Source organism: Eretmochelys imbricata, chromosome 14 (genome assembly GCF_965152235.1).
Source record: "Eretmochelys imbricata isolate rEreImb1 chromosome 14, rEreImb1.hap1, whole genome shotgun sequence".
In the NCBI taxonomy this organism is placed as follows: Eukaryota; Metazoa; Chordata; order Testudines; family Cheloniidae; genus Eretmochelys; species Eretmochelys imbricata.
In genome coordinates, this window is record NC_135585.1 from 35,020,935 (window position 1) to 35,092,250 (window position 71,316).

Consider the following 71,316-nt stretch of genomic DNA (forward strand, 5'->3'; position numbering starts at 1 on the left):
GAGACTGAAATATTAGGAGATGAATCCCTCAAACCCAGCCACTCCCCTGCTGTCTCCTCTCCCGCACAGCCACACCACCACACGGGTGGTGCAGCTGGCTGCAAGACATGCTGCTCTGAGCAGCATGGTAAGCGTACCGGGGCTGGGGGGTTGGATAAGGGAGAGAGGGTTCCAGGGGGCAGTCAGGGGACAGGGAGTGGTTGGATGAGGTGGAGGTTCGGCAGGGGGGATGGTCGGGACAGGGAACAGGGGGCGGTTGGATAGGGCAGAGGTTCTGGGGATGGGAGCGGGGGTGCGGTCAGGGGACAAGGAGCAGGGGGGAGGGATAGCTCAGTGGTTTGAGCATTGGCCTGCTAAACCCCGGCTTGTGAGTTCAATCCCTGAGGGGGCCATTTAGGGATCTGGGGCAAAAATTGGGGATTGGTCCTGCTTTGAGCAGGGGGTTGAACTAGATGACCTCCTGAGGTCCCTTCCAACCCTGATATTCTATGATTCTATGATGGGTGGGGGTTTCTGAGGGGGGCAGTCAGGGGGTGGGAAGTGGGAGGGGTCAGATAGAGGGTGGGGCCAGGCTCTTTGGGGAGGCACAGCCTTCCCTACCCAGCCCTCCATACAGTTTCACACCCCGATGTGACCCTCGGGCCAAAAAGTTTGCCCACCCCTGTTCTATACACTATTTTCTACCATGCTCTGAAAGATGTATGTGTGTTAGTTATTGTGATTCCTGCTTTGTAGAGAATATTTGTTAAGAGTCTGTAATTACAATATCCTGCAAATGGTAGGTTGTAAATCTAGAAAGCATTTGGTCAAAAAGCAACCAAACCCATAAGAGTGTTTCATGAAGAAACAGAACACTTCCCTCTTGTACAAGATGCCAATGTGGTATAGATATGATCTTTATCACCAGAAAAGAGATTTTATCAGATATGTATGGCTGAGATAGAGTCCTGGATGTGAAAAAGAATAGGAGGATGTTTTTATTCAGAAAACCTCAAAAATAAGTAATGCTTAAGATGTGCTATCACAGTTCTAAACCAAGTCTTTTATAGCCATCATGTTTACAAAGAAAAACTTCAGTTAAACCCACACAAAGAATTCTAGAAATATCCTGATTGAAATTGATTTCTTTTGTAAACACACTAATGTCTTCATTCTTTAAATATGGAGAAAATGTATGGTCAACATAATTACATCACACAATGCATGAAATTTTTGTCATCCCTGAGCGATATAGCTAAGGTGACCTAAGTTTTAGGTGTTGACCTGACTTCAGCCTGTTCTTGTGTGATTTTTCTTCCTACACACACACTCCCCTACCCAAAACAATACTTAGCCAGACGCTCCTGGTTGGGTTCACATGCACCTTTTGTCTTAGGTAGGGCTTATGCTTACAGTTCTGTTGACTGAAGGGTAACTTCATCCCTACAATCTCAATAGAGTTTTAACTCAACCCATAACAAGATTTCACCCAACTCTTAATACAATGTCAAAGAACCCCTATGATTAAAAGTAGTGGGAGCCACACCCGAGTTGGCAGAAGACAAGCAATTAGTAAAAGCTGACCTGACATTGCTTGTTTATCAACTCTACATATTTTTAATAATTTTTAAAATTAAGTGCATTAGCATCCACCAATTAAAATGACCTCTTTCTACCTCACACCCTTTCCCAGAAGAGAGTGAGCCAGGGACCAATTCTACCTCCTCATCCCATCCAACTAGAGATGAGGGTAGGGGCTACAGGGTCACACACAACCGGTGAAACCCCCAGAGTGATGTCTGCCATGAGGATACAAAAACTATGTCATTTTAGCAGAATCCACACCTGTGTCGGTATCTCTCGGGATCTCCCTTTTCTTGTAGCCCTGGAGATCGGGGACCCAAGGCTCCTCCCCTAGTTCCAGCTGGGAGATCACATCCAGTTTGGAAATTGGAAATCCTGCTGCAGGGGGGTAGGGAGGAACAGGAACAAGGGTTGATCTTGTTCATTAAGGTCAGTGTACTTCCAGACCCAGGGTATGAGTAGTCCCCGAGAGAGGCTTCTTCCTCTCCCCAGCCCCACCTTACAGGGACTGGGCTATAAATCATACAAGATCCCATGACACACTGGTCTGGAGCAAGGATTCAACCACTGCCTAGGGAACGGTCCTAATTTATTCCCTGAGGGAACTGAGCAGGTTGCTACACTCTCTAGGTATCTGGTTTGCAACTAAGTTTCCACGACAGATTACAACCTCTGCACCCCCTCACACATGTGCCCCCACCCACCCATAGGCCTCCACAACACAGGCCAGAACAGGAATATGTTACTTAGGTTGACCCAGCTACTTCACTCACAGGTGTGAAAAATGCACAATTCCTCTCCCCCACCCCGAGCAATGCAGTTATCCTGACCTAAGTCCCCAAGCAGACAGCACTAGGTTGACAGAAGAAATCGTCCACAGACCTAGCTGCTGCCTCTTGGAGAGTTGGATTTACTATAGTGAAGGGAGAACCCCTCCCATCATTGTATTAAATGTTTACACTGAATCACTACAGTAGCCCTGTCTACACGGGGATTTAGGCTGGCTTAACTACATCACTCAGAAGTGTGAATTTTTCACACCCCTGAGCAGTGTAGCTGGGTTGATCTAATTTTCTAATGTGGACCAGCCCTTAGGCCATGTCTATACGTACAGTGCTGCAGCTGTACCACTACAACCTCAGCACATCCGGTGGAGATGCTCTATGCTATCGTAACATCCCTTAGGGCATGGCTGCGTTTGCAGATGTAGAGCGCTGTGAGTTAAACCAGCCCTCAGAAAGCGCAGTAGGGAAAGTGCTACAGTGTGTTCATACTGTCAGCTGCAAGCGCACTGACGTGGCCACGTTTGCGGCACTTGCAGAGGTATTGGGAGTGGTGCATTATGGGCAGCTATCCCACAGAGCACCTCTTCCCATTCTGGTACTGTGGCTTGGGTGGGGCATTCTGGGTCCTGTCCCAACGCCCCACGATGCATCGCTTTGCATCTCAGCAATCCCTGTGCTTCTGTCCACATTTGGCACCCTCTTTCAACGTTTTTTGTACTGTCTTCTCTTTCGGTCTGCGGGAATGGATCCTGAACTGCTAAGGAATATGCTGATGGGTCTCGCCAGCACATCATGAATGGCAGTCAAGTTACTCCTTAAGCTACCAACTGACAGTGAGGAGTCCGACGATGATGTTGACTCACATAATGCATACGACATGAGATTGCTTGTGGCATTCACGGACATGTTCATCACAGTGGAACGCTGCTTCTGGGCTCGGGAAACAAGCACTGAGCGGTGGGAATCACATTGTCACGCAAGTCTGGGATGACGAGCAGTGGCTGCAGAACTTTCAGATGAGAAAAGTCACTTTCATGGGACTGTGTGCTGAGCTCGCCCCCACCCTGCAGCGCAAGAACACGAGACTGAGAGCTGCCCTGCTGGTGGAGAAGCAGGTGGCTATTGCAGTCTGGAAGCTGGCAACTCCAGACAGCTACCGATCGGTCGCTAACCAGTTTGGAGTGGGAAAGTCGACCACTGGAATCGTGTTGATGCAAGTTTGCAGGGCCACTAATTGCATCCTGCTCAGAAGACCCAGGACTCTGGGTTACATGCATGCCATTGTGGCTGGCTTTCACAAATGGGTTCCCTAACTGAGGAGGGGCAATAGATGGGATGCATATTCCAATTCTGGCACCAACCCACCTAGCCTCCGAGGATGTTAATTGGAAGGGGTATTTCTCTATGGTACTCCAGGCGCTTGTGGATCACCGTGGGCATTTTACTGACATTAACGCTGGTCCAGAAAGGTGCATGATGCACGCATCATTTGGAACACAGGCCTGTTCAGGAAGCTGCAAGCTGGGACTTTCCTCCCAGACCAGAAGATCACTGTAGGGGAAGTCGAAATGCTCATTGTGATCCTTGGAGACCCCGCTTACCCTTTAATACCATGGCTCTTGAAACCCTACACAGGGAGCCTTGACAGCAGCAAGAAGCGGTTCAACAGCAGGTTGAGTCAGCGCAGAATGACTGTGGAGTGTGCTTTTGGCCATTTAAAGGGCCGCTGGTGCTGTCTGTATGGGAAGCTGGACCTGGCCAATGACAACATCCCCACGGTTATATCCGTGTGCTGTGCCCTCCATAACATTTGTGAAGGGAAGGGTGAACGATTCACTCAGGCATGGGCCTTAGAGGTTCAACACCTGGAGACTGAATTTGAACAGCCAGAAAGCAGGGCTATTAGAGGGGCCCAGCATGGGGCTGTAAGGATTAAGGATGCCTTGAGGGAGCAATCTGAGGCTCAAAGCCACTAGTAATGTTTGGTGCCCTACATGGGAGTGAAGTGCAGTGGTTCTAATGTTAGTAGGAATCTGTGTTTGCTACACTGACTTGCAGCGCCTGTTGCTTTCCATAGTAAAGAATGGTTTCAAAGCCAAAAAAGCCATTTATTTAAAAGAAAATTCATTTATTGAAAAGAAAAACAACTGCTTGGGAAACAGAAAGGGCAAGGGGGTCGGATGGGGAACGGTACACTCACAGATTTGCATGTGTCCTGTTATCATACTCAGCCTTCCTGTTTCGAGTGGTGTGCAATGAGTGATGCACTTCTGGCTGGCTAAAATGCATTGTGATGGGAGTTGAGTGCAGTAGGTAATTTGCAGGGCTGGGTGGTGAAGCTACGGCTGTTGGAAGTGGCTGGTGGTGATAAGAACCTGGATGTGGGAGAAAGTGGGTTGGAGGTGACATAGGGGCACAAGGGAAAGAGTTTTGGGACAAGGGCTGCGGGGTGGGGGCAGGGGGTGCGGGCACGGAAGTGCTCTGCCTGCATTGCTATGAGCTCCTGTATCGAGTCCGCTTGGCTCTCCATAATGTTTAGCAGCCGCTCTGTGCTTTCGTGCCAGCAATCCACATTCTGCTGGCAGACCCTCCTTTCACTCTCCTGCCATCATGCACTTTTTGATTTTCATTAAGGGACTACTGCATTACTTCATGCAGCACGTCCTCTTTGCTTCTACATGGCCACTTCCTGATTCTTTAGAGTCTTTTGGCCAGTGATAACAAGGATGGCTGAAAGCTCAAGGCTGCATCTGTAAAGCCAAAATGCAACACTTAACAGAAGCAGCATTGTTCACACCAGACAGAGCAATGATTCGGCCGTACTTAAAGTAGACAAGCACAGTCTACACAATAGCAGAAATTGCCCATCCCAAAGTGATCGCACATAATCCACAGGAGCTCCAAAATGGTGAGTAAGCACAGGGGCAAGGGGGACTGATTGTTTCATGGCTGTACTGTCCTCTGTTCTGTGCCTTGGGGAGAGCCAACAGCTGCAGAGCGCCACTATACTGAATGCTGTCCCCACATTTTCCACAGGAGTTCATCCTGAAAGACATCTTACTGCTGAGGGTGACCTGGGAAGCAAGGGAGGGTCTTCTACCACAATGCGGCTTCCGACTTGGCCCATATGCAGCTTGCCTGTGTGCAGCAATGGTCCCCCTCACGGCACAGTGGCATGGACATGTTAGCCTTACTGGGACAAGGAGCACAGTAGGTCTACCAAGGAACCTGCCCAAGCGGATTGCCCAGCTTCTGCGTGAGACCTTTGAAGAGATCACTGAGACCAATTACTGTGTTGTGAGAGAGCACATCAACGCCCTGTTCCGCATCTAGGCATGCATACAGCCCTAACCCTCCTCGCCCCAAGAGCCCGCACTGAACAACTTCCTTCCCAAAATAAAAGCTGCTTACTGGGCACCTCTTCTGGTGTTTTTGTTCTTCCCCAAGCACCAGCCACTGCGACTGGCTACCTTCCTCCTGGCTTGAGAACAGCTCCTGGCTGCCTACATCTAGGGATGCAGGGCTGTCTCCCTCCTCCTCAGCACCCTCGCTGGGCTCTGAAGTGTCCATGATGGTCTTCAGAGTGGAGGTGGGGTCGCCCCCAAGTATTGCGTCCAGCTCTTTGTAGAAACAGCAGGTCACAGGGGCAGCACCAGAGCAGCGGTTTGCCTCTTGTGTCTTGTGATAGGCATTCCACAGGTCCTTCACTTTAACCCTGCACTGCAGTGTGTCCTGGTTATGTCCCTTTTCCATCATGTCCCTTGATATCTGCCCGAAGATATTGCAATTCCTATGGCTGGAGTGCAGCTGGGACTGGACAGCTTCCTTCCCCCAAACACTGATGAGGTCCAGCACCTTGCCATTGCTCCATATTGGGGATCACCTGGCGTGTGGAGGCATGGTCACCTGGAAAGAGTCACTGAGAGCACTCTGTGCCCTGTTGAGCAAACAGGAAGGGGATTTTCAAAACTCCCAGAGAATTTAAAGGGCGGGTCTGACGGTTGGTCACCTGAGGGCAGGGCAGTAGAGTTCAAAGTGATGACCAGATTGGCTAGAACAGGCGTTGTGGGACACTTCTATTAATGCGCTCTGATCAGCCTCCAGAACAGGGCATCCACACTGGCGCTCCAGCCGGGGAGCGGTAAGCTTCTTGTCGAGGTGGATTACCATGAGCACTCAAGCCATGGAGTCCAGGCACTCTACGTGCCTTGCCAGTGTGGATGCGTCATTAGTCAGGGCGCCTGGGGCTGCTTTAATGTGCTCTAAGGGCATGGCTACACTTGCAAGTTAGTCTCCTGTCCCGTGGGAGGGATGTGGAGGGGACTCGTGGGTTCTGGGGATTAGAGAGGCTGATTCTCCTGAAATCCAGGAAACCCACAAGGAACCCTGCACAGAAGCTTCAGACTCCACAGCTTTTCATACCTGAGGGGACAGAAATCCCTTACCTAGCAAGGTCACAGTCCCATAATTCTCCTGCATGTCATCCCTGTAGAGGGCTCTCTGACCTGGGTCCAGCAGAGCCCACTGTTCCTCTTACACAGCCTCTTCCTCAAGGATCAGGAGCTCTGCTGCAAGCACTTCTTTTTCCCATTCCTCTGGGGTATGGGATGATCTGGACCATTATTCTGCAGCCTGTCAAGGTGAGAAGGGAGACTGGGGCTTTGGTCCATTTCACACTCTGATTCCCCCCAGGTTCTTTCCCTGCACACAGATGCTCTAGACTCTGCCTTGCTGAGGAAATGATTCAGCCAAGATTTTCATAAAGAGCAACCTAAAGTTAGGTCCCAAACCCACATTCATGTCTCTGAATAAGTGGTTGGAGTTCCAAAAATGCTGAGTCTGCAGCCCTGGGGTTTGGTTGTGAGTGTTCAGCACTGCTATCATCAGGCCATTTATTCAGCAGCCTGACAGGGGATTTAGAAAATTAACATTAGGCTCCTATATTTAAAAATCCTGGTTATAATCACTAAATTACACCACAGACCCAGCTCCACTGAAACAGATTCAATCAAGTCAATGGGACCACACAGATGGCAAAGACAAGCCTATAAGGCTATGTCTACATTACTGACCTTACAGTGGCACAGCTGTACTGCTATAGTGATGCCACTTTAAGGTCTCCCACCGGCATAATTAAACCACCCTTAACAAGCCACGGTAGCTATGATGGTGGGAGAGCATCTTTCGCTGACATAGCGCTATCCACACTGGTGCTTTTGTCAGCGAAACTTATGTCTGTCCTGGAGGGGGGCGGTGAGGAAGAGGAAGTTTCCGCACATCTGATCAACAAAAGTTCTACCAACAAAAATGCTAGTGTAGACATAGCCTAAGGGGCTTGTCTATGTAACCCACATATCTCTTGGGTGTGGGGTTCTGTCCCATCTAGTGGCACCAAGACCACTTAGAGAGATTAATGAGTCTGCTCTACAGCCTTAGCTAATAAGCATATGGCTTTTAGCTCATGAGTCATCCACCACTTCCACCCATTTGGTTTCATCTCCCACGCCTCAATTACAGTTTTGGGCTTCCCATCTAGGATGTGCCTTTCTATTTCCTCAGGAACACCCCCTAAGAACTGCTCCATTTGCATTAGGAAGGACAGATTTTCCAGAGATTTAAACACTTGCTCCTGATATCCAGGCATCCCAATTTTTTTTACAATGTGGTAGGCATGTCAGGGAAAATGTCATGTCTGGTTTCCACCTTAGGGCTCTGAGCTGCCAACGGGCATGCCCGGGTGTTAGCCCCATTCTAATTCTGGCCTTTTTTTAAAAAAAGTTCGTAGCTGTTCATGTGTTCCTTAGGCGTTTTAGCTGCCACCTCTGCTAAGGGTCCACTGAGCTGCAGCCTCAGTTCCACCATATACTGGTCTGTGGAGATGCTGTACCCAAGGCAGGCCCTTTTGAAATTTTCTAAGAAGGCCTCTGTATCATCTACCTTGTAGGTGGGGAATTTTTTGGAATGGGGAGCGGTACCTGGAGAAGGATTGTTAGGGTTATCTGGTAGACCCAGCTTAGCCCTTTCCAGATGTAAGCGCTTCAGCTCTAATTCTGTATCCAAATGTTTCGCCTCTGCCTCAAACATTTTGTCTCCATTTCCATCTCCAAGTGTTTTGCCTGTTTCCTCTCCTCCGCTTCCAACTCCAAGCGCTTTAAGGCCATTTGTCATTCATGTTCTTTCTGTCTCTCTTCAGCTTCCAATCTGGCTAATTCTAGTTTCTTTTGGACCTCACTTTCTGTCATCCTAGCCTCCCTGCGGTTAGCCTAGCCTAACCCCAGAGCTAGAAAGAAGGGGGGGAGACCACACCAAAAGACACCCCAACAGCTTGTGAATTCCCTTGCTGTAACTTAACTCCTCTACCTCCAGGCAAAGCGGGGGGAGGGGGGGGGATTTCCAGCTGCTCTCAGTTTAAAAACAAAACAAAAAAAACCTCCCTGGTTTTCAATCAGCCAAAAGAAAAAATGTTTTCTTTTAAAAACCTGTGCTCTGGTTCAAAATGATCCCACCACACTGCCACTATGTCAGGGTTCCCTCCCCACTCTGAACTCTGGGGTACAGATGTGGGGACCCACATGAAAGACTGCCTAAGTTTATTTCTACCAGTTTAGGTTAAAAACTTCCCCAAGGTACAAGTTCTTCCTTGTTCTTGGACAGTATCGTTGCCACCACCAAGTGAGTTAGACAAAGACAGTATCGGGGGATCCCCCAAAGCAGCTGCTTAGATTCTGCTCTTTGACTGCACAACTTCAGCCTAAAGGGACCAGTTCCTTTGCTTATAACATGCTCAGAATTACTAGATGGACCTTGGGTCTGATCCAGTCTGGCAAATTTTATGTTCATCTTTAAGGTTGACAATTTCTGTTGATGGGTGAATTTGTTTTAGAAACTTTTCAGTAAACAACACTTAGCCTGTTTTTGAGAAGGGGCTGAACTGGGGGGCGGGGGGGAAATTTAAGCAAAATTTCATCACTTTAAAAAGTTCTCAGATTTTCAATAGCTCTAACATGTTAAACATTTTGGCTGTAAACTTTATATATGACAGGTACAGACTTACTAGGTCAGACAATCTTCTCTCTATAGACTGGAAAAAAATTGTGTTGAGGTATATGTGTGTAGGGTAGCGCTTGAATAAATCTCCTTTCTGTATACATACAGATTCCTCCCCATTTGACAAGAGTTGTTTACTCACTTAGGGCTTGTCTACACTTAACAGACCGTGCAGCTGAATTACTGCAGTGAAGACATTACTTACGCCAATGGGCACAGGTACTCCACCTCCCTGCCTTACCAAGTGGGGGGGGGGGCGGGGGTCAGTGCTAACAGCCCACTTCCACCTTAATTGAATTGGCTTATTAACAGTTGAAAAGAAGGGGTGGAAATCACTTTCATAGTGCTAATGAGGCCAATGTAAACAAGGTGGCCCATTTCAAATGGCCTACATTTAGTAAGGCAACTCCCATCTTTTCATATGCTGTGTATTTATACCTCCCTACTATGTTTCATTCCATACATCTGATGAAGGGGGTTTTAGCCCACAAAAGCTTATGCCCAAATAAATTTGTTAGTCTCTAAGGTGCTACAAGGACTCCTCATTGATTTTGCTGATACAGACTAACATGGCTACTACCACTCTGAAACCTTTCAGAGTAACAACCGTGTTAGTCTGTATTCGCAAAAAGAAAAGGAGTATTTGTGGCACCTCAGAGACTAACCAATTTATTTGAGCATGAGCTTTCGTGAGCTACAGCTTACTTCATCGGATACATAAAAATGGAAAATGCAGTGAGGATGTTTTTATACACACAGATCATGAAAAAATGGGTGTTTATCACTTCAAAAGGTTCTCTCTCCCCCCACCCCACTCTCCTGCTGGTAATAGCTTATCTAAAGTGATCACTCTCCTTACAATGTGTATGATAATCAAGGTGGGCCATTTCCAGCACAAATCCACGTTTTCTCCCCACCCCCCCCCCCCCACCCTCCTGTTGGTAATTCATAAACCAGTCGGAGAACACTTCAATCTCTCTGGTCACTCGATTTCTGATCTCAAAGTGACTATCCTTCAACAAAAAAAACTTCAAAAACAGATTCCAACAAGAGACTGCTGAATTGGAATTTGCAAATTGGAAACAATTAACTTAGGCTTAAATAGAGACTGGGAATGGTTGATTCATTATAAAAAGTAATCTATTTCCTCTTGTTTATTCCGTCAAACCCTCCCCCCCCCCCCCCCCAACTGTTCCTCAGACATTCTTGTTAAACCCTGGATTTGTGCTGGAAATGGCCCACCTTGATTATCATACACATCGTAAGGAGAGTGATCACTTTAGATAAGCTATTACCAGCAGGAGAGTGGGGTGGGGGGAGAGAAAACCTTTTGAAGTGATAAACACCCATTTTTTCATGGTCTGTGTGTATAAAAACATCTTCTATATTTTCCACAGTATACATCCGATGAAGTGAGCTGTAGCTCACGAAAGCTTATGCTCAAATAAATTGGTTAGTCTCTAAGGTGCCACAAGTACTCCTTTTCTTTTTACTCAAACCTGTAGCGCTTCGAATCATAGAATATCAGGGTTGGAAGGGACCACAGGAGGTCCAACCCCCAACTAAATCATCCAACCCCCAACTAAATCATCCCAGCCAGGGCTTTGTCAAGCTTGACCTTAAACCTCTAAGGAAAGAGGTTCCAATACCTCCCTAGGTAACGCATTCCAGTGCTTCACCACCCTCCTAGTGGAAAAAGTTTTTCCTAATATCCAACCTAAACCTCCCACAGTGCAACTGGAGACCATTACTCCTTGTTCTGTCATCTGCTATGACTGAGAACAGTCTAGATCCATCCTCTTCGGAACCCCCTTTCAGGTAGTTGAAAGCAGCTATCAAATCCCCCCTCATTTTTCTCTTCCACAGACTAAACAATCCCAGTTCCCTCAGCCTCTCCTCATAACTCATGTGTTCCAGTCCCCTAATCATTTTTGTTGCTCTCCGCTGGATGTTTTTCAATGTTTTCACATCCTTCTTGTAGTGTGGGGCCCAAAACTGGACACAGTAATCCAGATGAGGCCTCACCAATGCTGAATAGAGGGGAATGATCACATCCCTCAATCTGCTAGCAATGCCCCTAAAATGCCATTAGCCTTCTTGGCAACAAGGGCACACTGTTGATTCATATCCAGCTTCTTGTCCACTATAACCCCTAGGTCCTTTTCTGCAGAACTGCTGCAACCAGCACCAGAACCATTGCCAGCACTGAATCCAGTGCTTGCAACCCCATCTACAACTCCAACGCCAGAGGGCAGTACCAAGCCTGCCCTGGCAGCAGCAGTTAACCCTGTGCAAGAGGTTCAGCCAGAGCCTGAAATACAACATAGTGCACCAACGGAGAGCAGTTCACTGTCAATGGAAACAGCCCAATCACCAACATTGCTTCCAGAGGGACCAAGCCCAAGTCCACAATGCAGTCAGGAACTGATGTCTCCAGCATCAAGAGAACAGTTCCAGGCAGAGCAGGAAGCAGATGAAAGCCTCCAGCGAGTTTGGACCATGGCACAGAGCAACCCACCACCTCTCAACTCTTCTAATTGATCCCGGGTTGTTGTAGAAAGAGGACTTTTATACAAGGAAACTCTTTCTGGTGGGCACCAGGAAGACTGGCATCCTCAGAGACAGTTGGCAGTTCCAACTAAGTACCTGGTAAAGCTCTTGAGCTTAGCCCACGATCATCTTAGTGGCCATGCTGGGGTGAACAGGACCAAAGACCATTTGGGGAAGTCATTCCACGGGGGGGGTGGGGGGTAAGGGGGGAATGGGCAAGGATGTTTCTACCTATGTCCGGTCTTGTGAGGTATGCCAAAGAGTGGGAAAACCCCAAGACCAGGTCAAAGCCCCTCTCCAGCCATTCCCCATAATTGAGGTTCTATTTCAGCGAGTAGTTGTGGATATTCTGGGTCCTTTCCCAAAAAAGACGTGAAGAGGAAAGCAGTACATACTGACTTCCATGGATTTTGGCACCTGATGGCTGGAAGCATTAGCTCTAAGCAACACCAGGGCTAAAAGTGTGTGCTAGGCATTAACAGATATTTTTGCCAGGGTAGGTTGGCCCTCCGACATCCTTACAGATTCAGAACTAATTTTGTGGCAGGGACCATGAAAAGCTTGTGGGAAGCTCATGGGGTGAACCACTTGGTTGCCACCCCTTACCACCACCAAACAAATGGCCTGGTGGAGAAGTTTAGTGGAACTTTGAGGGCCATGATATGTAAATTTGTAAATGAGCACTCCAACAATTGGGACCTTGTGTTGCAGCAGTTGCTCCTTGCCTACAGGGCTATACCACATCCCAGTTTAGGGTTTTCACCATTTGAACTTGTATATGGCCACAAGGTTAAGGGGCCATTACAGTTGGTGAAGCAACAATGGGAGGGGTTTACGCCTTCTCCAGGAACTAATATTCTGGACTTTGTAAACAACCTGCAAAACACCCTCTGAGACTCTTTAGCCCTAGGTAGAGAAAACCTAAAAGATGCTCAGGAAGAGCAAAAGGCCTGGTATGATAAACATGCCAGAGAGCATTCCTTCAAAGTAGGGGATCGGGGTCATGGTCTTTAAGGCACTCCAGGCCAGTAAGATAGAAGTGTCGTGGGATGGGCCATTTATGGTCCAAGAGCACCTGGGAGCAGTTAACTATCTCATAGCATCCCCCACCTCAAACCTAAAGCGTACCATGTTAATTTTCTAAAGCCCTTTCATTCCAGAGAATTAAAAGTGTTTGTCAGTTTACAGCCCAGGGAGGAGATGACGCTGAGTGGCCTGAATGTGTCTACTATGAAGGAAAAACTGACAGGAGCGTGGAAGAGGTGAACCTCTCAATGACTCTTGGATGTATACAGTGACAGCAGATCAAGGAGCTGTGCACTAGCTTTACGCCGATGTTATCAGCCACCTCAGGACGGACCAAACGGGAGTACCACTCCATTGACACAGGTAATGCTCGCCCAATTAGAGCCCAACCTTACCAGGGGTCTCCTCAAGCCAAAACTGCTATAGAACGGGAGATCCAGGACATGCTAAAGATGGGGGTAATCCGCCCCTCTAACAGTGCATGGGCATCTCCAGTGGTTCTAGTTTCCAAACCGGATAGGGAAATACACTTTTGCGTGGACTACTGTAAGCTCAATGCTGTAACTCGCCCAGACAACTATCCAATGCCACACACAGATGAACTATTAGAGAAACTGGGACGGGCCCAGTTCATCTCTACCTTGGACTTAACCAAGGGGTATTGGCAGGTACCGCTGATGAATCTGCCAAGGAAAGGTCAGCCTTCATTATCCACTTAGGGCTGTATGAATTTAATGTGTTCCCCTTTGGGGCAAAATGCACTCGCCACCTTCCAGAAGTTTGTAGATTGTCTCCTAGCAGGATTGGGAGAATCTGCAGTCACCTACCTTGATGATGTGACCATCTTTTCTGATTCATGGGCAGAACACCTGGAACATCTACAAAAAGTCTTCGAGCGCATAAGGGAGGCAGGACTAACTGTTAAGGCTAAAAAGCGTCAAATAGGCCTAAACAGAGTAACTTACCTTGTACACCAGGTGGGTCAAGGAACTATCAACCCCCTACAGGCCAAAGGGGATGCTATCCAAAAGTGGCCTGTCCCAAAGTCAAAGAAACAGGTCCAATCCTTCTTAGGCTTGGCTGGATATTACAGGCAATTTGTACTGCAATACAGCCAAATTGCCGCTCCACTGACAGACCTAACCAAAGAGAAACAGCCAAATGCAGTTCAGTGGATCGAAGAGTGTCAAAAGGCCTTTAACCAGCTTAAAGCAACACTCATGTCTGACCATGTGCTAAGGGCCCCAGACTTTGACAAACCTTTCCTAGTAACCACAGATACATCTGAGCATGGTGTGGGAGCAGTTTTAATGCAGGAAGGACCAGATCAAGAATTCCATCCTGTCAGTTTTTTGCTGAGAAACACGTCTGAGAGGGAAAGCCACTGGTCAATCACCAAAAAGGAATGTTATAATAAAGAAAAAAAGTAATTATTTTAAGAACCAAATTGGTTTTTAGTGTCCTAAAAACCCAAGGGTCTGGTCTCTGCTCATCTTGTTTACCTATTTGGTTGGTGTATTATTCTCAAGCCTCCCCAGGAAAGGGGGTGAAGGGGTTTGGGGGGATATTTTGGGGAAACAGGAACTCCAAGTGGTCCTTTTCCTAAATCTTTGTCTAACTCACTTGGTGGTGGCAGTGATACCATCCAAGGACAAGGAAGAACTTGCGTCTTGGGGAAGTTTTTGACCTAAGCTGGTAGAAATAAGCTTAGGGGGTCTTTCATGTGGGTCCCCACATCTGTACCCCAGAGTTCAGAGTGGGGAGGGAACCCTGACACACACAGACCCGTCTCTCTCCTGTCCCCTCTCCCCTCAGGCTGGAAGACTCCATCCCTGGCCCGGTAGCGGGGGAAGAGCTGGGACGAGGAGGGGCCATTGGTGCAGAGCCACTTGGCTCAGCAGCTGGTGTCAGCAGAGCATGAGGCTGCCTCCAGCCCCCAGAGAAAGTCTCCCCAGCTGGGCACAGAGGGGTGCTATGGAAGGGCTCTCCCTGCACACACCCCGCTGGGGAGTGGCAGCAGCTCAGCCTGGGCTCCCGGCTCACAATGGAGGCGGCAGCAGCCTGAGATCACAACCCAGGAAGTTAAAATTTCAGGTCTCCTGCGTAGACAAAGAGTTAGAGGCAGAGAGGAGCAGGAACAGCAGCCGCTGCCACCCCGCACTAGCCAGGGCCCTCTAGTGACCACTGGGAATGCAGTCCCCTCCCTGGGGTTCCCCGGGGGACAGAAACAGCACGTGGGGGGACCTGGTCTGATTCCTTCCCTCCTGCCTCAACAAACAGAAACCTCCTGGGCAAGTGAGCCAGACAGAGGCTCACCAAGCCCTAAAGGAACCTGCTCCTGCTGCGGGACCATGGCCTGGACCCACCAGCCCTGCAGCTATTTATATTGTGGTCCCCGAGGGAACAATCCACAGCCCTAAAGTTACCCCCTGTGTCTCCTAGAGTCTCCTCATCCCCACCTTCTGTGTCGGGGGGGGGGGGGGGGGGAGAGACACTGCTGGGTGTCCAGGCTGCCCCTAAGGAGAATGGGGGTGCCAGGCAGGGAACTAGCGGGGGGAGGGGGTGCTCTCACAGCTGGACATGGACCTACCAAGGCGGTCATGGTGGGTGGCAGAGAAATGATGGGCAGGGCTGTGAGGGCTGGTAAGGAGGCGGAGACAGCCCCAGGAGCTGCCAGAGGGAACTGGCCCTAGAGCTGGGGTGTAATGGACACAATGGCTTTGTTTTACATCCCTGCGGTGGTGATTACAAACCAAATGACCAGATATCCATCTGGTGTAAGTCCGCCCAGCTCTGCTGATGCCACCGGAGCGATGGCCTGTTCACATCAGTGAATTTAGTTACAAAGCAAAAGGAATGCTGGTGAGACATTCAATGACTGGCGGGGGGCTCATAGAAGATTAGGGCTGGAAGAGACCTCAGGAGGTCATCTCAAAGCAGGACCAACCTCAACTAAATCATCCCAGCCAGGGCTTTGTCAAGCCGGGCCTTCAAAACCACTGTGGAATAATCACTTCCCTCGATCTGCTGGCAATGTTCCTACTAATCCAGCCCAATATACAGTTAGCCTTCTTGGCAACAAGGCCACACTGTTGACTCATATCCAGCTTCTCATCCACTGTAATCCCCAGGTTCTTTTCTGCACAACTGCCGCTTAGCCACTCAGTCCCCAACCTGTAGCGGTGCATGGGATTCTTCCATCCTAAATGCAGGACTCTGCACTTGTCCTTGTTAAACCTCATCCGATTTCTTTTGGCCCAATCCTCTAATTTGTTTAGGTCACTCTGGACCCTATCCTTACCTTCCAGCGTATCTACCTCTCCCCCCAGCTTAGTGTTGTCTGCAAACTTGCAGACGGAGCAATCCAGATTAATAAAGATGTTGAACAAAACGAGCCCCAGGAGCGACTCCTGGAGCACTCTGCTTGATACCGACTGCCAACTAGACACCAAGCTGTTGATTACTACCCCTTGAGCCCAACGATCTAGCCAGCTTTCCATCCACCTTATAGTCCATTCATCCAGTCAATACTTCTTTAACTTGCTGGCAAGAATACTGTGGGAGACTGTATCAAAAGCTTTGCTAAGGTCAGGGTATATCACATCCACTGCTTTCCCCATATCCACAGAGCCAATTATCTCATCATAAAAAGCAATCAGGTTGGTCAGGCATGACTTGCCCTCGGTGAATCCATGTTGACTGTTCCTGATGGACATAAGGCCCAGTCCAACCCCACAGCCACTAGGCCATCCTTTCCTCCTTTGCAAGAGCTTCCTCTGCCAGGGAGAGAAACCTGGCTGCTGGCAATGTTCCAAACAGCCTCCCAGGAAGCAGACACTCAGTGCACACAGCATCCTCACTTCCTGCAGGGGTGCCCTAGCCTGGGGCTAGCTCCTGTGAAAGTTCTGCCTGTGAGCAGACAGGTTCATTGCTCCAGTCAATGTTGCTGCCAGCAGAGCGAGCTCCGGACAGTCCCAGGGAGCAGTTTGGAGATCAAATTGAGCCCTTCAGTAGGGTGTCGGTATAGAGTCAGAAGCACCAGGGTGGTGTATTCAAGTCCAGGCCACCGCTCCCCACCCAGGTGGTGCTGGGCAGTGGGAGGGCTGGGAGATGGTGCTGCTCCCATCTGATGGGAAGGAGACATACAGCTGGGTAGCCTTTTTGTTTTGCTTACGTTCCAGCCCATGTTGTGTCTCCAGCTGCGGAATGGACAGTGGTGAGGGGACTGAGCCTTGCTAGATCCAGAAGGGGATCTGGAAGCAAGATCTCTGGGCAGGGAACTATCTCCCCAAGGGAAAGGTTAGGAAGCAGTTTGGGGACCAAGGAGACAGGGTTGTAAATACATCTCCCGTTTCCATCTCCCTTGTGGGCAAGTTCAGAGGGGGCAGGACTCTCTTGGGGGTGTAAGGATATGGTTCTCTACCTGTAATGGGGTTTGACTCATCACCATGGTGCCTTCTGCTGGCTGTCCTAGGAATTAGCTCAGGGTTACCAGTGCACCCTCCTCAGGTGGTGTCTCACCCATTGTCACTCCTGTCTCTGCATTCAGGACCCACGTCACTCCCCAGACCACTTTGTTCTGGACGCAGCCCTCCAGCTATGCTCCACTCAGTTCTTTCCCCGCTTCCAGGGGACAGATAGTCCTCAGTCCTACCACATGCCTCATTGGTGATCTGCAGTCCCTGTTCTAGCCACTCATCTCAGTGGCAGACTACAGTTAATGCACTGGCCATTTCCCTCAGTAGCCAGTAGGGGGAGAGGGGCAGGCCAACCTACTACTGGAGGCCCCATCCCAGGGACCCTATAGCCAACAGCCACATACTGTCCCTCCTCCAACTCCACCATCTCCTTCCCTGGGCTACTTCCCCCTAGCCCCAGCACCTCTCCACTGCCCTTGTATCAGGGCCTCAGTCTAGAAACCATCAGCCTGGAGCTTCCTCCTACTCTGTAACCCTACCAAGCACTGTTCTGTCCATAGCACTCCAGCTCTCTAAGCAACCAGCCTTCCTCCCTCAAACTCCAGGAAGTGACTGCCTCTACTCTACTCAGCAGCCCCTTCTTATATAGGCCAACCTGGCCCTGATTGGCTCCTCCAATAAACCTTCTCCTAATTGGCTGGCACTACAAGCCTTTTCCTTATTGGCTACCGCCCACAGAGCCTCCCCAGGGTTGCTTTAACCCCTTACATACCAGTGTGGGGCAGCTGCCCCAACACACTACCCCAACAATCTGGGCAGAAACCCGTTCGCTCCCTGTCCTCTTTTACCCCCCCATGCCAAATCTCTAACCCTGCATCCAGCAGCAATGGAGATGCAGATTAATGTTAATGATGAGCTGTTAACAATGTAAATGTCATCATCAGGGATTATTGGCATGGATGGGGACAGTCCCCAGTGCTCAGTGCTATTGTGTCAGCTGTCTGTGAACTTAGGCAGACACACCTGCATCAGTTACACTCAATCCACATTTTTAAGATGTTCTTTGCAGTTGTAAGAGCTTGCCACAGAATTTATTTTAAAGGACAGTTTAGATTCTGGAGCAGAATTACTTTAACGGTGGGTGGATTCTGCTGCTTAGTCTGCAGCCAAGAAATTGCAGAAAACATGTGGCCCTGGCAGTAATGAAGAACCCTCTTTTGACTGAGTGATACAGACAGGATGGAGACAAATGGGGAATCCCATCAATAAGCCCTGATCTATGTGGCAAAATTTTACATAAAACTAGTTTTTGTATAAACACATTTTTCTACCAAATCTAATCTCTCTCTCTCTCCCCATACCCCCCCCCCATCTAACCTATCTATCCCCATACACCCCTATCTAATCTATATATTGAATGACTTCTCCAATTTAATTAACACTCTTTAGAAGTGCCATAATTCTATTCTGGAATGATTTACATCAGTATTAAGGTTTGCATGGACACATCCATATTTTTGATTAACAGTTTGTCTTCCAGAGGTCCTCCAGCTGCTCTTCCATACTGCATTGTATCGCACTGGAACAGCCAATCTCTTAATTTATGTGCCCTCTACTGCTCCAGGGTCATCTTGGCTGGATGTCACTTTCCTATGTAAATGCCGGCACATAGGCAGGTGTGCCCCTTTGTGATTGCCATGTTCACACACCCGAGTCAACTTTCCATGATAGCAGCTATGCCCCATGCTTCCACATGGTCCTGTCTCAGGCCCTGCACGACCTTGCCCTCTGAGGAGAAGACATGTTCAGTCCCATCTGAATGAGTGTCTCTGGAATGCCAGGATCTATGGATGCCTGGCAGACACAGTTGGGCAATTTTAGTGGGGGAATGCAAACAATTTACTCACCCCAATAATGCAGTTTTGGTTGACCCCAACTCAGTCTCAAATAGTTTTGGCTGAACCAAAACATCAAAATTTTAGAAATGTTGAAACTTTTTGTTTCAACCTGGCCTGACAATTTTTGTTTAGCTTTTGGGCACAGGGAAGTGCCCAGAATGATTCTATAGGGTAGTGGTTAGGACACTCACCTAAGGGTGCGGCCAATGCCAGTTTAAGTCCCTGCTCCAATGGCTATTTACTTATTGATAAAAAGGGAATAGCTTCAGCCGGAGAGACTGAGAAAGCCTCACATCAGACTCTCTCTTAGCCAGTGGGTAGAGCACGCTCCTGCAGTACGAGACCCCCAAATTCAGATCTCTGCTCCATATCAGGCAGAGGGGGGAATTGAAACCACATATCTGGGGAGGTCCCTAACCACTTGCTGAAAGGTTATAAGGGAGGCTGCCTTCACTGTGTCCCCTCAGCCATTTTGTTAATCAGGTCTTCCCTGGGGTTTTGTCAAAACCAAAATGAAAACTTTCAGGTCATGTCGAAACAGAATGTTTCATTTTGACTCGGCTCAAAAACACTTTGATATTTCAATTTGCCAGAAATTTCAAAAACATTCCATTCAACCCAAAACCAAACTTTCTGTCAAATTTTCAAACTGAAAAATCCCTTATTTACTCATCTCAACTGGCAGAGCCCTTGCAGGAGACAGGTCAGTCCCAAGACATGGCCCAGCACTGTGCCAAGGCAAAGGAGCTTCAGCAGAGCTGTGGGAACACAAGGGATGAAAACGGGACCTGCACCCATGCTCCCAGGGCCTGCCCTATATGAACAGCAGGGCCAGATTTTTGAAATGGACGCCACCATCAAACCCTATCATGGGGTTCAGAACAGTATGGAGCTGAGCATGGAAGGCACCCAAGCCTAGGACACAAAACAGGAGGTGATTGCACCATACAGCCAATCTCTCTTCAGTACACTGAGGCCTGAGGCACAGGAACAGGAAGTGAGGGCACTGGTGGTGATTCCCCTCAGAACCCAGGCACACTTCTGAAGGAAAAAAAAGAGAGCAAGGGAGGACATGTTCACAGACCTTGTGACTGTATCCTACCAAGAAGACAGAAGAGCAGAGGGAGGTCTCTGCAGCAGAAAGAGAGGCTCCCAAGGGAGATCCTGGACAAAGGAGAGAACAGGCAGGAAAGGATGCTGGACTATACCCTTCAGATAGAGGCAAACAGCTCTGCTGGAGAACATTGTGGTGCTATGGTCACTGCCAGCACCCTACCCAGCCATGTCCTGCAACTTGTGGAGAACACAGGATTCTGGGAGCCTCTTTTTGTTTCCCCAAATGACAGGCCCTGCCCACACCATTCCACCCCCAAACAAGGAGAACACGTCCCACTTACACATTTGTTGTGAGCCCATCAGCACAGCAATGAGTGTACACTCAACACTTTGGGCATGTTTTGCCACACATCCATTGGTTGTCACTTTTCACGGTTACATTAAATCCATAAATGTTATGTACAAATCAACTGAAAACTTTCACTGAAGTGCGGCTCCCTCCAGTAACACCAATTCTTAATCAGATCTTTACACAAACACCCTGCATTCATTTCCTTGGCTACAGGACATTCATTTCCTACCACAACCCATACCTGACCCCGTGTCCCTGACCACTTGTGGCTGGCTGTTAATAAGGTACAGAAAGTGCCATCATCTTCACCTCCCAGCCATTGGTGAGGATCTCCCCCTGGCTCTCTCAGATGTTGTGTAAACCGAGCAAGTGCCTATCACATAAGGCAGATACTTTTCAGCAGCCTTCAGCCACGTCAGGAGGCATCTCCTCCTTTCCTTAAGTCTTCCAACCACCCTCCCCACAATTGTTCTTCAGCTATTCCAGGTACAGTCAAACAGATCCTTTCTCCCGCCCTTGTCTCCAGGAAAATGATTCATAAGCCAGGGAAGCAGAGGATAAGCTGGGTCTCCCAGAATGACAGGAGGAATCAAAACACTGTACATTTTTTAACACTGAGAGTAATTAACCAAAGGAACAATTTTCCAAGGGTTATGGTGTATTCTCCATCCCTGACAATTTTAAAATTGAGATTGGATGTTTTTCTAATAGCTCTGCTGTAGGAAGTATTTGGGGGCAGGTCTCTGGCCTGTGTTATACATGATCACAGTGGTCCCTTCTGGCCTTGGAATGTATGAACAATACCACCAATACCCATAATGGCCATGGGAGCAGAAGTTCTCTTTTTCTTTGCAGAAAACGGAGGTGCATTTCTGAAGACCCTGGCATCATGGACCTGTCCACCCCATCCCATGGCAATCAATCAGGCCTCGCAGCACCATGGAAAAATACCCATTCTTGTCAATAAACTCTAATCTGGTGTAAGGGGGGTGGGATCGTCAGATGGGCTTGATCAAGGGCTCCTGTACAATTTGGGAACCCCAGCTATGCAAGGCCATCAATAGCCTCCTGTGCATTCGCAAGTGTTATGTTCTAGCCCTGCAGCTCCCTCCTGATAGCAGTGTACACCTACATGACAACAGTCCCGGCAATTTATCTCCCAGCACCAAACTGTCTAGCTACTGAACAGCAGTTGTCGGGAGTTGGGAGCTTCCAGATGCTGCTGGCCACATACTGCTCCACGCTGATGGGGACTCTCAGGTTGGTTCTCCACCACTGCAGCTTGGTGGCAAGCTCCGCCCAGATGTCTAGGGAAGTAGCCTTCTGCAGCCTGAAGTTCTGTGGTAACTGCTGTTCACCCCAGCTCTGCAGCACTGTCTTGTCCCACCCATCAGTGCTAGGGGGCCATGAACAGAAGAGGTTCTCCAGCAACTGAAGCCACTGTGGGAAAACTGAATGTAAGAGTAACCGCTTGATCTCATCCCCTTCCTCCGAACACAATGATTCATAAAGGAACTAGCTTAAGCTACAGTAAACAAAACAGTATAGATGCATCCTTTCACCGTAGCTATACTGGTACAGATAGAGCAGAAAAACATACATGTGAAAACTTTCCGATGTAGACCAGGCCTAACCTCAGTGATTCCATCATATTCCAATTCAAGGTAGACAAATTGGATTCTCTCATACCTCAGTGACTGTAATTACTGTGATCTTCTTTTCGCCCACCATTACCATGAGTTCATACAAGCAGCAGATTAACTTTAAAATGGAATCTCTTGGTAGTATCGCTTTTGTTGCATCTTCAGTCACATGGGTATTTTAGATTCCAGAGAATTAGCTTCAAAGTATTTACAGTGTCTTGACTCTGAAGTGATTTTTTAAAATATATTTTTGTGATTATTGCCTATACTCAAAAAGTGAAATAACAAGCTAACTACAATGGAACTAGTGTAGTTAATGGGCCTGGCTTCGAAATGTACAAGACCCCAATGACTGATGAGAGAAAGAAGCTTTCCCTCCTTAGCAATAACTAGAGCCCTCAGCATTACTGGGTTAACCCCGTGGCTGCTGGAAGATGCTCCTGCAGGCAGTATCCTTGTCTCCAGTCGCACTTGAGAGTATTATCCCCTGGGGCAGAGGGAATTTCTTGTTGAGTATATTGTGTCACTACTGGACATTGCTGCAGGGATGGAGGCAGCAGGAGACACTAGAAATCTGGAGTAGAATTTTGCACATTATGAGGATTTTGTAGAATTTACCTTTCTTGTTTTGGAGAACCTGCTGGAACATCACTGGTGTCTGGAGCTGAGAGGTGAGAACCGCCTATTTATCACCATAGACTGTTCGCTCTGAATCATAATGGTAACATATCGCATTCCAGTATTGATAATACTTTCTCCTGCTCATTGTGCTTCATCCGTCTGGGTGGATGGCCTAATAATTTGACAGAGTTCTTCAAAGGGAGAAAGATGCACCTTCTGCAGGAGAGGTTGGTTTATCTTCCTACTGTTTTTCATTTGTTTGGAATTCATTGGATTTCGCGTTGCTTAGCTGACGTACAGATGAGAAGCTTTTTATTAATCAGCTTTAGTACTCAGAACAGAATTTGAAGATGAACAGGGCAGAGTGCATGCAGTTACAACAAAAAATGTTAAGACGGGGGTTAACCCCCACTTACCAACAAGTAATAAATCAAACCACAAAGATTTACCAATCAATAGGAAACGTACTCTAGCATGGAGTGGGGGCTTTTACTACAACACTGAATCCTTAGTACAGGGCTGGATCAATTTACCAGTCAAAATTTGTAACCCAAAGTTATAGGACTGTGAGTGGCAGCTCAACAAAGAGCCATTCTTAAAAGGCAACTTTTAAACAATTGCTTGGTCACTGACGTGTCAATTCAGTTTAAATTTGCCTTGGGACAATGACAATTCAGAGCCAAGCCTCTTCCTTTCAAAGAGATATCTCACATTAAAGTAACTTTGATACTGGTTACCATGGGGCTATTTATATGGCAATTCACCAGAAGGTTTAACCATAAATACTCTGCAATCCCAATCGTGGTGTACTGGAAGCTCCTCTACTACTTTCACCAAGTGGTAAAACAATGATTTATAAAACTACCCAAATTTAAGAAAGCGTCATCTGTGACTGAGCTGCAGTGAGTGCCCATCAGTCCACCTACAGGCTACCAGCTCCTCTTTGGGGTATGCGCAAACATCTTCCTGACAAAGTAGCTCTATGCTGAGCTAGTATAACAAATCCCCAAGTCACATTTACTAACTAAATTTTAATCCTAGACAGCCAGGGTGAGGCTGGTGTGACAAGCAGGAATTTTCTGCAATATTGTTATGGTTCTTGGGCATGCCTCAGTTTCCTTCTGTACTCTGCATAGCCACCCAGTGGGTGAAAAAGGGTTCAAAATGCGGCTTTTGTGGCAGAGCAGCAGACATGAGATGTTGTATCATGTAGCTGACTGGGGTGCAGTGACTGGGACATTAAAGGATGGACTGAAACCGACCCTTTTTTAAATGCCAGGACATTCAGACCCAGGAATCAAACCAAAAGGAAGGAGTTTTCCCCCCACCTCTCAGCAGGGAAGCAGAGCAAAGGCCCCAGCTCAAGAACAATGGGTTAAACTGGTGTCAGGATACTGGGATAACTCCTGGCTTTTACAAAGAGTCTGGAGCTCTCACCTGGGATGACACAGAGAGGAGAAACAGAGACCAAAACAGATGATGCCTGGTTGCACTGGTGTAGCTAGCACAGACCATGTGTTAACCTTTGCCCCACTGTGCTAACGTAAGGACTTTCAGATTCTATACGCCAGGTAACTAAGGAATTGTCACCTTCTGTTGAATGGGCCACTTGGTGTCACTGCAGATATTCACTGAGAGCACTGTGTCCTGCAGGACTCTGGCTGGGCTGGATTCTCTGTGGGGAGCCACAGACAGGGATTGCTGGTGCCGAAGGCCCAGTCTGGGAGTCATGAAGGCCACAGGCCTGCCTCTGTGGAGCTGTGTGGGTCCTTGGGTTAGGCACATTAAAGAGGTCACTCCCACGGGGCTGATGACAGGCTGGGGCCAGACCAGACCCTGTGACTCTGTGACAGCTGGCTATTGCCACACAGAACACAATATACATTTAAATCATGTACAGGCTTCTATGAACTCAGGGACACGCTTCCCAACACTTAGAATGACCCATCTGTCGCTGGGCCAGAACAGACATATGTTTAATTCTTTGTTACTTATCGGGTGAAACCGGGGCATAGATAAACTTTCTCAGGGGCGTCTGTATCCAAATGCATGCTTCAAATACTATTAATTCAGCACACAGTTTTTCAAACTTAATGAATCTCTGAGTATAAGTCTGCTTTTCCACAGCCAGGTTGATTTGTGTAACCTCCCCGGGCACATGGTACAAATGGAACATCGATAGAGCCCACAGACATGTTTATTAGTGTAACCACTACTTTCTAGGCATCCTCAGCATCACAAGGTCAGGCAGGGTAAAGCTGCCTGGCATGCTGCCGCCAGCTGAGGCTGCATGAGTGGGACATCAATTTTGACTGGCAAATTGATCCAGCCCTGTACTAAGGATTCAGTGTTGTAGTAAAAGCCCCCACTCCATGCTAGAGTACGTTTCCTATTGATTGGTAAATCTTTGTGGTTTGATTTATTACTTGTTGGTAAGTGGGGGTTAACCCCCGTCTTAACATTTTTTGTTGTAACTGCATGCACTCTGCCCTCTTCATCTTCAAATTCTGTTCTGAGTACTAAAGCTGATTAATAAAAAGCTTCTCATCTGTACGTCAGCTAAGCAACGTGAAATCCAATGAATTCCAAACAAATGAAAAACAGTAGGAAGATAAACCAATCTCTCCTGCAGAAGGTGCATCTTTCTCCCTTTGAAGAACTCTGTCAAATTATTAGGCCATCCACCCAGACGGATGAAGCACAATGAGCAGGAGAAAGTATTATCAATACTGGAATGCGATACGTTATCATTATGGTTCAGAGCGAACAGTCTATGGCGATAAATAGGCGGTTCTCACCTCTCAGCTCCAGACACCAGTGATGTTCCAGCGGGTTCTCCAAAACAAGAAAGGTAAATTCTACAAAATCCTCATAATGTGCAAAATTCTACTCCAGATTTCTAGCGTCTCCTGCTGCCTCCATCCCTGCTGCAAAGTGTTTACGAAAGTGTTTGAAATCAAAAACAAAACAATCCCTCCCTTCCTAGAGATAACTATCTGCCCCAGTCCTCTGTGCCCCAAAATCAGATTCCCAGACCCCACTGAGCAGCAGCTCCCTGGAGTCTGCCAGCCAGGCCGACCCTGGCTCCAGGCAGCTCCTTCTGAGCTGGCATGGAGGGGCAGGGATATCAGGGGATGCCAGTTTCTACCCTGTGTGGATTCTCCGATGCGTAAGAAAATTGGAGCAGCGAATGAAGCTTTTCCCACAGTCAGGGCAGTCATAAGTCTTCTCCTCCCGGTGGGTCCTCTGGTGTTTGATCAGGGCTGAGCTCACAGTGAAACTCCTCCTGCACTCAGGGCATTCGTAGGGCTTCTCTCCCGTGTGGATCCTCTGGTGCGTCATGAGGTTCGAGCTGCGATTGAAGCTTTTCCCACAGTCGGGGCACCGATATGGTCTCTCTCCCGTGTGGGTTCTCTGGTGTCTAATCAGGTCCGAGCTGTTCCTGAACCATTTGTTACAATCAATGCACTTATAGGGTTTCTCTCCGGTGTGCACTCGCTGATGGTTGATAAGACTGGAGCTCTGACTGAAGCTCTTCTCACACTCCTCACATTTGTAGGGTCTCTCCCCTGTGTGAATTTTCTGGTGCCTGATGAGGTAGGAGCTGACGCTGAAGCTTTTCCCGCACTCGGGGCACTTGTAGGGTCTCTCCCCTGTGTGGGTTCTCTGATGGGAAGTGAGGTTGGAGCTCTGGTTGAAGCCTTTCCCGCAGTCAGGGCATTTGTAGGGTTTCTCTCCAGTGTGGAGTCTCTGGTGGGTGATGAGGGTGGAGCTGTCGCTGAAACTTTTCCCGCAGTTGGGGCACTTGTAGGGCTTCTCCCCCGTGTGCAGTCTCTGATGGGTGATCAGGTGGGAGCTCCGGCTGAAGCTTTTTCCACAGTACAGACATTTGTAGGGTTTCTCTCCGGCGTGGAGTCTCTGATGGACAATCAGGTTTGAGCTGCGACTGAAGCTTCTGCCACATTCCTCACAGATGGTGGGTCTCTCTTCATTGGGGATTCTCTGGTGGATGGTGTCCATGGGCCTGTGACAGGATTCATCCAATCCTTTCCCTGGCTGGGTTCCCAGCTGCCTCTCCAGTCTGTGCTGATTCTCCCAGCCTTCTCCCTGCTCAGCGCTCTGGGAAACATTCCCTTCAGCTCTTCCCGACATCCTCCTGTGTGGTTGCTCTAGATCAGGACCTTCCAGCTGAGAGTTCTTCTCGCTCTCACTGCCCGTCCTGTCTCCTGCTGGGACAGGGAATCCAGACAGCAGTCAGTCCTCAGAGAGGCTGACACAAAAAAAGGTGAAACAAATCAGGTTCCAAATCCCCCCAAATCCTTCCCCAGAGGAGAGAGGGGAGGGGGATAAGCCAGGCAGCAGACAGGGTTGTTGGAATCCCATGCGTGACATCTGCCATGAGGACATAAAACTGGGCTAGGAGCTGACCAAAGCAGTCCCTCACCTGTGTGACCGTTTCTTAGGATTCCCCTTTCTTCAGAGCCCTGGAGATCCTGGCCCCACGGCTCTTCCCCTCGGTCCAGCCGGGAGATCTCACTCGGCTTGGGAACAGGAAACCCTGCTCAGGGGAAAAAGCAAGTAGGCTCACATACACTCTCTGTTTATAGGTTGGGGAGGCTGCTGCAGGGTGCCCAGCCCCTTTCTTTGCTGCAGGGAGATTTCATATGAACAGACAAGGAAATGCTCCCGGAGCCCACTGGGAAAGCCCAGCATCTGGGAGAGACATGCTGTGTCCCCTGAAGTGAGCTCAGGGTTCTGCACAGACAGGGAACTTGGGCCAGATTTCTAAAGAGGTTTAGGCACCTACAGTTGCAGACAGGGGCCTAGTGGGATTCTGTAGAAGCAAAATGGAAGTTAGACACTGAGAAAATTTTGAAAATCTCACTCAGTGCCTGTCTGCATCTTTAGGCAGCTACCTACCAGGAAAAATCTGGCCAGTGGGGCCTCAGGCAGAGCAGAGTCAGGAGACACATGTGCATCCCTGATGGAGCAGAGGCCCCAGAAGTGGAATCTGCCCTGGGAAGTGGGGGAGACAGTGAGTTTGTCCCACTTGGGAGCCCGGGTTACAGAGAGAACAGCACCATCATTAAGTCCCCGGATCTCCAGTCCTGTGTCGGGACAGTCTCTCCCACATGGGGTCTGCGGACTATGGGGCTGTTCCTCCTGAACATTAAGGGACCAGAACAGAACCCGCCCTGGGCACTTCAGGGACACCCAGCTCCTGATACCTGAGGGGACAGGAATCCTTACCCAGGAGGTCCCTGTAAAGAACTCGGTGACATGGATTCAGCAGAGCCCACTGCCCCTCAGGGAAATACACAGCCATCTCCTCGAAGGTCACCGACCCCTGGAACAGCAAGCATCCACCACTCAGTGCCTGCTGCCCAGACGCAAGTGCACTAGCTCAGCCACGGCCTCTTCCAGCCTCCCTCACCATCTGCTGCAGCTCCCACAGGCCTTGGGTTACATCCCCTGCCCACCAGCCTCTCAGGACGGTCCCTAATCACCCCCTCCCACAACCCACACAGACCTGCCCCTGCACTGTTACTGGATCAGGACCTCCCCTTGCTCCACAGGAGAGACTCCGCCTCCCTCTTGCTCCCTGTGCGCCCAGCTCTCCAGCCTCCCCCACTTGGGGGCTGCATCTGGGCCTTGGCTGGCCTGACAGGCAATGCACGTGTGGGCTCCATGCTCCTGCCACCACCTAACTGGCTGTTCGGAGGCCACTTCCTATGGCTTTCTCTGAACAGCTGGGCACCTCTGTCCCATTCCCTGCTCCCTCCCTCACCCTCTGTGGGGAGAACTGGGCCTGCAAATTCACTCTAAAGGTGAGCGTGAGTTCATACGGCTTCACAAAAACCTGTAATAACAAACGGTGATTGGAACCAGTGCAAGGAAACCAGACTGAGACTGGTTTGGTCTAAACCGAAAATGCCACATTGATGTAATCCAATGGCTGCTGAAACTAATGCTGGTTAAAAATGGGTGATATGGAGCTGGAAACTAATGAACCAAAATTGGTGTGTTGGATCTTGGGCCTAACTGGTGGACAAAATACTGTGGGGATGGGCTGTTCCACCCACCACTCCCTTTGTGTCTCCTTAAAGAACGAGACTTTGTGAGGACAAGTCAGAAAGAACAGACAGAGGCTAGTGGGGTGAGCTTCACCACCCTGGCCACCCCCCCGCCCCTTTCCCAGGATCCGGGATACTCTTCGTCCTGATCCTGAGAGCTGTCCTGACCAGCCCGGGCCAGAGAAAGGGACCCATATGACATCACCACCTGTACCGGCTCCAATGGAATCCCAGTGAAATAGGATTAGACTTTAACAATAGCTCCAGCCCACCTCAATTAACTTCTCCTTTTTTCCCCTAAAGGACTGTTATTACCATCTCTGATATCAGGTAAGAGACTGCGAGACAAGTGGCTTTTTCCTTCTAAAACCCTCTCCAGCTGAAGCAAAAGGGAACATGGGATGTCATTAAAACGAAAGCCTCATTTAGCGCTTTACATGTCAAATGCTGTATCTTTAATAGAAGGTTCAAAGGGTGTTTAGTGGTGAGTGTGCCATGGTCATATAAAGGCTGTGGTCTCTGTACACCAAGCCCTGACCCTTGTTTAATGTTAGACAGGGACTGGGTTACGTAAACCTCTTTGGCCCCTTTGTTCCATCTAAATTTATGCTACGCCCCCCCACAACACTTTACATAGGAGCTCAGCATCATTATCCCCACGTTACAAAAGGGGAAACTTAGGCTCAGAGTGGGGCAGTGACTTGCCCAAGGACAGGCCATAGCCCAGCAGCATTGCTGGGAACAGAAGCCAGGTCTCCTGAGAGTCAGTTAGGAATGCTAGCCACTAGGCCACACTGCCTCAGTTTAAACACAGCCCAATGGGGAAGTTCCTCACTCAATGCACTAACCCTCCCCCTTCCATATGGTGGTTACTCCTCCTGCCACAACCCACTTCCCCTGGATAGAACCCCTACCTGAGCGGGATCTGCTGTAGCCATGTCCCTTCCCCGTCCCCCAGCAGATGGGGACGATCTGGAGCAAAGCGCGGACGTGGTTCTGCAGCCTGTCAGGGCGAGAAGGGCCAGTGGAGAGATTTCAGAAGGGGTTTTGGTGCATTTCACAGCTCTTCAGTTCAGCACAGGCTCTTTCCCTGCAGACAGACACTCAGGACTCTGCAGTGCTGAGAACAGGATTCAGCCACCTTATTCCAGCGCCGACCCGGCCTCTCCCACCAGGACTAACCCCACCGAGACATTTTAACGCCCCCAGTAACAGAGTCCCTGAGCCAACACTGGAAAAGATCAGAATCGAAGGAGCCGCTTTGGGGGATCCTCCTGACACTGTCCCCAGGGCAGCGCTTCCCCCCAGCAGCGCGGGGACCAGGCAGAGGCAGGAACTGGCTTTTCCTCTCCCTGCGCCTCACCCTGTCCCAGGAAAGTCAATCTGCCCGGGGTGCTGCAGGGAACGCGGCTGGGCAGGGCTGGGAGCCGGGAACCTCCCTCCTCACTGACTGCTCCTGCTGCCCCTGCCAGACTCTGCCCCTGTCTCCCTCCTGCCCCCCTCCCCTCCCCTCCCCTCGGGCTGGGAGACTCGGTCCCTGGCCCGGTCGCTCCCCCGGCGCTGGCTCGGCTCCTGCAGGCGCTCAGGGGGACAGAGCCGGGGGGGTCAGGGAGGGCAGCAGCTCTGGGACTCGCAGACCCCCGCCCCCCCGGGAGCAGAGCTGGGGCGAGGAGGGGCCGTTGGTGCGGAGTCACTTTCCTGCCCGGCCCCAGCCCTTTCCCCGGGTCTCTCCCCTCACCTGCAAACTCCGGCTCAGGGGCTGGTGTCGGCGGGAGAAAGTCCCTGCGGCTGGGCACAGAGGGGCGCTAGGGAAGGGCTCTCCCCGCACAGACCCCGCTGGGGGAGCAGCAGCGGCTCAGCCTGGAAAGGAATCCGGGCTCACAATGGAGGCAGCACCAGCAGCCTCTGACCCAGGAAGCTCAAACCTGGTGTCCTCAGACAGGGAAACACCCACTGGAAGAACTGTCCATAGTCAGCATCCGACAATAGCCAGGGCCCTCTGGTGGTCACAGTTAGTGGCACTAGATGAGTCACGATTCCCTTCCCCGCCCTTTCCTGGGGAGTAATTCAATGCAAGAGGCGTTTTTCTGCTGGCATAAAGAACCCCCATGAATCTCCCCATGTAGGTACTTATAAACCAGGATCAAGTCACCACCTAACCTTCACTTGAAAAAAACGAACCGATTCATCTCTGTAAGTCTCTCGCTCTGAGGCAAGTTTTCCAGACCTATAATAATACTGGTGGTTCTTTTCTTTCCCCTTTTAAGGTTGTCAACATCCTTGTTGAAGTGAGAACACAAGAAGTGGATAGTGTGTCCAGTAATGGTCTCCCTAATGCCCTATATCGAGACAATACCTCCTGTCTGTGCCTACTCAGTATTTCCCTGCTTCTACATCCAAGGATTATATTGATTCTCTGAGCCCTGGTCTACGCTACAGGGTTAGGTCGAATTTAGCCGTGTTAGGTCGATTTTAAAATGGATGCGTCCACACAACCAACCCCGTTCCGTCGACTTAAAGGGCTCTTAAAATCGACATCTGTACTCCTCCCCAGCGAGGGGAGTAGCGCTAAAATCGACCTTGCTGGGTTGAATTTGGGCTAGTGCAGACGCAAATCGAAGGTATTGGCCTCCGGGAGTTATCCCAGAGTTCTCCAATGTGACCGCTCTGAACAGCACATTGAACTCCGATGCACTAGCCGGGTACACAGGAAAAGCCCTGGGAACTTTTGAATTTCATTTCCTGTTTGGTCAGCGTGGCGAGCTCAGCAGCACAGATGACCATGCAGTCCCCCCAGAATCGCAAACAAGCTCCAGCATGGACCAAAAGAAAGACACTGGATCTGATCGCTGTATGGGGAGAAGCATCTGTGCAGGCAGAACTCTGATCAAAAAGAAGAAATGCCAATATATTTGCCAAAATTTCACAGGGCATGATGGAGAGAGGCTACAACAGGGAGACACAGCAGTGCCACATGAAAGTCAAGGAGCTCAGGCAAGCCTACCAAAAGACAAAGGAGGCAAACGGGCGCTCCACGTCATACAAGCTGCTTCTATGATCAGCTGCATGGCATTCTAGGGGGGGATCCTACCACTACCCCACCACTGTTCATGGACACCTGCAAGGGGGGAGTCTCACACAACAGGGAGGAGGATTTTGTGGATGAGGAAGAGGAGGAGGAGGCAAACACACAGCAGGCAAGTGGTGAATCCGTTCTTCCCAGCAGCCGGGACCTTTTCATCACCCTGGAGCCAATACCCTCCCAAGGCAGGATCCCCAACCCGGAAGCCGGAGAAGGCAGCTCTGGTGAGTGCACTTTTGTAACTACAGTACAGGGTTTAAAGGCAATAGTGTTTAATATTTGATTTGCCCTGAAGAATTGGGATGCATTCGTGGCCAGTAAAGCTACTGGAAAAGTCTGTTCACATGTCTGGGGGTGGAGTGGGAATCCTCCAAGGACATCTCCATGAAGCTCTCCTGGAGGTACTCTGAAAGCCTTTGCAGAAGGTTTCTGGGGAGGGCTGCCTTATTTCGTCCTCCACGGTAGGACTCTTTACCACAGCAAGCCAGTAGCAAGTATTTTGGAATCATTGCAGCACAAAGCATCGCAGTGAATGGTCCTGGGTTTTGGTCACATTCAAGCAACATTCGCTCTTTATCTTTCTGTGTCAGCCTCAGGAGAATGATATCATTCATGGTCACCTGGTTGAAATAGGAGAATATTTGCAAGGGAACAGTAAAAGGACCCCGTTCATGCTGGGCTGTTTGCGCTTGGCTAAAAGGGATCATCCTGGAGAATAGCCACACGGCGAGGGGAGGGGTGAAGGGATCATCCCAGAGAATAGCCACGTGGTGGGGTGAGGGGAGGTGTGTGCTGCACATCCACCCGAAAACCACAGTCCTTCCTTTTAAATGTGAAACCCAACCCATTGCTTGCTATGGGAAAGGAGGGCGCTGCAGTTTGAAACCATTCCCACATGTTATGCGTAAGAAGCCAACCCCGCGTACCCTGTGCCTTACCATGGCTGCTTGGAAACCGAATTCTGTTGCCCAGCCATGTGTGATGTGTCACCATACCGGCAGGCACTCAATATAAAAGGCAAAATGTGACCTTGAACCTAAAAGCACATGTGCTGTCTGCTGTGAATTGCTTGATTCACTGTGAAAGAGTATCCCTTTTGTTCTCAGAAATGTATCTTCTTAAATTTTACTTTCCCTTTTTATCTCCCCCCAGGTGCAAATGTTTCTATGCTCCCCATATCATCTCCGTCCCTGAGGTTATCGCAGATTACAAGGCGAAAAAAATGCACTCGTGACGACATGTTTTCCAAGCTCATGCAGTCTTCCCGCACTGATAGGGCACAACTTAATGCATGGAGGTATTCAGTGTTAGAGGCCAGGAAAGCATTAAGTGAGCGCGAAGAGGGGAGGCAGGAGTGCGAAGAGCAGAGGCTAAAGGGGGAGCAAAAGGACATGATGAAGCATCTGGCGGAGCTGCAGGAAAGCCAACAGGAGGTTGTATAACCGCCTGACCTCCTCCCCAAGTTCCATATCCTTCTCACCCAGACACCCAAGAATAAGGGGGGAGGCTCTGGGCACCCAGCCACTGCACTCCAGAGGATGGCCCAAGCAACAGAAGGCTGTCATTCAAACAGTTTGATTTGTAGTGTGATTTGTACAAAAAGCAATGTGGCCTTGTCCTTCCCTCCTCCCCCATCCCACCGGGGCTACCTTGTCAGTTATCTCACTTTTTTTTTTTAATTAATAAAGAAAGAATGCATGGTTTCAAAACAATAGTTACTTTATTTCAAAGGGGAGAGGGAGGCTGGTTTGGTTACAGGGAATTAAAATCAACCCAGGGGCGCAGGTTTGCATCAAGGAGAAACACATACAACGGTCACACCGTAGCCTGGCCAGTCATGAAACTGGTTTTCAAAGCCTCTCTGATGCGCAGTATGCCTAGCTGTGCTCTTCTAATCGCCTGGTGTCTGGCTGCTCAAAATCAGATGCCAGGCGATTTGCCTCAACCCCTCACCCAGCCATAAACGTCTCCCCCTTACTCTCACAGATATTATGCAGCACGCAGCAAACAGCAATAACAATGGGAATGTTGGTTGCGCTGAGGTCTGACCGAGTCAGCAAACAGCACCAGTGAGCTTTTAAACATCCAAAGGCGCATTCTACCACCATTCTGCACTTGCTCAGCCTATAGTTGAACTGCTCCTTACTACTGTCCAGGCTGCCTGTGAACGGCTTCATGAGTCATGGGAGCAAGTGGTAGGCTAGGTCCCCAAGGATAACTATTGGCATTTCAACATCCCAACGGTAATTTTGTGGTCTGGGAAGTAAGTCCCTTCTTGCAGCTGCTTGAACAGCCCAGAGTTCCTAAATATGTGAGCGTCATACACCTTTCCCGGCCATCCCACATTGATGTTGGTGAAACGTCTCTTGTGATCCACCAGCACTTGCAGCACCATTGAGAAGTACCCCTGGCGGTTTACATAATGGTTGGCAAGGTGGTCCGGTGTCAAGATGGGGATATGTGTTCCGCCTGTTGCCCCATCACAGTTAGGGAACCCCATTGCAGCAAAGCCATCCACTATATCTTGCACATTTCCCAGAGTCACTACCCTTGATAACAGAATGTCAATGATTGCATTGGCTACTTGGATCACAGCAGCCCCCACAGTAGACTTGCCCACTCCAAATTGATTCCTGACTGAGCGGTAGCAGTCAGGCATTGCAAGCTTCCACAGGGCTATCGCCACACGCTTCTCAACAGTCATGGCAGCTCTCATCTTGGTATTCCTGCGCTTCAGGGTGGGGGAAAGCAACTCACAGAGTTCTAGGAAAGTGGCCTTACGCATGTGAAAGTTTTGCAGCCACTGTGAATCATCCCATACCTGCAACACTATTTGGTCCCACCAGTCTGTGCTTGTTTGCCTGGCCCAGAATCAGCGTTCCGCTATATCAACCAGCCCCACTGCCCCCATGATGTCCCAATTGCCACAGCCCGTGCTTTTAGGAACATCTGTGTCCATGTCCTCATCAAAATCCTCCTCGCGCTGGCGTCTCTTAGCCCAGTTCTCCATATACTCCAGGATAATGCACAAGCTGTTTACAATGCTCACAACAGCAGCGGTGACGGTGAGCTGAGTGTGGTGTGGCGTCTGCAGGAGAGCAGAGTTGTAGCGGAAATGGTGGATGATGATGGTTAGCAGTCCTATTGCACCGTCTGCTGACAGCAGCACCCAGGACACAACAGCCGCAGTGACGGTGAATTGAGCTGAGCGGGCTCAATGTTTGCCGTGGTATGGCATCTGCACAGAAAAAAGGCACTAAATGATTGTCTGCCATTGCTTTCACGGAGGGAAGGGCGACTGACAACATGTACCCAAAAACACTCGCGACAATGTTTTTGCCCCATCAGGCATTGGGAGCTTAACCCAGAATTCCAGTGGGCGGTGGAGACTGCAGGAACTGTGGGATAGCTACCCACAGTGCACCGCTCCAGAAGTCGATGCTAGCCACGGTAGTGAGGACGCACTCCACTGACTTAATGCGCTTAGTGTGGACGTACACAATCGACTGTATAAAATCGATTTCTAAAAATTGACTTCTATAAAATCAACCTAATTTCATAGTGTAGACATACCCTTAGCAACACAGCATCATGCCAGGAGCCTGTGTTCAGCTGGATTCCACCATGAATCCTAAATTTCTACCCAGAGTCACTGCTGTCAAGGATACGAACAGTCCTCCAGCCTTTATGTGTGACCAGACTTTGCTCCTACATTTGAAAATAAAATTAAACAAATAAGGAAAAAACCCCATAATATCTTTTGAAACAATATTTTCAAGGTTTGAAATTTTTCAAAATCATTACAATAAAAGATCATTTTGGCAGGGATATTAATCCTGCTACTTCAGGATTTAATTCAGTGTCTATTATAGAGACCAAGCCTATGAAGGGCCAGATTATTTTGCGTTTGTTACTGCAGAGTTCTTACACAGGCAGGCCATTCATCTGGTTTTAAGACAGACAATCGGGGGGGCGGGACAGGGTATGGTTTTTCGGCTGTCCAGTACTGAGACAAAATCAGATGTGGTTTTGTCCAGTATCACACACAGAGGACACCATTTTTAAGAGCGTACCACTCCACCCTCACTGCCATGGCCTTGCAAATACTGACCAGTAGAGATGAGAATGGGGAAACTCAGTGCATGTCACAGAAACAAAACACTAATATCTGAGGTGCTAAGGACAGGAAAACTCAATGTACAGACCAGGAACAAAGTGTTGAGACCTGGGGAACAGAGAATGGGGAAATTCAATGCATGGCACAAGCACTCAGTGCTGAGACTGAGATCTGGTAAACTCAGAGTATGCCACACACAAACAGAGGTGAGACACACATTCACTCAGTGCTCAGACCAGGGAAGCTGACAATGGGGAAACTTGGTGCATGGCACAGACATGCAGCACTGAGAACAGGGGAGCTGAGAATGGAAAAACTCAGCACATGACAGACATGCAGCTGAGAACAGGGTAGCTGAGAAGGAGGCAATTCAGGGGAGGGCACCCACACTTAGTGCTGAGACCAAGGGAGCTAAGAGCGGGGAAGTTAAGTACACGGCCCAAACACAGAGTTAAGACATGGGCAGCTGAGAATGGGGACACATGGTGCAGAGCACAGACAACCAGTGATAAAACATGGGGTGCTGAGAATGGGGAAACTTGCAGCACTGACACCAGGTGAGACGAAGTGGGGGGTTCTCTTGGTTTTTTATTTGTTTTTCCAATGGTTTGTGTGCAGAGGGGGTGGGACTCAGTTTCCCTGGGTATTACTGGTTTAACGAGGTGATGGGAGAGGGAGTTTTTTGTTACAGAGGACGAGCAACAGAACTTAGGACCCCAGTCAATGGCCTGGAGAATGGATACCTCAGTGACTGGTGTCCTGGTGAACGGGAGGCCCAGCTAGAGAATCACAGCTAGTTCTGGCCAGTGGGAGGACAATGGCCTGCGAAGAGGGGACCCCAGTGACCTGATCAGCGGTTCCAGCAAGAGTGGTACAAAGAACAGCTGAGAGGAGAGGATGCCCAGGTGACCCTGTTTACCTGGACAGAAGACAATGGACAGAGGAGGGGCTTGGGGGAGGTGATGTCAGATGCCCAGCTGGAAAGCACGGGGGCTTGGGACTGGAGAGCGAGAGCAGGCAGAGCCCACCTGGATGAAGGAGAAACTTGGATGTACTGTGCTGAGGGAGGCCAGGCCTGAGGACCCTGAGAGTTTCCTATGCTCTGTTCAGACGCTCAATAAACCCTCCTGTTTTACACTGGCTGAGAATCACTCCAGTCTAGAGAACAGGGTTCCTCTAGGCAATCTAGTGACAGAGGATGTGGAAAAAGCTAATGTACTCAATGCTTTTTTTGCCACTGTCTTCACGAACAAGGTCAGCTCCCAGACTACTGCACTGGGCAGCACAGTATGGGGAGGAGGTGACCAGCCCTCTGTGGAGAAAGAAGTGGTTCAGGACTATTTAGAAAAGCTGGATGAGCACAAGTCCATGGGGCTCTTTGGATGAGGGGAAAGCAGTGAACGTGTTATTCCTTGACTTTAGCAAAGCTTTTGGTACCATCTCCCACAGTATTCTTGCCAGCAAGTTAAAGAAGTATGGGCTGGATGAATGGACTAGAAGGTGGATAGAACACTGGCTAGATTGTCAGGCTCAACGGGTAGTCAATGGCTCCATTCTAGTTGGCAGCCGGTATCAAGCAGAGTGCCCCAAGGGTCGGTCCTGGGGCCAGTTTTGTTCAATATCTTCATTAATGATCTGGAGGATGGCATGGATTGCACCCTCAGCAACTTTGCAGATGACGCTAAACTGGGAGGAGTGGTAGATATGCTGGAGGATAGGGATAGGATACAGAGGGACCTAGACAAATTAGATTTCTTTTGACCCAATCCTCTGATGAGGTTCAACAAGGACAAGTGCAGAGTCCTGAATTTAGGATGGAAGAATCCCATGCACTGCTACAGACTAGGGACCGAGTGGCTAGGCAGCAGTTCTGCAGAAAAGGACCTAGGGGTTACAATGGACGAGAAGCTCGATATGAGTCAGTGTGCCCTTGTTGCCAAGAAGGCTAACGGCATTTTGGGCTGTATAAATAGGAGCATTGCCAGCAGATCGAGGGATGTGATCATTCCCCTTTATTAGGCATTGGTGAGGCCTCATCTGGAGTACTGTGTCCAGTTTAGGGCCCCACACTACAAGAAGGATGTGGAAACGTTGGAAAGAGTCCAGCGGAGGGCAACAAAAATGATTAGGGGGCTGGAGTACATCATTTAGAGGAGAGGCTGAGGGAACTGGGATTGTTTCGTCTGCAGAAGAGAAGAATGAGGGGGGATTTGATAGCTGCTTTCAACTACCTGAAAGGGAGTTCCAAAGAGGATGGATCTAGACTGTTCTCAGTGGTTCCAGATGATAGAATAACGAGTAATGGTCTCAAGTTGCAGTGCGGGAGATTTTGGTTGGATATTAGGAAAAACTTTTTCACTAGGAGGGTGGTGATGCACTGGCATAGGTTACCTAGGGAGGTGGTGGAATCTCCTTCCTTAGAGGTTTTTAAGGTCAGGCTTGGCTGGGATGATTTAGAGGGGGATTGGTGCTGTTTGAGCAGGGGGTTGGACTAGATGACCTCCTGAGGTCCCTTCCAACCAGGGGTGAAAGTAAGTCTAGGGACTTACTGGTACGTGGGTAGGCTGGAGCCAGCTCTGGCCCCCAGAAGGGGCGGGGCCTCGGGCAGAAGGGGCGGGGCTAGTGGAGGTCAGAGCCAGCCCCGGCCCACCCTGTACCTGCAAGTGCCTCCTTTCCCCTCCCCAGGGTAACAGCATCAGCCGGGGGCTCTGGCAGTGGTTTAAAGGGCCCTTGGCGGTAGCGACGGCCGGAGCCCTGGGCCCTTTAAATCGTCCCCAGAGCCCCGCCTGCCACTACGGCCCCGGGCCCTTTAAATCGTCCCCGGAGCCTGCCGGAGCCCTAGGGAAGTGGTGGTGGGGCTCCGGAGACGATTTAAAGGGTCCGGGGCTCGGCTGCCGCTACCACCCCGGGCCCTTTAAATCAGCGCCCCAGCCCCGCTGCCGCTACCCCAGGGCTCCGGCAGCAGGGCCGGGGGCTCCAGCTGCTGCTGGGAGCTCCAGGCCCTTTAAATTGCACCTGGGGAAGCCGATCCACCCTGGTATGGCGCACCAGCTCTTGCCGGTATGCCGTACCAGGGTGTACCAGCTTACTTTCACCTCTGCTTCCAACGCTGATATTCTATGATTCTATGAACCCAGTGCTCAGACCACAGCAGCTGACAATGGGGAAATTTGGTGCATGGTTTAGACACACAGCACTGACACCATGGATCTGAGAGTAGGAGAAGGCCGTGCATGGCACAGACACAGAACTAATGCCACGGATCTGAGAGCAGGAGAAGTCTGTGCCTGGTACAGACGCACTGACACTAGGAGAGTTGCGAGTGGGGGAAGGCTATGCATGGCACAGACGCACAGCACTGATACCAGGAGAGCTGAGCGTGACAGAAGGCTGAGAATGGCACAGATACACAGCACCAACACCAGCACCTCCTGCTGGTCATCTTGGGAATTAACTATCCAGCATACAGAGCACCTCCTACTGGCCAGTGTCTCACCTGCTGCTGCCCCCGTGTCCCTCCTGGTCCCTTTTGCCCTGGGGTTCTGCCCCAGCAGTACCCCCACATTCTGGGTCTCCCCTCCCAGGGGCCCTCTCACCCACCTTGCCTCAGTGGCTACTGCCAGTCATCATTTAGCCCCCCGCTCACTGGGGCAAACTGCTGTCTATCATGGCCCCACATCATTGGCAAGGAGATTGGACCAGCTGCCTCTACCTGTCTCTGGACTGTACCTCTCAGCCCCAGTACCTACATAGGCCTTTAACAAGGCCTCAGCCTGGGGAGTTGCCAGGCTGGAGCTCCCCAGCTCCTCTAGCCTAGCCTAGCCCCTCCCTTCCCCAGCCCTGGGTACCCTTTTCTCCCCAGCAGCTAGATCCTTCTATCTTCACAGCTAGAGAGAGAGACTGACCCAGCTCAGCCCTTATAACAGGGCCAGGTGTGGCCTGATTGGGGCGTGGCCCCAGCTGTGGCTCCTTCCCCAATCAGCCTCATCTTTTTTTCTAGGAGTGGGGTAACTGCCCTACTACAGTAGCACAGACATACTGCACTGAGGTCAGGACAGTTGTGAGAGGGGGAAGGCTGTGAATGGCACACAGACAGTACTGAGAGTGTAAGAAGGCTGTGTAGGGCTGGGTTTCTATAGTGTAAGCTAGGTTTCTGTAGTGTAGTGGTTATCACGTTTGCCTAACACTCAAAAGGTCCCTGGTTCGAAACCGGGCAGAAACAAGCCCTGCAATTTTGGGGGGAGGGATAGCTCAGTGGTTTGAGCATTGGCCTGCTAAACCCAGGGTTGTGAGTTCAATCCTTGAGGGGGTCATTTAGGGATCGGGGCAAAAATCGGGGATTGGTCCTGCTTTGAGCAGGGGCTTGGACTAGATGACCTCCAGAGGTCCCTTCCAACCCTGATATTCTATGACACATAACAGTGAAACCAGGAGAGTTGTGAGGGAAGCAAAGCTGTGCAAGACACAGCACTGAAACCAGGAGAGTTGTGTGTGCGGGAAGGCTGTATATGGCGTGGACACACAGCACTGAGACCAGGAGAGTTACAAGTAGGGGATGGCTGTGCATGGCAGAGAGACACAGCACTGAGACCAGCATAGCTGAGAATGGGAGAAGGCTGTGCATAGCAGTGAGACAGCACTGAGACCAGAAGAGCTGAGAGTGGAAGAAGGCTGTACATGGCAAATACACACAGTACTGACACCAGGAGACCTGCGAGTGGGAGAAGGTTGTATATGGCACAGACACACCGCACTGAAACGAGGAGAGATGAGAGTTTGGGAAGTCTGTGCATGGCACAGACACACAGCACTGACATCAGGATAACTAAGAGTGGGAGAATTCTGTGCATGGCATAGACACACAGCACTGAGACCAGGAGAGCTGAGAGTGGGTGTGACAAATTGGGAGATTTTCTTGTTTTTTTCAATGGTTTGCATGCAGAGGAGTTGGTACGCAGTTTCCCTGGGTGTTACCAGTTTAACGAGGTGATGGGAGAGGGAGTTTGTTGTGGCACCTTATAGACTAACCAACTTATTTGAGCATAAGCACTGCACCTGATGAAGTGAGCTGTAGCTCATGAAAGCTTATGCTCAAATAAATTGGTTAGTCTCTGAGGTGCCACAAGTACTCCTTTTCTTTTTGCGAATACAGACTAACACGGCTGCTACTCTGAAACCTGTTGTTACAGAGCACCAGCGACTGAACTTGGGACCCCGGCCACTGGCCAGGAGAATGGATACCCCAGCGACTGGTGACCAGGAGGCCCAGCTCGGATGTCACAGCTGGTTCTGGCCAGTGGGAGGATAATGGGATGCGGAGAGAGGACCCCGGTGATCTGACCTGCAGTTTCCAGCCAGTGAGGAACAAAGGACAGCTGAGAGGAGGCCCAGGTGATCCTGTTTACCTGGACAGAAGACAAAGGACAGAAGCGGGGTGTGGGGGCAGGTTATTTCAGATGCCTAGCTAGAAAGCGTGGGGTCTCTGGACTCAGGGGGAGAGAGCAGACAGAGTCCACCTGGATGCAGGGGAGACTTAGATGTACTGTGTTGAAGGAGGCCGGGTCTGAGGGCCCTGATTGTTTCCTATGCTGTGTTCAGACACTGGGTAAACCCTTCTCCTTTATGCTGGCTGAGAGTCACTCTGGTCTGGAGAACAGGGTTGCATTATCCCCTCTGGGAGTTGAGGCCCCGGGGGTCCAGAGAGCATGGACTCCCTGAGGCAGCCCACAGCAAAAGACAGGCATGCTAAAGGCTCAGAGAAGTGTGGTTCCAGGATGCAGAGGGGCTTAACCCCTGAGAGAGAATGGAGCCCCGAGAAGGGCTGTCACACTGAAGGGGGTTCTCCGCAGGGACCATACGGGGCCAAGAGTGGGCACAACCTGAGAGTCTGTGACATGGGGGAAGGCTGTGCATGGCAGAGACACATAGCACTGAGACCAGAAGGGGTGAGAATAATGCATGTCACAGACAAAGTACTGAGATGAAAGGAGCTGAAATGGGGAACATCAGTGCATGGCAGAGAGACACAGCACTCATAGGAGAAGAGCTAAGAACAGTGAAACTGAGTGTAGAGCTCAGACACACAGTGTTGAGAGCTGTGGATCTGAGAATGGGGAAATCTGTTAGATAGCATGAGACACGCAAGGCTCAGATCAGATCAGCAGGCAATGGGCAAAGTGACAATATTTCAGTCACAGACACCAAGCAAGGAGACCAGGGGAGCTGAGAACAGGAAAACTCAGTGCATGCCCCAGACATACAATACAAAAAAAAAAGGGATATTGAGAACAGGTAAATTCAGTGCCTGGCACCCAAACATAGGACTCAAATGAGATCAGCAGGGAATTGGGTAACTCGGAACATATCAGTCACATTGAGACCAAGTGAACTAAGAATGGGGAAATTCAGTGCATAGCACACGTCTAGAGCTAAAAGCAGGACAGCTGAGAATGGGGAAAGTAGCGCATGACACAGACGCACAGCATGGAGACCAGGGAACAGAGAATGGGGTGACTTGCTGTATGGAACAGAAGCAAACATTGAGACAATGAGAACTGAGAACAGGAAAAATGTGTGCATGACACAGACACACAGTGTAGAGATCAGGGGAGGTGAGAATGGGGAAAATGTCAGCACGTCACAGTTACGCAGCGCAGAGTTCCAATGCAGCTCAGAATGGCAAAACTCAGTGTAGGGACAGACAAATAGCACAGAGACCACAGGATGTGAGAACAGGAAAACACGGTGCATGGCACAGAACTGAGACAGTGGGAACATAAAATCAATGCATGTGACAGACACACAGTGCTCTGACAAGGAGAAGGGAGAAAAGGGAGTCTTGGTGTAGAACACATATACACAGCACTGAGACCAATAGAGCTAATAGGGAAACTGGGTGCATGTTACAGAAACACAGCACTAATACCTCAGAAGCTATGAATAGGGAAACTCAGTATATGGCCCAGACACCGAGTTACAACCCGGGGAACTAAGAAGGTGGAAAACTGAGATCATGATGCCACAGATACACAGAAGCAAGACCAAGGAGCTGAGAACAGGGAAATTCAGTGCATGGTGCCCACACCCAGCGCTGAGACCAGGTGAGCTGAGTATGGGTAAACAAGGCGCATGGAACAGACACACAGCACCGCGATTAGCAGAGCTGAGAAAACGACGCAAATGCCTTACAAAGTGCAAGCATATTACAGCAACATAATCATCATTATCAGCCAAATAGGTGATCTCATCAGAGTATGAAATCCGATTTCTTTGGTAAGAAGGACCTTAGCCTCCGGAGGCCCCAGAAGACTGCTGGGTGACGGCTGGTGAACTTTTAGCATGCAGATAGGAACTTTTATTGTGTTAATGTTTTCTCTGTAATGCTGCCACAGTAAGAATAAATGTGGTAGCTTATAAAGCACTACCTGGTAACTTGTGGTTTCTGGCAACTACAACTGTTCATAGCCTTCAAAGAGAAAGCAAAGCACAGAGGCTGGCCGGGTTTGGCAGTCTGGCTGGTTGGGGATAGCACAGTGTAAGCAGGGAACTGTGCAGTCTGGTAAAACCTCTGGCAGGAGAGAGAGAGATAAGGGGCAGATGAGGACCTGAGAGCCTAGAGGGGTGCCCTCAAGGGACCATGGAGGGGGAACACAGGTGCAGTAGTCCTGAACTGTGACAATTCTGATTAAAAAATTAGCACTATGCAGTATCAATGGATTAAGTACTCGCTAACTGACAGATCTCAAAAAGTGGCCATCCATGGGGAATCATCCGTGAGGGGGGTGTTTCTAGCAGGGCTCTGCAGGGATCGGTACCAGGCCTGACTCTATTCAACAGTTTCATCTGCAATCTGGAAGTAAATATCAAATCATTGCTGACAAAATTTGCAGAGTGGTAAATAATGAGGACAGGGCAACCGGCGTGGTAAATAATGAGGACAGGGCAACCAGAGTGGTAAATAATAAGGACAGCAATGAGGATCGCTTGGTAAGCTGAGTCCCCTCAAACGTGTTTTAATACAGCCAAATGCAAGGCCATACATCTAGGAACAAGAATGCAGGCAGTATCTACAGAGTGGGGACCAGTGTCCCGGAAAGCAGTGACTGTGAAAAGGATCTTGGGGTCATAGAGAACAAGTGACTGAGAGTGAACTCCTACAATGCATTGCAGCACCATTTCCAAGTAGAAATATTTCTGTTTTCGGGTGTTTAGTTTCTGACAACAAAAACATGTCCCATGGAAACCAGACACTGTTTGTGAAAAATATGTTTTGGTGATAACCCAATTTTCAGTTCCCAATTTGGCGCTCAGACTAGATGACCCTTCTAACCCTATGAGTCTATGAATCAGTCACAACAGCGTTTTTGTGGAAAATATTTGGCTAGAGTTGGGGTCTAGGCCACCTGTGCCTCCCCTTCCACCCCACTCCTGGGGTTAAGGGTGTGCAGAGCCCCTTCTCCCTGAACAGTGCCCCAGTATGATATATGGATCCCAGGCCCCCACCCAGTGCTGCTTCCAGCTGGTAGCTACAGTTCTCAGCTCCGTGGCTACCAGCTTCCCTCTTCTCTCTGTCCCTCTCACCCCACTGGGGCTGGTAGAGGGATGCAGCAGGTAGCTGAGGGGCCACGAGGTCTGTTCAAAAGGTCTCCCTGACCCATTCATGAGAATTAGTGAGAATGGGGTAGAAGTGCCATCCATCTAATAAGCCCCACCCATGTGAGTCACCAAATTTCATACAGTTTAAGGCCAGAAGAGACCATGAGGTCATCTGGACCGATCTCATGCAAGCCCAGGCCAGAGAATTCCCCCTTTGCCATGGGCTCCATGCAGTACCATTGAACTGGGAAGCATTTGCTGCCCATTGGGTAAGGCAGAGGGACTTGGTACACTGCTGGGTTCTCCCTCCCTGGGGCAGAATTAAGGTTGTGGGGCTGTGTTGGGTTGGAGGCATCACCTCTACTCTGCAGTTCCTGGTTTTCCAACATTTGGGTTTTGTTTTTCCTTCCAACCTTCTATAAAGGGGGATCTAAGGGGCACTGTAACCTAGCATGTCCCAGTTTGCCAGAGCCTGAGTTTGGGAATTAAACTCTCCCATTCACAAGGAACCCAGGGCTCTAGCAAAAGCCTCTGCCGTAACCCCTGGAAGGGGTCTGCACAGGATCCTTAGTTGGGCGGCATGGTGGGTCTCAGAAGTGTCCTAACTGAGGGAGCATGAGGCACTGCTGTCTGCCCAGGTGGGGGCTCAGGAACAGGGCAAGGCCTAGAGCAGAATTCTCCCATTCGTGTATAGTATCAGGGGGTAGCTGTGTTAGTCTGAATCCACAAAAACAGTCCCATTCGTGTATCTCGTTCGACTCGGGTCTTTTCCCATAGCCTGATGTCAGGTACTAAGCCTCCCCCTCTGGATTCTGTCTGTGGACTCAGCAGGAATGTGCGGAGATCCTGAGGTGTCCTAAATAAAACTTCTAAGGAAGAGGGACACTTTTCTCTGACCTACTGTGTAATTCCACGTCCCACTTAGAGTAATGAGTTGTGAGTCCTCAGTTTCTGCTGGATCAGAGAAGATTGAGAAGAACTTTTAACCTCTAGCCTAGGCTTTCACCCTCAATATTCCTTTGGCTAGTCTTATTGAATGTACACCTGTTACTTTGAACCTCACTATCCATTTCCCCTCTGTTACTTTCTTTTTCTCCTTCACAAAGGGTGGTCTCTGTCCCGTACCTGTCTTTTCAAAGCTAAACCCCATCTCAGTATTGCCAAATCCAATGTTTAAGAATTATAATCCCCTAAAATCATGAGATTATTTTTTTTTAAATCTCATGATTTTTTAAAGTACGATGTGTTGGTTCTTTCATTTGCCTTCTAGTGTTTGAATCTTCAGGGGTCACATTTTCAAGCCTTTCTCTGCAGCCTCAAGATCTAGAAACTTACTTTTTTCACCAGTGGAAACTGAGATTCACCCATAAACACATGACTCTGGGAGCTCGGGTATTAATAAAACACCACATATTGCAAGACTGGTGATAAAATTGTGAGAGGGGTAACACTGCTTATTCCACTTCCTTTGAAATATTACATTGTACAAAAACAATAAGCACAGCTTTTTTGTTTTAATGTGAAGAAGTCAGAAACAGCCATGGTTCTCTACTAGAAAGGAATTGCTCAACAGTTTTCTAGTGGAATGTTTTTCCATCAGAAGATGTTGATTTGATTAAATCAAAACATTGCTCATGGACTTATTGACTTCATTAAAATTTTCTATGGGAAATTATTGAAACGTTTAAATTTGATGTTGTCATTTCAACTATATTAATTATGTGATATGATATATGATATTATAATCCACATCAATGGAGGCTTTTAAGAACAGGTTGGACAAATACCTATCTGAGATGGTCTAAGCTTACTTGGTCCTGCGTCAGCTCAGAGGGCTGGAGAAGATGTCCTCTTGAGTTAACTTCCAGCCCAAATTTCTATATGTCTATAATAATATAATGAAATACAGTCAAATTATAACATTAAAATGAAATGTTTAGCTCTTACTGAAACATTTCCATAATGTCAAAATGAAATTGTTCTGAATATTTCATTTTGTGAAAAATTCTGAGAATTCTACTTTTTGTCCCAATTAGGGATGAAATGAAATTTCAGAATCTTGGAATTTTCTGTGGGGCAGGAATTCTGTTTGTGACCAGCTCTCCTCTCAAGGAACATGCACCTTAGTATATTGTATTTCTGCTATGGTAAAACATAGCTCAAACTCAACCCAAAGGCCAATTTTCAGCAATTCCAGCCAATGCTGCTAAAAATCACATTTCACTCTTTTCACCACTCCTGATACACATTTCAACAGCTTTAATCACATTTGTACAACGAGGGAAAATGCAGCAGGTGGGTTTTACAACCAGTAACTGGGTGAAGGGGCTGGAAAGGTGGAGGTTAACACAAATAACTGATGCTGTGGTCACTGGGACAGCTACATCACAACATAGCAAGGAAGGATTAAATGACAAAGTAGATTTGGTGGTTCTTGTTTGTTTCTTTCACATCTACCTATTCCATTGCCTACAATTAGTTTGTAGATTCTGCTTGGTCCAATCATGTAATTGTTTATCTTCTACCTACTGTCAATGACTTTTTCTGCCCATTTCCTTTTTAAATTTTAGTCCCCAAAGTTCACCCCTTTGATAGGAGTGGAGGTCAGTGCTCCAGCAAAGTCCTTATTCCTACACAAACTCACAAAGGTCTAATTAACATAGTGTAAACACCTCAAGCTAAACCAAGCCAAGCAAGGTTGGAAATATGAACATCACACATACAGCTGTGCCTGCTAAACTAAATCAGTTTATAATTCTACCTTTAATTAGGGCTTGTCTACATGGGGAAACTGACTAGCTACTGCTATTTTAGAACAACTCTCCACACGGACCCTAAATCTCAATAGGAGAGTGTCCACATGCAGTGTCATTAGAGGATATCTGTAGCACTTCAAATTCACACTCTCCGTTATTCTGAAATAACTTCCCTGCTCGGAGAGGCCCTTAGACTGGGGTAATTTTTTGTCTGTAGAGACCTGAACTAATCAATTTAGTCTAAACCAAAATGAGCCTGGATTATAGCGTGTTTACACAGCCTATTAAACCAGGTCAACGTCACCCTGTAAGTTAAAGGGCTGTGAATGAGCCCTTCTGCACTATACCCTCTGCAGTAACACTTGGCCTCTCCAGAGGCCTAGCCCTCATTTGGGAGGGGACTTGGAAGGTTTGTCTACCAAGTGGGTTCTCTGGTGAGCAAACAGGTTTGATTTCTGAATGAAACTTCTCCCGCACACAGGGCACTCATAAGGTTTCTCGCCTGTGTGGATTCGCTGGTGCCTGCTGAGGTTTGAGCTCTGAGGGAAGCTTTTCCCGCAGTCGGGACATTTATAGGGATTCTCCTCCGTGTGAGTTCTCTGATGGGAAGTCAGGCTGGAGCTGTAGCGGAACCTTTTCCCGCAGTCAGGACACTCATGGGGTTTCCCCTCCATGTGGGTTCGTTCGTGGGAAAGAAGGCTTGCGATCTGAACGAAGCCTTTCCCGCACTCGGTGCATTTGTAGGGTCTCTCCCCCGTGTGGATTCTCTGGTGGGTCATGAGGTTGGAGCTCTGAGTGAAGCTCTTCCCACAGTCAGGACATGGGTAGGGACGCTCTCCCCCGTGGGTTCTCTGGTGTCTGATCAGGTTGGAGCTCTGGCTGAAGGCTTTCCCGCAGTGAGTGCACTTGTAGGGCTGTTGCCCCGTATGGGTCCTCTGGTGTGTGACAAGGGTGGAGCTCCGATTGAAGCATTTCCCGCAGTCTGGACAAATGAAGGGTTTATCGCCCGTGTGGGCTAGTTGGTGCCTCAGGAACCCGGAGCTGTTCTTGAAACATTTGGTGCAGTCGGGGCATTTGTAGGGTCTCTCTCCCGTGTGCACTCTCTGGTGAATTATGAGGTTCAAGCTCCGGCTGAACCTTTTCCCGCACTCCTCACATTTGTAGGGTTTCTCTCTGGCACTGTTGTGACTCCTCTGGTGCAGGCTGAGGGCGGAGCTGCAGGGGAAGCTTTGCCCACATTTACCACAGGCAAGTGATCTCTGCTCAGCTGGGTTTCTTTGCTGGCTTGTTTTGCTTGTTTTTGCATGGATGTTCTTGTCCCCTCTTTTCCCACGAGTAGATTTACCCAGTCTCTCCTCTGACTGGTTTCCATGCTCCCTCTCTGGCCTGCGCTGACTCTCACAGGCGTCTCCCTGCTCAGGGCTCTGGGAAACATCCCCTTCAGCTCTTCCCAATACTATCCCATGCAGTTTCACTTGCTCAGCACCTTCCTGCTGAGATTTCTCCTCCTCATTCTCACTCACCATCCCATCACCTGCTGGGACAGAGAGAGAACCCAGGAGGGAGTCAGTCCCTGTGGCTGTGGGAATGGGAACTCCAGAAAGGGGAACTAACCTCAATATCTGCTGAGGAGATGGAAAACTGACAAGACCTATTTCCCACAATCAACGCCTCAGAGGAACGAGGGGAGGGTCCACAGCCAGACATCAGATTGGACAGATCACCAATTTAAATTCTACTGGGGGTGTTTGCAAATAGATGCATATTTATGCAAATATATTCATATTTAAATTCTACTGGGGTTTTGTGGACTAAAGTGGATCGACAGCTGAGAGTGGTCTCTGGCCCATGGCGATGTTGCCCTCTGCCATTCTCCCAGCCCTGCGCACTGCATGTATGCTACGCCCAACCCCAGCTATGCCCCACTCTGGTGTCACAGAGTTTAAGGCCAGATGGGACCACCAGATCATCCAGACTGCTATCCCACATATCACAGGCCCCCAACACTACCCAGCACCCACACACCAAGCTCAACAACCAGAATTAGACCAAAATATCACAGCCCACAGGAGACTAGACTATTGTGTGCCACAGGCAGAGGCAGGAGGGACTGAGGTGCACCAGTGCCCGAGGCCCCGCCAGTGGCAGGGGAATGTCAAAGTGAGATATACGTGGATAATCCTGGCATGTGACCCACACTGCAGAGAAAGGTGTGAAAACCTAAAGTCACTGCCAATCTGACCTGGGGGAAAATTCCTTCCCAGGCCCACGTATGGCAACCAGACAGACCCTGAGCATGGGAGGAGGAACCAGCCAGCCTAGCACCTGAGAGAATGCTCAGTGCCACCTCTGAGCCCTGCCCCCACCATCTAGTGCCCACCGCCAGCCATGGGGATACTTCAAAGAAAACAGATTAAAAACACCCCACATCCCCTGAATGCATTGGGGGGAATCCCTTGCTGACCCCTGCACTGAAGCCCTGAAGCATGTGCGTTAGGAATATAAGACAGGAACTGGAAAGGACTCCCGGGCCAGCTGACCTCTTTCCCATCATATACAATCCCATAGCACAATCTCCCTCATTAATTTGTCCAGCTCTCTCTCAAAAAGCATTAAGTGGTTTGTCCCCAGGCTAGAAATCATCTTTTAATTTCCAGCCTGAATTTGTTCAGCAAGTTTATCCCCATGTGTTCTTGCCCAACGTTGTCCTTTAGCCTAAAGAGTTCTTCTCCCTCCCTGGTGCTCCCCGCATCCTCTGATGTATTTATAGTGAGATATCACATCTCCTCTTAGCCTTCGTTTTCCTAGGCTAAACAAGCCAAGTCTTCTGGCCTCCTCCCAGAAGATTGGCTCTCCAGACCCCCGAGCATCCTACCAACCCTTCTCTGCACCTGGGCCACTTTGAATTAATCGTTTTTGGCCATGGGTGACCAAGACTGTGCCCAGCATCCCAGAAGAGGTCTCCCCAGCACCTCGCAGGATGACATCCACACACTTCCCTAGCTCCACTGGAAATGCCTCACTTCATACATCCAAGGATCACATTTGCCTGCTTTGTAGTCACACCACACTGGTGGTTCATAGTCATCCTGTCAGCGAACCCTGACTGACAGCTGCCTGGGCGCTACACTCCTCACACCCCACAGCCTCTTAGCTTGGGGTATGGCAGAGGAGCAGGGGGACCTGGGAGCCGATCAGCTGTGGGGAGCTCAGCCCCAGCCCTGCTCCTGCTGCTGCCCCAGCACAGACACAGCTGGCTGGATGCGCTCTGGAGCTGTGTGCCAGGTGGGCACTAAGGGGTGGGGATGGGGGCAGAGTGCAGACACAGCCAGCAAACCCCAGGGCTGGGTCCTCGGCTGGTGCCCTGCAGGGTCAGAGCAACCGGGGGGGCTGTGAGAGCCAGAGCCTAGGGAGGGCAGCAGCTCCGGGACTCGCAGACCCCCCCCCCCCTCCTCCCCGGAGCAGAGCTGGGGCGAGGAGGGGCCGTTGGTGCAGAGTCACTTTCCTGCCCGGCCCCAGCCCTTTCCCCGGGTCTCTCCCCTCACCTGCAGGCTCCGGCTCAGGGGCTGGTATCGGCAGAGCCCGGGGCTGCCCCAGGGGCTGGTTCCAGCCCCCGCAGAAAGTCCCCCCGGCTGGGCCCCGAGGGGCGCTGGGGAAGGGCTCTCCCCGCACACACCCCGCTGGGCAGCGGCATATGATCAGCGCGGGCTCCCGGCTCACAATGGAGGCGGCAGCGGCGTCTGACCCGGGAAGTTCAACCCCCGATGTGCTGAGCAGGCAGGCAGACAGCAGCAGCCGTCTCCTTCCCGGAGCAATAAGCAGAGCAGGGCCCTCTGGTGTTACTGGGCATCATTTCATTAGCCAGCTCCCTGCCGGACCAGGGTCCGTGTCTAGACAGGGCTGCTGCCCATTGTGGAGGCATGAATGGGTTTCATCAGATGACAGAATCTTTCATTACAGATTAATCTTCAATCCAGGACACTCTGGAGGGCAGGCAACCCTAGTCCAGCATTTCCAGTGTCTCCAATCCCAGCTGAGGTTTTTCTTCCCCCACCCCCTCCCTCCACACGGCAAGCTCTCTACAACCCCCAACCACAAGGAAACTCAGCAACCCCCCCTTCAAAAGTCACTTATCGCATCTGGGGAGATGATACATCTGGATAAGATTGGTTTCAGAGTAGCAGCCGTCTTAATCTGTATTCGCAAAAAGAAAAGGAGTACTTGTGGCACCTTAGAGACTAACACATTTATTTGAGCGAATGCATCCGATGAAGTGAGCTGTAGCTCCCGAAAGCTTATGCTCAAATAAATGTGTTAGTATCGAAGGTGCCACAAGTACTCCTTTTCTTTTTTCTAGATAAGATTGATAACATCGCCTGTCTCCACCCTCTCAAGTGACTCAAACCTTCCCTCCTACACCTGCGCTGTGCACTTGAGTGTTGGTGGGCAGACAGCTGCTGTATTTTCAACAGTTTTGATCTGTTATTGCTTAAACCACAGAAGTGGGAACATGGCAGCATCTTCAGCTGGACACAGAAACTTTTAACATTAGCTATCCCAGTGCATTATGAACATAATGCAAAGCTGTAGGCCCACGAACATGCCCCCACCCCCCAGCAATTGGCAAATCCATAAAAAACCAGGCCACGCTGGTCAAATACCTGCCAGGTGGTAACCCCACTGCAGAGAGAGAGAGGGGGCAGATCCTATTGCTCCCATCCCAGCCCCTGAGCTCTGGAAGATTGCTCCTACCTCCCACCCTGTACTCCTCTGGACAGGAATAGTCACTACATAATAGTCACTCCAGGTCTGCCACTTCCTCCCCAAAACAAGAGTGAAATCCTGAGCCCATTGAAGTCAAGGGTTTCCCCTGAGCTTAGCTGGCACCGTGAGCTCTGTCTGTGCAGGGAAAGGGGTGAGAGATGGATTTTAGACAGTCCAGATGAGAGGCTCAGAAAAGAACCCCCATCAAGCTGGGGCGAAGACTGGAAGATGACAGTCTCTTTCACTCCAACCCTCAGCTTCGGCCATTTGCTGGAAGTTATTTATTCTTCTGGGTTCCAAAACATTATCATCACCATGTGTAGTTCTCTGCTGTTACACATAAAATATTCATATTGGTGAAATGATTTTAATAAACCCACATAATGAATTCTTGGGAAATATGCTGTCTGTTTTCTTAGCTAAAGTCCAGGCTATAAAATTAATATACCACATTAAGGCCTTAAAAGCCAGAGGCTAAGCGACCAAGGGGAGCTAGCCAACAGGGGAGTTTGAGAGGGAGTTTGTGGGAGGGAGTCATTCTATAATTGCTTTGATTAGGAAGGGCCATATCGATAGTGCTAACGCTGCTCCTGTCTCCTCCACCTGCGCCTGTATCCAGACAGACAACCATGGATGCCTCTACCCAGATCCTGGTATGGATTTGTAGAGACTGTGGCCTGCATTTCCCACTCACAAAAAGCCAGGAAGGGGGACCATCCAGGGTGAAAGGTGTCTGCTGGTGGAATCATAGAACATCAGGGTTGGAAGGGACCTCAGGAGGTTCATCTAGTCCAAACCCCTGCTCAAAGCAAGACCAATCCCCAATTAAATCATCCCAGCCAGGGCTTTGTCAAGCCTGACCTTAAAAACCTCTAAGGAAGGAGATTCCATCACCTCCCTAGGTAACACATTCCAGTGTTTCACCACCCTCCTAGTGAAAAAAATTTTCCTAATATCTAACCTAAACCTCCCCCACTGCAACTTGAGACCATTACTCATTGTTCTGTCATCTGCTACCACTGACAACTCTCTAGATCCATCTTCTTTGGAACCCCCTTTCAGGTAGTTGAAAGCAGCTATCAAATCCCCCCTCATCCTTCTCGTCTGCAAACTAAATAATCCCAGTTCCCTCAGACTCTCCTCTAAGTCATGTGCTCCAGCCCCCTAATCATTTTTGTTCCCCTCCGCTGTACTCTTTCCAATTTTTCCACATCCTTCTTGTAGCGTGGAGCCCAAAACTGGACACAGTACTCCAGATGAGGCTTCACCAATGCCAAATAGAGGGGAATAATCACCTCCCTCGATCTGCTGGCAATACTCCTACTTATACAGCCCAAAATGCCGTTAGCCTTCTTGGTAACAAGGGCACACTGTTAACTCATATCGAGTTTCTCGTCCACTGTATTCCCTAGGTCCTTTTCTGCAGAACTGCTGCCGAGCCACTCGGTCCCTAGTATGTAGCAGTGCATGGGATTCTTCCGTCCTAAGTGCAGGACTCTGCACTTGTTCTTGTTGAAACTCATCAGATTTCTTTTGGCCCAATCCTCTAATTTGTCTAGGTCCCTCTGTATCCTATCCCTACCCTCCAGCATGTCTACCACTCCTCCCAGTTTAGTGTCATCTGCAAACTTGCTGAGGGTGCAATCCATGCCATCCTCCAGATCATTAATGAAGATATTGAACAAAACCGGCCCCAGGACCGACCCTGGGGGCACTCCGCTTGATACCAGCTGCGAACTAGACATGGAGCCATTGATCACTACCCATTAAGCCCGACGATCTAGCCAGTTTTCTATCCACCTTATAGTCCATTCATCCAGCCCATACTTCTTTAACTTGTTGGCAAGAATACTGTGGGAGACAGTATCAAAAGCTTTGCTAAAGTCAAGGAATAACACATCCACTGCTTTTCCCTCACTCACAGAGCCAGTTATTTCATCATAGAAGGCAATTAGGTTAGTCAGGCATGACTTGCCCTTGGTGAATCCAAGCTGACTGTTCCTGATCACTTTCCTCTCCTCGAAGTGCTTCAAAATTGATTTCTTCAGGACCTGCTCCATGATTTTTCCAGGGACTGAGGTGAGGCTGACTGTCCTATAGTTCCCAGGATCCTCCTTCTTCCCTTTTTTAAAGATGGGCACTACATTAGCCTTTTTCCAGTCATCTGGGACCTCCTCTGGTTGCCATGAGTTTTCAAAGATAATGGCCAATGGCTCTGCAATCACATCTGCCAATTCCTTGAGCACCCTTGGATGCAGCGCATCTGGCCCCATGGATTTGTGCTCGTCCAGCTTTTCTAAATAGTCCTGAACCACTTCTTTCTCCACAGAGGGCTGGTTACCTCTTCCCCATACTGTGCTGGCTGTTAGGGGGCTTATTCCTTCACCCACTTACTTCCCTGGTCCTTCTCGCATGAACAGAAAGCAACAATACCCGAAGGCCAAAGGTGCAAACAATTCAATGTTTATTGGGGTGAACTTCCAGCAAGCATGATTCCAGTTTCCTTCCTTAGTGTCCCCCTTCCCAGCTCTGACACCACAGAGCCTTACCTGTGTCCCTGTTCCCATTCCCCCCCTTAGCAAAACATGATTCCAATTTCCCCACCCCCATTTCGTTCCCATTCCCTCCCTTAGCAAAACATGATTCCAATTCCCCACCCCCATTCCCTGTTCCCATTCCCCCCCCCCCACTCACTTCCTGATTGACTGCAGACTATATAGTAAAACTTGAGTTCTGCTTAGCTATACCTTAACCAATGATTTTCCTGAAATTTAACTAACCAATCCTAACATATTGTAACATGATTATTTAACCAATTATATCCCATCACCTTAATTAGTTTACACCCAGCAAAATTAATTATACAGCAGACAGAAACAATCACAGAACCAGAGCAGAGATTATACAGACAAACAATAGGGAAATGGGGACTACAGTGATAGATCAAACACAGAAATAAGGATTTCACATCCCAGCTATAAATAAGTGAGTTCTTGCCAGACAGGATGCTATCAAACTAAGTTTGCTTTTACATCTCCTAGGCACTTGCCTTTCTCTGGAGGTGATAGTACAGGATTGTATTCCTAACAGCCCAAAAGCACCTTATTTCAATGTGACTAGTTTGGAATGTGAGGATGTGACTGTTCACTTCCCAGCTTATGGCTGCCTCTGCTGCTTAGCCAAAGGCCTTAGCCTAAGCACAGGGCCTCAGACTGTCACAGTAAAGAAGGTCCTTGCACTGGCAGACAGTGATTTTGATTCTTTCTTTTATACCTCTATCACTAGCTAAGTGATAAGAATACACCTAAATTCTTAAATACACCTTTACAGACAGGCCTGAATATCTATATCCTAACACTGCCCAGTGCAGTAGTCTGGGAGCTGACCTTGTTCTTGAAGACAGAGGCAAAAAAAGCATTGAGTACATTAGCTTTTTCCACATCCTCTGTCACTAGGTTGCCTCCCCCATTCAGTAAGGGGCCCACACTTTCCTTAACCTTTTTCTTGTTGCTAACATACCTGAAGAAACCCTTCTTGTTACTCTTAACATCTCTTGCTAGCTGCAACTCCAAGTGTGATGTGACCTTCCTAATTTCACTCCTGCATGCCTGAGCAATATTTTTATACTCTTCCCTGGTCATTTGTCCAATCTTCGACTTCATATAAACTTCTTTTTTGTGTTTAAGATCAGCAAGGATTTCACTGTTAAGCCAAGCTGGTCGCCTGCCATATTTACTATTCTTTCTACACATCAGGATGGTTTGTTCCTCTCAGGAAGCAGGTGGGAGAGGTGGAGGTGGCTAGGCTGAGGAGCATCTGTGCCCTTGAAGAATTCGTCAAGAGTATTCATATGGAGACATCCAAGACTGAGGAAGCTATCCAGCTACAGAGGATTGCTGTCACACCACCGGGAAAGGAGGATATGGCTGTGTCACAGGGAGGACACTGGCTGCTGGTTACTTCTGACAGCAGGCAGTGCTCCAGCCCTACTCCCAACCCACCCACCATGGTGATGGAAAACTGATATGCTGCACTGGCAACGAGCAATGAGGAATCACCCCCAAAGTTGGAAGAGGAGAAGCCATGTACCCCCAAGGCTGGGAAGATTGCAGCCACCACTCCCAGGAGTAAACATAGGGTGGTGGTGGTTGGTGACTCTCTTGTGAGGGGAACAGAAGCACTCATCACCCTGACATGGCATCTTGGAAGGTATGCTGCCTGCCAGGGCTCCGTATCCGAGACATTACAGAGGGATTGTCAAGGATCATCCAGCCTGCTGACTACTACCCCATGTTACTCATCCATGTGGGCACTAATGATACTGGCAGGTATGACCCTCAGCAGATCAGAAGTGACTACAGGGCTCTGGGAGTAAGGGTGAAGGAGTTGGGAGTGCAGGAGGTATTCTCTTCGATCCTTCCAGTCAAGGGTAGGGGCCCAGGTAGAGAGAGATGCCTGGCTGAGAGGATGGTGTCACCAGAAGGGCTTCGGCTTCCTTGACCACAGGATGCTGTTCCAGGAAGAAGGACTGCTCAGCAGAGATTGGGTCCACCTATTGAGGAAGAGGAAAAGCATATTTGGATACAGACTGGCTAACCTAGTGAGGAGAGCTTTAAACTAGGTTCGAAGGGGGCAGGTGACCAACGCCCACAGGTAAGTCAAAAACATGGAGACCTGGGAGAAGGGTCAGAATTTGGAGGCAGCGTGGGCTATTATAGTAGGGATAAAGGAGAGACAAGACAGAAATGGGGTGGGGGGAATCAAATCAGTATCTTAGATGTCTGTATACTAATGTGAGAAGTATGGGGAATAAGCGGGCAGAACTCAAAATGCTAGTAAATAAACACAACTATGACTTAGCTGGCATCACAGACTTGGTGGGTTAATACGTATGATTGGAATATTGGTATAGAAGCTTTCTTAGGAAGGACGGGCAGGAAAAAAAGAGAGGAGGTGTTGCCTTATATATTAAAAATGTATACACTTGGACTGAGATTAAGATGGAAATAGGAGAGAGATCTGTTGAAAGTCTCTGGGTAAGGATAAAAGGGGTAAAAAAACAAGGGTGATGTCATGGTAGGGATCTACTACAGACCACCTAACCAGGAAGAAGAGATGGATGAGTCTTTTTTTAAACAACTAACAAAATCATCCAAAGCACAGGGCTTGGTGGTGATGGAGGATTTTAACTACTCTGATATCTGTTGGGAAAATAACACAGCAGGGCACAGATTATCCAACAAGTTCTTGGAATGTATTGGAGACAATTTTTTATTTCAGAAGGTGGAGAACACTACTAGGGGACAGGCTGTTCTAGATTTGATTTTGACAAATAGGGAGGAACTAGCTGACAATTTGAAAGTGCAAGGCAGCTTGTGTGAAAGTGATCATGAAATGATAGATTCGTGATTCTAAAAATGGTAGGAAGGAGAACAGCAAAAAAAAAGACAATGGATTTCAAGAAGGCAGACTTTAGCAAACTCAGGGAGCTGGTAGGTAAGATCCCATGGAAAGCAAGTCTAACAGAAAAACAATTGAAGACAGTTGGCAGTTTTTCAAAGAGACATTATTAAGGGCACAAGAGCAAACTATCCCATTGCGCAGGAAAGATAGTAAGTGTGACAGTGTACCCAATAAGGCTTTATGGAAATATGCTTATGAATGTATATATGACATAACTGGAATATGTTTTATACTACATATGCCATGTAACATATCTCTGTAAAGGTTATGATCTACTGAATCTATTCATCCTATTTGTATGCATGTATCATTTTGTATTCGAAGTTATGAATATTGGCTGTATACTTGCTTGATTTTTAAGTAGCCTTGGTAAAGCATTTGGTCAGCTTCTTGAGAAAGGAACGTGCAAATTAAGTGCCCAATCAAGAAACACTTAACAAACAATGGGTCTTGGAAGGCTCCAATCCACATAAGAAGTCTTCCTGGAGACATTCAAGATAGCATGTGGGCAATGGCTGTTACCTGTAAAAACTGAGTCATGCATGGACATGTGACTTGCTCATGTGACTCCAAAACTCCATCTTGGAGCTGGACTTTGCATAGGAGAGAGGAGTGGGTCTCCACCCACAAGAGAAAAATCTATTTGAGCCTGTGGGAGACCCATCCATTTTGTCTTCAGCTGGCTCAAGAGATAGCCTCTCCACTCCCAAGGGTACCTAAAAGAAACTGGAACAAAGGACAGCAACTACAGGGGATGTGAGTGATTGCTGGACCCAGACTAGGAGGAGCCTAGTCTGTGAAAGGAAGCTTACTGGAACACCTCTGAGGGTGAGGTTTTATCTGTATTCAGTTTTCTTACCGTACTAGGCATAGACTTGCGTGTTTTGTTTTATTTTGCTTTGTTCTGTCTGCTATTACTTGGAACCATTTAAATCCTATTTTCTGTATTTAATAAAATCACTTTTACTTATTATTTAACCCAGAGTATGTATTAATTTGGGGGGGGGGGGGCAAACAGCTGTGCATACCTCTCTATCAGTGTTATAGAGGGCGAACAATTTATGAATTTACCCCGTATATGCTTTATACAGGGAAAAACGGATTTATTTGGGGTTTGGACCCCATTGGGAGTTGGGCATCTGAGTGTTAAAGACAGGCACATTTCTTAAGCTGCTTTCAGTTAAGCCTGCAGTTTGTGGGACGTGGTTCAGACCTGGGTCTGTGTTTGTGGCTGGCAAGCGTGCCTGGCACATCCAGGCAGGCTTCTGGAGTCCCAAGCTGGCAGGGAAAGCAGGGGCAGAAGTAGTCTTGGCACATCAGTTGGAAGCCTCAAGGGGGTTTCTGTGATCCAACCCGTCACAGTAAGTATGGCAAGAGACCACCCTGGCTTAAGCAGGAGATCTTCAGTGATCTAAAAATCGAAAAAGAATCCTACAAAAAGTGGAAACTAGGTCAAATTACAAAGGATGAACATAAACAACACAAGTATGTAGGGACAAAATTAGAAAGGAAAAGGCACAAAACAATATCAAACTAGCTAGAGACATAAAGGGTAACAAGAAAACATTCTACAGATATGTTAGAAGCAAGAGGAAGACCAGGGATAGGGTAGGCCCATTAATTGGGGGGTGGGGGGTGGGAAATAATAACAGAAAATGTGGAAATGGAAGAGGTGCTTAATGACTTCTTTGTTTTGGTTTTCACCAAGAAGATTGGTGGTGATTGGACGTCTAACATAGTGAATGCCAGTGAAAATGAGGTAGGATCAGAAGCTAAAATAGGAAGAGAACAAGTTAAAAATTACTTAGACAAATTAGATGTCTTCAAGTCACCGGGGCCTGATTAAATGTATCCTAGAATACTCAAGTTGCTGACTGAGGAGATATCTGAGCCCTTAGCGATTATCTTTGAAAAGTCATGGAAGACGGGAGAGATTCCAGACGTCTGGAAAAGGGCAAATATAGCGCCAATCTATAAAAAGGGGAATAAGGACAACCCGGTGAATTACAGACCAGTCAGCTTAACTTCTGTACCCGGAAAAATAATGGAGCAAATAATTAAGCAATCAATTTGCAAACATCGAGAAGATAATAAGGTGATAAATAACAGTCAGCATGGATTTGTCTAGAACAAATCACATCAAACCAACCTGATCGCTTTCTTTAACAGGGTAACAAGCCTTGTGGATTGGGGCAGGGGAAGCAGTAGACGTGGTATATCTTGACTCTAGGCCACCAGGTAACTCAGGAGGGTGGAAGACCATGAGTGTCGAGGAAGCCCCTGCGCTCTAGGCCCAGGCTAAGCCTGAACACTTCTCCCTCCTGAAGGCTGCCGTGTTATACCTTGTGTTTGCTTTTGTTTTCTTGCATAGTTTTGCTTGATCCTTTTTGGTGATTCTTTATATGTGTTACACAAATAAAACTCTTTTCTGCTTTAAAAAAAAAAAAAAAACAGTATTCTGCTAGGAGGGTTCCTATCACATGTGGGTGTACGACCCCCCACCCCCAAACCGCCCATCCCGCAGCCGTGCCCATCTTGTCGGGCACTCACAGGAGAGGAATAATCGGTGACACTGGGCGTGGCAGTAGGTAACTCGAGGGGGTGGAAGACCATGAGTGTCGAGGAAGCCCCCCCGTTCTAGGCCACCAGGTAACTCAGGAGGGTGGAAGACCATGAGTGTCAAGGAAGCCCCGCCGCTCTGGGCCCAGGCTAGCCTGAACACTTCTCCCTCCTGAAGGCTGCTCTGTTATACCTTGCGTCTGCTTTTGTTTTCTTGCATAGTTTTGCTTGATCCTTTTTGGTGATTCTTTGTAAGTGTTACACAAATAAAACTCTTTTCTGCTATAAAAAAAAAAAAAACACTCTCCTGCTGCCTTCTGGCCATGCTGTATCACAGTGTCCAGTTCTGGGCACCACAGTTCAGGAAAGATGTGGACAAATTGGAGAAAGTCCAGAGAAGAACAATAAAAATTATTAAAGGTCTAGAAAACATGACCTATGAGGGAAGATTGAAAAAATTGTTTTTGTTTAGTCTGGAAAAAAGAAGACTGAGAGGGGGACATGTTAACAGTTTTCAAGTACATAAAAAGTTGTTACAAGGAGGAAGGAGAAAAAATGTTCTTCTTAACCTCTGAGGATAGGACAAGAAGTAATGGGCTTAAATTGCAGCAAGGCAGGTTTAGTTGGACATTAGGAAAAACTTCCTAACTGTCAGGGTGGTTTAGCACTGGAATAAATTGCCTAGGGAGGTTGTGGAATCTCCATCTGTCATAAATATAAAGGGAAGGGTAAACACCTTTAAAATCCCTCCTGGCCAGAGGAAAAACCCTTTCACCTGTAAAGGATTAAGAAGCTAGGATAACCTCACTGGCACCTGACCACAATGACCAATGAGGAGACAAGATACTTTCAAAGCTGGAAGGGGGGAGAAACAAAGGATCTGGGTCTCTCTGTGTGATGCTTTTGCCGGGGACAGCAAAATCAATTGCTGTACTCCTCCTTGATGAGGCGATTAGTGCTAAAATTGACCTTCTTGGGTCGAATTTGGGGTGGTGCAGATGCAGCATTGTGCAATTTGACTGTATTGGCCTCCGGGAGCTATCCCAGAGTGCTTCAATGTGACCGCTGTGGACAGCACTTTCAACTCCAATGCAGTAGCCAGATACACAGGAAAAGCCCTGAGAACTTTTGAATTTCATTTCCTGTTTGGTCAGCATGGCGAGCTCAGCAGCACAGGTGACCATGCAATCCCAGAATCACAAACAAGCTCAAACATGGAGTGAACAGGAGACACTGGATCTGATTGCTGTGCTGGGAGAAGAACTCCGATCAAAAAGAAGAAATGCTAATATATGTGCCAAAATCACACAGGGCATGGTGGAGAGAAGCTACACCAGGGACACACAGCAATGCCGCATGAATGTTAAGGAGCTCAGGCAAGCCTACTACAAGACAAAGGAGGAAAATGGTCACTCCGGGTCTGAGCCCCATACATGCCACTTCTATGATCAGCTGCATGCCATTCTAGGCGGGGACCCTACCGGTACCCCACCACTGTCCATGGACACCTGCAAGGGGAGAGTTTCACGCAACATGGAGGAGGATTTTGTGGATGAGGAAGAGGAGGAGGAGGAGGTGAATGCGCAGCACGCAAGCGGAGAATCAATTCTCCCCAGCAGCCAGGACCTTTTCATCACCCTGGAGCCAATACCCTCCCAAGGTGGGTTCCCAGATCCTGAAGGTGGAAAAGGCACCTCTGGTGAGTGCACATTTGTAACTGCACTACAGGGGTTAAAAGCAATTGTGTTAGGATATAGCAGAGTCAGGATGAGCTCCACCCTGACATCTGGTGGTGAGGTGCGGCAAGTTGTGGAAAAGAACTTCAGGGGCTGATCTCATTTGCATAGGCACACCCACCCCGCCTAGAATGAGGCCATAACTGCCCAAATGGTCACTTTGGCTGTTGTGGGATCCCCAGTGTCTCTGTTATTGGGGAGGGAAGAATAAATTGTTATTACCCTGATTATGGGAACTGTGCTTGGAACTGTACTTGGCCTTTTGTTATGATGGAGGGACTCACCATCACCTAAGTAGCACTCGCTAGGCAAGGGACATGGGTTCCAAAACTCTGTGAATTGGGAGAGGCTTGAGATAGGTATTTGTATCTGGTGGTGTGGCCCCTCTGTGAGGGCCTGAAACACCAATTGTACCTCTGTCTCTCTCCACTGTGGAATGTCAGAGCTAATTTTGGGTCTTGCTACAGGTACTGTGCTGAATTCACTTTGGCCTTATGGTGCACCAGCACTTAGGCTCCCACTACTATAAGCTGGAATCACTGAGCACTGTGTCAAGTAGTGGGGAGCTGGAAGAATTAGAGTGCAGTGGTGCTGTTCGTGGATAGGCTGGCGGAGTGTTCGTGAGACGGCGAGGGTGTGCAGGGTGGAGCTGTTCATGAGACAGTGGCATGTTTGTGAGACGCAGAGCTGTTCGTGAGATGGTGGAGTGAAGTGTTTGTGAGATGGCAAGCTGTGCAGAGCGGAACCGATCGTGAGACAGCAGAGCAGAGCCCTGTGGGGCGGTCAGGTTCAGGACACGTAAGGTGCCCCTTACCTCTTTCCCCCCACACGCAGGCACATTTTAGCCAGACTGGGGAGCAACACTCTGCAGATGAACTTTTGAACTCTGGGGCTGGACTTTTTGAACTTTGGGTGATTTGTGGATTGCTGGACTCAAGAGACGTTTGGGTTCTGGGACTCAAGAATTTGAGAGAAAGGATGTGGCCCAATTTTCTGGGGTGGGTCTTTGCTCATGGTTTGGTTAATGAACACTAGTTGTGGTGTTTCCCCAATTTAATGCTGATGTCGTTTACCTCATGTTATTAAAGATTCTCTGCTACACCGAGACTCTGTGCTTGTGAGAGGGGAAGTATTGCCTCTTTGAGGCGCCCAGGGGGTGTGCAAGATTTTCCCAGGTCACTGGGTGGGGGCTCGAGCCAGTTTTGCATTTGCTTTGATGAGAGGGAACCCCTGTGTACTGAACCCGGCCCTTGCTGCTATCAACTTGGCCTGGCAGAAGGGTTACAGATATTTAGGCCTGTCTGTAAAGGCCTATATTCTAAGAATTTAGGTGTATTTTTATTACTTAGCTAGTTATAGAGGTATAAAAGAAAGAATCAAAATCACTGTCTGCCGGTGTAAGGGCCTTCTCTCACTGTGACAGTCTTTGGCTAAGCAGCAGAGGCAGCCATAAGCTGGGAAGCGAATGGTCACATCCTCACATTCCAAACTAGTCACACTGAAATCAGGTGCTATTGGGCTGTTAGGAATACAATCCTGTCCTGATAGTGCCTATCACCTCCAGAGAAAGGGAAGTGCCTAGAAGATGTAAAAGGAAACTTAGTTTGATAGCATCCTGTCTGGCAAGAACTCACTTATCAATAGCTGGGATGTGAAATCCTTATTTCTGTGTTGTTCTATTATTGTAGTCCCCATTTTTTTATTGTTTGTTTGTATAATCTCTGTCTGGTTCTGTGATTGTTTCTGTCTGCTGTATAATTAATTTTGCTGGGTGTAAACTAATTAAAATAGCAAATATAATTAGTGAAATAATTATGTTACAATATATTAAAATTAGTTAGTTAAATTTTAGTAAAATAATTAGTTAAAATATAGCTAAACAAAACTCAAGTTTTACTATATAGTCTGTAGTCAATCAGGAAGTGTGTGGGTGCGGGGGGGAATGGGAATGGGGGTGGGGAATTGGAATCATGTTTTGCTAAGGGGCGGAAATGGGAACAGGGAATGGGGGTGGGGAAATTGGAATCATGTTTTGCTAAGGGGGGGGAATGGGAACAGGGACACAGGTAAGGCTCTGTGGTGTCAGAGCTGGGAAGGGGGACACTAAGGAAGGAAACTGGAATCATGCGTGCTGGAAGTTAACGCCAATAAATATCTAATTGTTTGCACCTTTGGGCTTTGGGTATTGTTGCTCTCTGTTCATGTGAGAAGGACCAGGGAAGTAAGTGGGTGAAGGAATAAGCCCCGTAATGTTTAATGTTTGATTTGCCCTCGAAGAACTGGAATGCATTCGCAGCCAGTACAGCTACTGGAAAAGTCTGTTAATGTGTTTGGGGATGGAGCGGGAATCCTCCAGGGACATCTCCATGAAGCTCTCCTGGAGGTATTCTGAAAGCTTTTCTCAGAAGGTTTTTGGGGAGGGCTGCCTTATTTAGTCCTCCATGGTAGGACACTTTACCACGCCAAGCCAGTAGCAAGTAGTCTGGATTCATAGCAGCACAAAGTATGGCAGCGAATGGTCCTGGGTTTTGGTCGCATTCACGCAACATTCGGTCTTTATCTTTCTGTGTCAGCCTCAGGAGAGTGATGTCATTCATGGTCACCTGGTTTAAATAGGGTAATTTTTGTAAGGGAACAGTAAAAGGAGCCCCATTCATGCTGAGCTGTTTGCGCTTGGCTAAAAGGGATTATCCTGGAGAACAGCCATATGGTGGAGGGAGGGGTGTGCTGCACATTCACCCCAAAACCACAGCCCCTCCTTATAAACTGCAAACCCAACGGGCATTGCTTGCTATGGGAAAGGAGGGCATTGCAGTTTGAAACCATTCCCACATGTTATGAAGGCAGAAGAAGCCAACCCCGTGTACCCTTTGGCTTACCATGGCTGCCTGGAAACCAGATTCTGTTGCCCAGCCGAGTGTGATGTGTCACCATACTGGCAGGCGCTCAATATAAAAGGCAAAATGTGACTTTGTACCTAAAACTCATGTGCTGTCAGCTGTGAATTGCTTGATTCACTGTGAAAGAGTCTCCCTTTTGTTCTTAGAAATGTATCTTCTTAAATTTTACTCTCCATTTAATCCCCCCTGCAGGTGAAAATGTTTCTATGCTCCATGTATCAACACTGTTTCTGAGGTTATCACAGATTAAAAGGCAAAAAAAACCGCACTCGTGATGACATGTTTTCCGAGCTCATGCAGTCCTCCCGCACTAATAGGGCACAGCTGAATGCAAGGAGGCATTTGGTGGCAGAGGCCAGGAAAACATACAATGAGCATGATCATGCAGGAGGAGATGCTGAGGCTAATGGGGGAGTAAACAGACATGATCAGGCATCTGGTGGAGCTGCAGGAAAGGCAACAAGAGCATAGTTGCCTCTGTATAACTGCCTGCCCTCCTTGCCAAGTTCTATATCCTCCTCACCCAGACACCCAAGAATGTGGGGTGGGGAGGCTCCAGGCACCCAGCCACTCCACTCCACAGGATGGCCCAAGCAACAGAAGGCTGTCATTCAAACAGCTTTGATTTGTAGTGTGACTACAATAAGCAATGTGGCCTTGTCCTTCCCTCCTCCCCTACCCCACCCAGGGTACTTTGTCAATGATCTCACTTTTTTTTTAATAAATAAAGAATGCATGGATTCAAAACAATAGGGACTTTATTTCCTTTGCCAGCTGTGATCAAAGGGGGGAGGGGGACTGGCTTATAGGAAGTAAATTCAACAAAGGGGGCGGTTTTGTATCAAGGAGAAACACAGACAACGGTCACACCATAGCCTGGCCAGTCATGAAACTGGTTTTCAAAGCCTCTCTGATGCTCAGAGTTCCTAGCTGTGCTCTTCTAATCGCCCTGGTGTCTGGCTGCTCAAAATCGGATGCCAGGCAATTTGCCTCAACCTCCCACCCCACTGTAAACGTCTCCCCCTTACTCTTGCAGATATTATGGAGCACACAGCAAGCAGCAATAACAATGGGAATGTTGGTTGCGCTGAGGTCTAACCTAGTCAGCAAACAGTGCCAGCGAGCTTTTAAATGTCCAAAGGCGCATTCTACCACCATTCTGCACTTGCTCAGCCTATAGTTGAACTGCTCCTTACTACTGTCCAGGCTGCCTGTGTATGGCTTCATGAGCCATGGGAGCAAGGGGTAGGCTGGATCCCCAAGGATAACTATTGGCATTTCAACATCCCCAATGGTAATTTTGTGGTCTGGGAAGAAAGTCCCTTCTTGCAGCTTTTTGAACAGCCTGGAGTTCCTATAGATGCAAGAATCATGCACCTTTCCAGACCATCCCATGCTGATGTCGGTGAAACGTCCCTTGTGATCCACCAGTGCTTGCAGCACCATTGAGAAGTACCGCTTGCGGTTTATATACTGGTTGGCAAGGTGGTCCGGTGCCAAGATGGGGATATGCATTCTGTCTATCACCCCCACCACAGTTAGAGAACCCCATTGCCACAAAGCCATCCACTATGACCTGCACATTTCCCAGAGTCACTTCCCTTTTTAGCAGAAGGTCACTGATTGCCTTGGCTACTTGGATCACAGCAGCCCTCATGGTAGATTTGCCCACTCTGAATTGATTCCTGACTGACCAGTGGCAGTCAGGCATTGCAAGCTTCCACGGGGTTATTTCCACTCGTTTCTCAACTGTCATGGCAGGTCTCATCTTGGTATTCCTGCACTTCAGGGCAGGGGAAAGCAACTCACAAAGTTCCATGAAAGTGGCCTTATGCATACGAAAGTTTCACAGCCACCAGGAATCATTCCATACCTGCAATACTTTGCTGTGCCACCAGTCTGTGCTTGTTTGCCGGGCCCAGAATCAGCGTTCCACTGTATCAACCTGCCCCACTGCCACCATGATGTCCCAATTGCCACAGCCCACGCTTTTAGGAACATCTGTGTCCAAGTCCTCCTTACAATCGTCATCGTGCTGGAGGCTCCTAGCCAGGTTCTGCACATACTGCAGGATAATGCGTGAGGTGTTTACAATGCTCACAACAGCAGTGATGAGCTGAGCGGGCTCCATGATTGCCATGCTATGGCAACTGCCAAGGTAACCAAGGAAAAAAGGTGCAAAATGATTGTCTGCCCTTACTTTCAAGGAGAGAGGGAAGGAGGGGAGACTGACAACATGTACCCAAAACCACCCATGACAATGTTTTTGCCCCATCAGGCATTGGGAGCTTAACCCAGAATTCCAGTGGGCAGCGGGGACTGTGGGATAGCTACCCACAGTGCTCCATTCCATGAGTTGATGCTAGCCACAGTATTGAGGACACACTCAGGTGACCTACTGCGCTTAGTGGGGATATACATGATGGACTGTATAAAATTGCTTTCTAAAGATCGACTTCTGTAAAATCGACCTAATTTCATAGTGTAGACAACCCTGTGTCTAGTTCTGGTGCCTCTGGCATAAAACAACAAACTGAAAATTGGAAAGGGTTCAGTAAAGAATGTCTGGAAAACATGCAGGATAAATTTAGAGTGGAATTAAGATGAACATTTTAAACAATGAATGTAACTGGCCACTGGAACAAATTATGAAGGAATATGGTGTATTCTCCATCACTTGATGTCTTTGTATCAGGACTGGAAATCTCTTTCTCAAAGATACACTGTATATCAACAAGTTACGGATTTAGTGAAGGAGTTTCTAGGTGAAATTCTCTGATCTGCAATATGCAGGAGATTAGATTAGGTGATCATAGAGGTCCCTTCTGACCTTAAAATCTATGGGTGAAATCCTGACCCTACTGAAGTTGATGAGGCTTCCAATGACTTCAAAGGGGCCAGGGTATCACCCTATGAATCTATGATCCACCCCGTATCACCTAATTGCCTTCTATGACCAGATAACTGGCTCTGTGGATGAGGGGAAAGCAGTGGACATGTTATTCCTTGATTTTAGCAAAGCTTTTGATACAGTCTCCCACAATATTCTTGCCAGCAAGTTAAAGAAGTATGGGCTGGATGAATGGACTATAAGGTGGATACAAAGCTGGGTAGATCGTCGAGCTCAACAGGTAGTGATCAATGGCTCCATGTCTAGTTGACAGCCGGTATCAAGCAGAATGCCCCAAGGGTCAGTCCTGGGGCCGGTTTTGTTCAATATCTTCCAACCCTGATATTCTATGATTCTATGATCCTACGATTCATTAACAATCTGGAGGATGGCATGGATTGCACCCTCAGCAAGTTTGCAGATGACACTAAACTGGGAGGAGTGGTAGACATGCTGGAGGGTAGGGATAGGATACAGAGGGACCTAGACAAATTAGAGGATTGGACCAAAAGAAATCTGATGAGGTTCAGCAAGAACAAGTGCAGAGTCCTGCACTTAGGATGGAAGAATCCCATGCACTGCTACAGACTAGGGACCGAATGGATAGGCCGCAGTTCTGCAGAAAAGGACCTAGGGCTTACAGTGGACGAGAAACTGGATATAAGTCAACAGTGTGCCCTTGTTGCCAAGAAGGCCAATGGCATTTTGGGCTCTATAAATAGGAGCATTGCCAGCAGATCGAGGGATGTGATCATTCCCATCTATTTGGCATTGGTGAGGCCTCATCTGGAGTACTGTGTCCAGTTTTGGGCCCCACACTACAAGAAGGATGTGGAAAAATTGGAAAGAGTCCAGCGGAGGGCAACAATAATGAGTAGGGGACTGGAACACATGACTTATGAGGAGAGTCTGAGGGAACTGGGATTATTTAGTGTGCAGAAGAGAAGAATGAGGGGAGGGGGGGATTTGATAGCTGCTTTCAGCTACCTGAAAGGGGGTTCCAAAGAGGATGGATCGAGACTGTTCCCAGTGGTAGCAGATGACAGAACAAGGAGTAATGGTCTCAAGTTGCAGTGGAGGAGGTTTAGGTTGGATATTAGGAAAAACTTTTTCACTAGGAGAATGGTGAAGCACTGGAATGTGTTACCTAGGAAGGTGGTGGAATCTCCTTCCTTAGAGGTTTTTAAGGTCAGGCTTGACAAAGCCCTGGCTGGGATGATTTAGTTGGGGATTGGTCCTGCTTTGAGCAGGGTGTTGGACTAGATGACCTCCTGAGTTCCCTTCCAACTCTGATATTCTATGATTCTATGTCTGCAGCTCTAACTCTGTGTCTGGCATATGATATGATGTAGGAGGCTCACGGGGATCTGGAGCATGTGCAACGTGGATGGAATACTCACAGAGTTAAGGGACAAGTCTTGAAGAAGTTTTTCTGTACATATGCCCAAGGCAATTTTGTAGGGCTGGTTGGTAACCAGATGGAATTTCACAGGGGCACTGAAAATCATGTCAGTGTCCCAAATAGTATCCAACCCAGCCTGTTTCCAAAATTCTCAGTCTCTTAATGTCGGGATTCCTCTGCATCTGCCAGACATGTTAATCCCCTTTCAGTCCTTAAACAACAAATTCTTGATGTGTTTGAATGAAGCAGGTAAAATTAAGGATCACAGATTTCAAAAATTAAGCCTCATGGATTCTCTGATGGGTGATCAGGTAGGAGCACTGAATGATGCTTTTCCCATATTTTCTCTTCCATGTGGGTTTTCTTGATATATAATAACAATTCCTGGGAGGAGAATAATCTTCCAAATGTTTAACTGCGTGCAAGGGGATCCAGGTTACAGGATGAGACAAGCCATTCCTATTCAACAAACTAAACTTCAGGGTCAGAAGTTCACAGATTGCTCTTTTATAAACAAAAAGGAACTTCATGATTCCTGGATTCTACCAAATGTGTCTACAACAACCCAATGTCTCCTCCTGAAGAGGAAGTTAAAGTCAATCGTCATGATAAGCCTAAGCTCTAGTGAAATCCAAAAGGCTCTATGACCAGGGGTGGCCCGTCCATATAGGTGAACTAGGCAGTCGCCTAGGTTGCCAAGTTAAATGGGGTGCCAAATTTGAGGGAAAAAATCAAATTAAAAAATAAAATAAAATGAAAAAAATGAAAAAGAAGAAAAAAATACAAATAAAATAACTAAGATGTCATTATTTCAATTCCCATGTGTGTATGCAGGGAATATGAATTATAATTCATTTCTCTACATTTCTGAGAATTTATTAATATGTCAAATTTTTATTTACTGCAAAAATAAATAACATTTTAGCAATTTTTTTTTTCAATTTGCGATGTAGGGTCAAGATGACCCACTCTGCAATTTTGATAAGCAATAACTCAGCCACAATGAAACACATCCACCAGCGGCAAGAGCTACAATGCTAGTGACACCTAACTTGACTATACATCAAGGTCGCTTAGCCGGAAATTCATGTAGAGCAGAGATATCACGAGCTGATACATGTCAAACAGTCACTTTAACACGCGTCGCAGGTAGATGGTTAAGAATCGAGTGAATACTATGGAAAATTGTGTTTCCTGGTGCCAAAGAATAAAGAATAACGTCTTTCAGCATTATAACTCCAAAACATGAGTATCTTTAAGCATTATTAAACCTTAGTGTTATTATCGGGCTGTATAATTATGAACTTTTCTTTGTTATAACTGGTTCACATGTAATAAATAAGGTCCATAAAAGAAAAGTAACAGTGTTAACGCTTAATAGACTATGAAAGTGATGACGTCACACTCCAAGCGGGTAACCGTGAGGAAGGGGATTACTTTCCAAACAACCAGTGTCGGGTTATAAAGTCGAAAAAGGTCATTTTGTTTCCATGTAAATGCTGTAACTAACTGTTTTAATAGGTAAGTAAGTGTATGTTACTAATCATTGAACCTTTAAGCAGTGAAAAGACATGTTGGGATGACTGCAATGTGGTTTAAATCACCAACCATGTGGTGTATCAGCCATCCTTAACACTGTAATGCTTGCAGTTGGGAGCACAGTACATAACAATATTCAAATGCCCCATTCAAATGTAGAAAGAGGAAAAAGAAAACCCTCAGGAGCTGAGTATTGTAAATGAAAGGCTGAGAAGGAAAAGGACCAAGCAAAACAGCAGGGATCCTTCCCGAAATATCTTCTCTTTAATCCAAATAAAGATGGAAGCAGTTCACATAATCCAGATGAAGGAATTTGACTTGGAGAGGAGGTTCGCTCACATTCGCATGGAAGCAGTTTGGAACATCAAGATGAAGGTCATAGGCACCAACTTTCCTCTGCGCCGGTGCGTGCTTGCACCCCCCCCGCCCCTGGCCCCACCCCGACTCCACCCTTTCCCTGCCCGCCCCTGCCCCCATTCC

General features: G+C 48.4%; 2 protein-coding genes and 1 non-coding gene across 3 annotated transcripts; 1 reads left to right on the plus strand and 2 right to left on the minus strand.

Moving 5' to 3' along the window:
- Positions 1-25,966: 25,966 nt before the first annotated feature.
- LOC144275324 (uncharacterized) lies at positions 25,967-51,316 on the minus strand. The gene is made up of 3 exons (XM_077834558.1): positions 51,129-51,316; positions 48,063-49,117; positions 25,967-26,925 (listed from the first exon to the last, which is right to left on the minus strand). Exons 2-3 carry the CDS (start codon positions 49,107-49,109, stop codon positions 26,104-26,106), a joined length of 1,869 nt encoding a protein of 622 aa, XP_077690684.1. The 5' UTR covers positions 49,110-49,117; positions 51,129-51,316; the 3' UTR covers positions 25,967-26,103.
- On the minus strand, positions 27,129-30,921 carry LOC144275322 (zinc finger protein 621-like). The gene is made up of 5 exons (XM_077834555.1): positions 30,772-30,921; positions 29,948-30,036; positions 28,210-28,306; positions 27,404-27,517; positions 27,129-27,229 (listed from the first exon to the last, which is right to left on the minus strand). The coding sequence occupies exons 2-5, from the start codon at positions 29,969-29,971 to the stop codon at positions 27,129-27,131; spliced, it is 336 nt and encodes a 111-aa protein (XP_077690681.1). The 5' UTR covers positions 29,972-30,036; positions 30,772-30,921.
- On the plus strand, positions 40,382-40,454 carry TRNAV-AAC (transfer RNA valine (anticodon AAC)). Its single transcript has one exon. It is a non-coding gene; the product is annotated as a tRNA-Val (tRNA).
- Positions 51,317-71,316: the final 20,000 nt, after the last annotated feature.

Excerpts from the sequence above, each read along its gene's own strand:
- LOC144275324 (XM_077834558.1), bottom strand. The coding sequence starts at position 49,109 with ATGGTGAGTGAGAATGAGGAGGAGAAATCTCAGCAGGAAGGTGCTGAG. Across the intron at positions 26,926-48,062 it reads AGAAACCTTATGAGTGCCCT|GAATGTGGCAGAAGCTTCAG; the intron begins GTGTGCGGGAGA and ends ACCATCTGTGAG.
- LOC144275322 (XM_077834555.1), bottom strand. The coding sequence starts at position 29,971 with ATGGCTACAGCAGATCCCGCTCAG. Across the intron at positions 28,307-29,947 it reads CTACAGCAGATCCCGCTCAG|GGGTCGGTGACCTTCGAGGA; the intron begins GTAGGGGTTCTA and ends TTGCTGTTCCAG. Across the intron at positions 27,518-28,209 it reads TCTTTACAGGGACCTCCTGG|GGTTTCCTGTTCCCAAGCCG; the intron begins GTAAGGATTCCT and ends TCCCCTGAGCAG.